This window comes from Erythranthe guttata, chromosome 10 (assembly GCF_056151865.1).
Source record: "Erythranthe guttata isolate IM_541 chromosome 10, IM_541, whole genome shotgun sequence".
In the NCBI taxonomy this organism is placed as follows: domain Eukaryota; kingdom Viridiplantae; phylum Streptophyta; class Magnoliopsida; order Lamiales; family Phrymaceae; genus Erythranthe; species Erythranthe guttata.
This window is the reverse complement of record NC_142542.1, coordinates 8,893,637-8,965,081: the sequence shown is the minus strand read 5'-3', so window position 1 is coordinate 8,965,081 and position 71,445 is coordinate 8,893,637. Positions and strand designations below refer to the sequence as shown.

At 34.1% G+C, this 71,445-nt stretch overlaps 7 protein-coding genes across 9 annotated transcripts; 3 read left to right on the top strand and 4 right to left on the bottom strand.

Annotated features, from left to right (window-relative positions):
- Positions 1 to 2,031: 2,031 nt before the first annotated feature.
- Positions 2,032 to 3,058, bottom strand: LOC105966417 (uncharacterized). Its single transcript, XM_012990971.1, has 2 exons — positions 2,920 to 3,058; positions 2,032 to 2,459 (listed from the first exon to the last, which is right to left on the bottom strand). Exons 1-2 carry the CDS (start codon positions 3,056 to 3,058, stop codon positions 2,032 to 2,034), a joined length of 567 nt encoding a protein of 188 aa, XP_012846425.1.
- Positions 3,059 to 16,258: 13,200 nt separating this feature from the next.
- LOC105966469 (small ribosomal subunit protein uS12) lies at positions 16,259 to 17,589 on the bottom strand. Its single transcript, XM_012991026.2, has 4 exons — positions 17,449 to 17,589; positions 16,854 to 17,009; positions 16,654 to 16,780; positions 16,259 to 16,561 (listed from the first exon to the last, which is right to left on the bottom strand). Exons 1-4 carry the CDS (start codon positions 17,451 to 17,453, stop codon positions 16,421 to 16,423), a joined length of 429 nt encoding a protein of 142 aa, XP_012846480.1. The 5' UTR covers positions 17,454 to 17,589; the 3' UTR covers positions 16,259 to 16,420.
- A 12,113-nt stretch (positions 17,590 to 29,702) lies between these two features.
- LOC105966448 (peroxisomal fatty acid beta-oxidation multifunctional protein AIM1) lies at positions 29,703 to 38,801 on the top strand. Of its 2 annotated transcripts, none has more exons than XM_012991006.2 (18): positions 29,703 to 30,005; positions 30,135 to 30,206; positions 30,640 to 30,702; positions 30,788 to 30,844; positions 30,932 to 30,999; positions 31,078 to 31,159; positions 31,248 to 31,303; positions 32,521 to 32,823; positions 33,096 to 33,182; positions 33,896 to 34,070; positions 34,174 to 34,283; positions 35,306 to 35,469; positions 36,294 to 36,548; positions 36,640 to 36,761; positions 36,879 to 37,000; positions 37,139 to 37,287; positions 37,663 to 37,801; positions 38,619 to 38,801. In XM_012991006.2, exons 1-18 carry the CDS (start codon positions 29,912 to 29,914, stop codon positions 38,661 to 38,663), a joined length of 2,163 nt encoding a protein of 720 aa, XP_012846460.2. In that variant the 5' UTR covers positions 29,703 to 29,911; the 3' UTR covers positions 38,664 to 38,801. The 2 variants fall into 2 exon arrangements, with proteins under 2 accessions (XP_012846460.2, XP_088679817.1); XM_088823691.1 differs by having other exon boundaries at positions 29,775 to 30,005; positions 36,640 to 36,764.
- A 7,946-nt stretch (positions 38,802 to 46,747) lies between these two features.
- LOC148767442 (uncharacterized) lies at positions 46,748 to 47,491 on the bottom strand. The gene has a single exon (XM_088824625.1). It carries the CDS (start codon positions 47,489 to 47,491, stop codon positions 46,748 to 46,750), a length of 744 nt encoding a protein of 247 aa, XP_088680751.1.
- A 1,283-nt stretch (positions 47,492 to 48,774) lies between these two features.
- Positions 48,775 to 51,568, top strand: LOC105966419 (protein NRT1/ PTR FAMILY 1.1-like). The gene is made up of 5 exons (XM_088824624.1): positions 48,775 to 48,871; positions 48,942 to 49,159; positions 49,261 to 49,820; positions 50,049 to 50,529; positions 50,817 to 51,568. The coding sequence occupies exons 1-5, from the start codon at positions 48,775 to 48,777 to the stop codon at positions 51,285 to 51,287; spliced, it is 1,827 nt and encodes a 608-aa protein (XP_088680750.1). The 3' UTR covers positions 51,288 to 51,568.
- An 8,637-nt stretch (positions 51,569 to 60,205) lies between these two features.
- Positions 60,206 to 62,984, top strand: CAK1AT (CDK-activating kinase 1AT). Its single transcript, XM_012990997.2, has 2 exons — positions 60,206 to 60,795; positions 61,712 to 62,984. Exons 1-2 carry the CDS (start codon positions 60,304 to 60,306, stop codon positions 62,624 to 62,626), a joined length of 1,407 nt encoding a protein of 468 aa, XP_012846451.2. The 5' UTR covers positions 60,206 to 60,303; the 3' UTR covers positions 62,627 to 62,984.
- Positions 62,985 to 63,130: 146 nt separating this feature from the next.
- On the bottom strand, positions 63,131 to 67,335 carry LOC105966443 (putative plastidic glucose transporter 2). 2 transcript variants are annotated; one of them, XM_088823704.1, is made up of 15 exons: positions 67,240 to 67,335; positions 66,979 to 67,131; positions 66,514 to 66,632; positions 66,138 to 66,249; positions 65,976 to 66,043; positions 65,760 to 65,892; positions 65,334 to 65,433; positions 65,130 to 65,242; positions 64,935 to 65,028; positions 64,534 to 64,687; positions 64,313 to 64,456; positions 64,142 to 64,215; positions 63,873 to 63,961; positions 63,565 to 63,679; positions 63,131 to 63,445 (listed from the first exon to the last, which is right to left on the bottom strand). In XM_088823704.1, the coding sequence occupies exons 3-15, from the start codon at positions 66,599 to 66,601 to the stop codon at positions 63,257 to 63,259; spliced, it is 1,473 nt and encodes a 490-aa protein (XP_088679830.1). In that variant the 5' UTR covers positions 66,602 to 66,632; positions 66,979 to 67,131; positions 67,240 to 67,335; the 3' UTR covers positions 63,131 to 63,256. The 2 variants fall into 2 exon arrangements, with proteins under 2 accessions (XP_088679830.1, XP_088679831.1); XM_088823705.1 differs by having other exon boundaries at positions 66,979 to 67,119; positions 67,240 to 67,328.
- Positions 67,336 to 71,445: the final 4,110 nt, after the last annotated feature.

Sequence of the window (71,445 nt, the reverse complement as noted above, 5' to 3'; positions counted from 1 at the left end):
TGTTGAGGATCTAGTGGGACATCACGAGGAGGGTCTCGTGGTGGATCCCGAGCATGGGGAGGAAGAAGTGGCAAGCCAGAGCCTCCATGAGGTGGGAGGTTGTTAGCAGTGTCACACTCCCTCCGAGCAAATGTCTCAAGGCCATCATGTGCAGTACGTGATGGTGTCTGCCTTCCCACAGACGGCGCCAAAATGATGATGCTAAAGTTAGATCACCTTAGAGTGTTGAAGTAGGATGAGCTGGAAGAGCATAGTGGATCACTGGCTCACGAGCTTGATGACCTTGAGATACCTGCGATCATAGAACACATGAACTAGGCCGGGGTTGATCCGGCAGAAACCCCTCCGACGCTCAAGTCAGACGTGCTGATCATAGAAATAGTCCAGAGAATACAATTAATAGTATTGCTCAGATAATAGGACGTACCTTAAGGAATGAGTTCAAAACTTTATTTATAGCTTAGTCGAGATTGTCGGGCCCAAACCTTACTTGAAGGTGATTGGGCCTCGGTGATAGTGGTCTTCGATATTGGGCTTGTAGTCCAGTAAGTAAATAATTTGTAGGCCCATTGGGTTGGGCCAATTAGCCATATCATTACCTTAGGAGATCAATGGCAATATTACAAATTTGTGAAGGGGTTTCTTTATTAGTAATAGTAATGTAATCTTGAAATTCATTAATACTGATTAATCATTATCATAGAAACAATAATTAGAATTTATCACTTTTCCCATTGAAAAAATGTTAATCAAACAACACAATATTATAATCTTCCATTTAATATATTATAGATATCTCCTATTAGTATTCTATTTATTCATTCATGTTGGTAAACAAAAAAAATTCGATATAATGTTTCATAATTCGAAATCAAGTGTTTGCATAAGATCACATTATTAAAAAAATCAGACGGAAAAATAAAAGGAATAAAATCAATAAACTTTTATAAATAGCTAATTTTATACAGTTGTAACACAATGTAGTTGCCAAATTCGTATGCTTTCTTATATTTATACACTTAATGAATTTCCATAAATCGGATTAGTAAATTTCCAAAATTAAGCATAATGATAACGTGGTTTTTGATGATTTATTTTTATCAATCAATTTGGCACATGAGATAAAATTGAGGACATGTCGCCATTTGAAATTGACAAATGGCAAGCAATTAATGGTGGAATTCAACTTTTATATATTATATAGATACTAGTAACTCACCCGTGTGATGCACGGGGATTAATTAAAAACATTAAAGGAATTAATGTATAAAACCAACAAAGAAAAAATATGCCAAGAATGTCAAGAATACAACCGAACAAAAAAATAAAAATTCGTATCTTAATCAATCAATAAAAAGTCTACATAAAAAATAAACTGACAGAGTTCTAAAAACGATCCATGTTAGAAATGTAGCAAGTAACTCCCATACTGAAATCAAAGCAAGTACCAGTCTTGCACATGAATCGGAATGTTGTTAAAGGAGACAACAAAACTACAATCAGAAATACGATACGAGGACATATAACATGTTTTTTTTCATCATTTTCAATATATAAGTTGAAGACATTATGTAGATAAAGAATACTGATATATATGTGAGTGTATTGAAAAAAACAACGTTAAACATAAACAAAATTGATATATATGTTTGCTAATGTGTAGCTTAATATTCTTTCAAATACTTCTTTGTACACGACGTTGCTAGTAACACTGGACAACTCACCGGATTCGCCTTTGATTAAAATCTTTATTCCAGATCTACTCTTCACCCGAGACAACGCTAAGTACAATTGACCGTGACAGAAAATAGGCCTTGGAATGTACAATCCAACGTGCGAGAGGGTTTGGCCTTGACTTTTGTTGATTGTCATGGCAAATGATATAACCAGCGGATATTGTCGTCTTTGAAATTTAATTGGCAATGTGGAATTCGAAGGTATCAAATTCATCCGAGGAATAAATACCACGTCGCCAATATTCTGACCGGACAATAACTTGCAACTAATTACATGCATGCCCAGTCTTTCAACTTAAAGACGAGTTCCATTGCTCAAACCTCTCGCTTGATTGAGATTCCTAATGAGCATGACATGAACGCCTTTCTTTAATAATAGCTTATGCGGGGGCAGACCGGAGCACGATATTGTATTGAGAAACTCAGTGGAATAAATTTTTGCCTTAATCTCGGAACCTGCTTCGTCCACGCACAAACTTTTAGAGCTCAGGTAAACCTTTTCCTCTTCTTCAATTAGTGATGACAGATAATCGTTCACATATATAACACTCTCATTTGTAGGCCCCAGAATGGCCCTCCCCTGGAACAAATCATGATTGGCAATGTTATTCAACAAATCCGGATACACGAACTGCAGTAGCTCTGAAAAAGCATCCTCCGAATCTCGAATCAGCATGTTCTCAGGAATTTCAATCGAGGCTTCACCATCATTGTAGTCTCCAGCTTATCCGTTTCCAGTTCTCAGAATCCATTTGGCAAATTCCCTTATTTCATCTTCATTGGATGAAGATGCATCCGACTGGAGCCTCATGTTTTTTGTGCAACCTCATGACACGACATTCTCTCCACAATGGTGATGAATTGATCGTAGCATGTACGATGTCTTGCCTCGATGCTTTAAGTACAGCATGTAATATATGTCTAAAGTCACCACCAAGTACGATAACCTTACCACCAAAAGGTTTTTCCGAATTCAAAATCGATCGCATGGTTCTGTCCAATGCTTAAAAAAACCTATGCATCATCGGGGCCTCATCCCATATAATAAGTTCTGCTTCAATTAATAGCTCTGTTTGAGGACTTTGTTGTTTGATGTTGCAAGTGGAGCTCTCATGCACAATTATCGGGAGTCCAAATCTAGAATGTGTTGTTCTACCATCCGGAAGGAGCAATTAAGCAATACCGCTCGAGGCAACATTAATGACAATGCCCTTCTCAAAACGAACAGTGGCGGAAAGTGTGTTCCAAATAAATGTCTTCCCGTTGCCCCCATGGCCGTACTGGAAAAACATACCTCCACTGTTCTTCGACAGTGCATTCATGATCGTGTCGTAAACGTTTTTCTGAGGTCAGGTGTTATAGACGATAAGAATTTTTGAAATTCGGCACACATTTCAGAGACGTCGTAATCCAATTCATCAAGTATTAACCTATTCTTTGTGTCGTCTAGAGTTGTATGTATCGGTACATGCATATGTGCATAATTACGTAAACTCATACCATTGCTCTGCAGTATTTTCTCAATCTCAATGAGGGCGTAATTCTTCAAGCTGTCCTCCGATAAGCTTAACACTGCACAAATTAAAAAAATTGCTATGTGATACCAAGAATGTGGATTATTTAAGCATACAAATAATAAGTATATCGTTACGACAATTATCGCATATGGGTTACGGTTTTTCAATTAGATATATACCTGAATTATTATGACGCTTTTGGTGTCTGTTAATTCATGTCATCAAATAATTCCAACCAACATTTCTCCCATACATACTCTGACCAACATTTTGCAAAACATAAGAAGTACTTGTGAGTACGTAAATCGATAAAGTGTACATGTGAGATATAAGATAAGAAACTAATTTAAATCATGATATCAATTAAAGTGTTTATAATATATTCTTATATGTATTCCCCGCAGCGTGTGCCTCCAGAATTCATCAGACAGTATGAACACTTGTTGCCGACTAATAAGGACGCTCGTTTAACAGTTAGTAATGGAAAGCGTTGGAAGGTAGGTGTGGAAAGAATGGATGATTCAGGTGATTATTACTTCACCGATGGTTGGGTTAATTTTGCCCTAGACAATGATTTTTTTTTTATAAGACCCTGGAATAACCTAAAGCTATACGACTGTTGGTTATTCATGTTTCTTGGTGTATCGAATATTAAAGTAATTTCTAACAATACGAATGGGTGTGAGAAGTCGGGTTTTGGTGCTAAGTACTTAGATGCAGATGCAATCGGCCAAACAATTCGGGAATGTGATTTTGAAAAAATATATATAAGCATTACGGACCAAAGGTTGAGATTATTGAAGGTAATTATATATCATAACTTATTCGTTAATTTTGCAAATATATCGTAATTGTGTAGTTTTGTTCACTTGATGCGATACCTTTCATTTTCCATGCAGTGTCCGACTCCGAAGGTGAGTACGATATGTTTGACAACTACTATGATCAAAATAACAATATCGGCGGAGAGGCATTTGCAACTGACAACCTGTACGGTTTAGGTGATGTGAACACATCAACAATAAAATTATATTCGAGAACAAGATGACATGTGACGAACGCCGAATAATGGTACATTGATAAATGCTTGTTATTGTTTATTATGCATTAACGCATAACAAATAGATTAATAATATAACTGTGCATAATGAAAACTATACGCAAACCTTTTGCTGACGCGGCTGAGTTTACAAATACGATGAATATAAGTGTTGTGTACGAAGGAAATCCACCGGACATTCTCAAGCTTTATGCAAGAAAGAATAATGGAATGATACGCTTTGAATTGATTACAGGGTGGAGAAAGTTTTTCAAGGACCCTGATATGGTTGTTGGGAAAAAATATTGATTAACATGTTACATGTATATGCGTAGATATCTATATTGAATTTTGTAACAGTAATACGATTTTCAATACTTCAAAAATTTAGTGGTTTATTAAGTCTTGTTGATGTCTATTAATATATAAATATTATTAATTTTAAATGTTGTTTCCCCGAGAATATTAACTGCGTGTTGTATATAACAATATATATTGGAGATATAAAAAATAATTGATAAAACACAGTTGGAACAATCTATATATAAAATTAATTAACAATGCGTAGTTAAATTTAAATTATGAGGCTGTATTGTTAAAACCGACGATAGATGATATGATTATAAAATTTAAACGAAAAACAAATATAAATAGATGTATCAAGAAATTAATAAAATATATATTATCAAACGCAAATCAAAATATATATATCTAGGATACTCCTTAAAGACATAAAGACGTAGAAAATAAAAAAATTAGAATAACTACCAAACATAAATGCAAACTGTAATAATCTATTTTATGTTCTTATCTTTTATTATATTTCTTATGGTGTCGAACGATAACGAATATGTGTTGCCAATAATAATGTCGTTCGATGTACAAAACGAATTCCAACTAATTGTGAGGTATACCTTATTTATAATTTGTATGTATACAATCTTTGACAATTATCGTATGTATACCTTATTTATAATTTGTAATATACCGTATTTATAATAGACCGTAATTTAAAATTTCAAAATATTGTAAATTTATTAAATAGTACAATTATTTTTTATTTGAAATACGGTATAATAGAATAACTTGAAATACGGTATAATAGAAATTATATACAAAAAATAATGTATATTTATTAAATAGTACAATTAAAAAATAAAACATTTTTTTATAATAATTATTTTTAATTGAATGGATATTCGAATATTCCAAAATATTGAAAATTAAAATAAAAAAAAAAACAATTGTATTCCTTTATTTTAATATTTGAATATTAAAAAAAGATTTTTTTTCTGAAAAATTGTTTGAATATTCGTAAAAAATTTTGAGTATCCTGACTTTTTTCAATAAATATATTTTGAAATATTGAAAATATAAATAAGATATTTTTATTTCGAATTTATACAATATTAAATTTGGAAATAATGTATATACATGTGGTAATTGTTTAAATGAGTGTACAAATGTTAAATAGGAAAGAATTTAAATACATACAAAATTAAAATTGTAAACTAACCAAATTAAGAATCCACCTCATCAATTGAATGCCAACTAAGCGATTTGAGAAAATGAAATAGGAATTTGCCAAATGTCATTCATATAGGGTATATATCCTCTTTTTATATTATATATAGATAGATTTTCCTGAGTAAATTAACATTTGGATGCAAATACCCTTTTTTGTGTTTTTTTATAGATGGATTGCCAATGTTGGGGGTTTTAATATGCGGAAGTGTGGTGTTAAGAAAACAACATCAAGAACTGGTGTTGAGATTTTTACTAAGTGAAGAACAATTGAATTACTTATGAACAAGAGAGGGTTTTAGTGCTAGAAATTTTTAGTTTTTAGTTGTTGTTATTGCATATAAAATCTGATCTTGGGTATAGTTTACGGGTAGGAATGAATAAAAAGAGACACTCCATTTCAAGTCTCAAGTTCTTAAGAAATATAAAAGCCTTATAAATTACAAGAAAGCTTCTTAACTTCTACAAGTCTCATCTTGGAATGAAGTTCCAACTTTTTTATTGAAAATATGAATTATTATTTTCAACACCCACTCTAATTCATAAGTTTCAAAAACTTTTTGAACTTTTCAAACTTCCCGATTGTCACGGTTGGTAAGAAAATCAACAACTTGATAATTGGTGTTAACAAACTCCATTGAAATTTCTCCTTCGCTAACAAGATCACGTATGAAGTGATGACGTAACTCGATATGCTTGTATCTTGCATAAAGAATGGATTTTTAGCCATTGCAATTGTAAACATGTTATCACAAAAGATAGTAATAACTTGCACTAGCTTTTCTTGCAAATCCGAAAGAATTCTCCTAAGCCAAACGACTTCATGTTGAGTGTAGATTTTATACCCAATAGTATATTACGTGGATCTTTTGTTTAGATTTAATTATATTTGTGCTTTAATTGATTGCTTTTGTGTTTTAGAGGTGAAAAACGAGAATTAAGTGTCTAAGAAGGAAAAATGATCAAAAAGAAAGAAAAATGTTCCAAATAAGGAAATAAAGCAAATAGGAAGAAGGAATCTCGCAACAACTTTGGCAGTATCCACCATTCGAGCATATCTCACTTATACGAACTCTAAATCACCTGAGTCAAACGACACTTCATAGCTAACTCAAAGGGCTACAATATGTATATCCCGTAACATTCCAAAATTCTGACTCAAACATGGTCAAAATCGGATTCAAAACCGACCGAAGTGCAGAAAAAGATTCGGACGGCCATCCCACATTTATACTAAAATATGGGACGGTCGTCCCATGATGCGAAGCTGAGCAGTAGGCTACGAAAATTGAGATGACCTTTTCAGAATGGCCTGAAAACTCAGACGACCGTCCGAGACCCCGATTCTGCACAGTTTGGATGTTTGAATTGTACAAGGAAGCTCTTTACTTTTGATCAAGTTTTAACACTATATAAACACAATTCAATGTGATCCAATGGCGAAATTTGACACCACAAAACGTGAAGAACGAAGATCGAAGACTCAAGCATAGTTTTTCTTATTTCTTTTATTAATTCTATTTTGTTTATCATAAGAATTACGAGTAGCTAAGTCTTTATTTCTAGGATTTTATTCGAACCCTATGTGGGATTTGTGAACCCAATTCTATGAATTTATGCTAGTATTAATTTTGATTGTTTCTTCTACTTGATTTATCAAGGGCACGAACTTGATCACTTTATGTGCTTTATTGTTATTGTTGAATGCATGAATCGGAAGATCGGTTCAACAATTAGAACTTTGGTAGAAGACCATTTGTTGTGTTATCATAGGAATATAGTTAACCTCTTGGATAGCCATTATTGAGATTTGTGCTTAATACTTTGTTCTTGATTGAATTGCGTAGGAATACAGTAGTTTAGTCATGAATAATGGAATCGTAATACACGCGGAAGCGGTTTTTGATTAAATTAGCATCTCAGGTTAGTAATGTGAATTATTTGCTTGCATAATTTTGGGAATTGGGGGATCAATAAACACATAGGGGAAGATAAAATCCTAGGCTCGTTTACTTTGATAATCTTGGTGTTTATTTATTTTTCTTGCTATTTAATTTGCGTTTAATATTTTGGTTTAATTTAATTAATCTTCTCCAAATTAGACTGTGCATGGTGGGCTTGAACATAGTTGTGAGAATCTAGTGCTTGGGATTACACAGTTGAATATTGCTCGTGGGATCGATATTCGGACTTAATTGTCCACTATATTACTTATTCGATACGTGCACTTGCGAGTAGGTATTTTTACCAACAAGTTTTTGGTACCGCTGGCGGGGAATGGAATAAAATATCTTTCAATCTGACTCTAACAATTCTCTCGATTCACCCAAATTAATTTTTATATTATTTTCAATTTAGTTTTATTTTAATTTTTTTCTTTTGTTACATGTCAGGTTACAATTTATGCGCACCTCAAACGGGATATGAATGGCTTCCGTCTGGCGAATACCTCCAAAACACCTATGATATGCCTCTATTTTTTTCAACATGTGGTGGGAATCATTACACTAACCAATGTTGGGAAGCATTGAAAGAGAATATATTCGTCGATATTACTAACAGAGGTTATTGGAACACATACGAGCAGAGCATTCCGAGCCAAGATTTCAACGATTTTCAGCATCTAGATCCGCAATTTGATGATGTTCAAACTTATTATACATGGCCACGAGAACCCACTGTTCAAGAGTATTATTTGAAATCCATCGTTGAAGAATATATGAAATCTACTCAAGCATCTTTCCGGAGACTGGAGATACAATTGGAAGGGATCAAGTTCAAGAGGTCTCTTGAAAATACTCCAGACAATATCGAGCAGCGTTGTAGCAAAGAAAATCAGAGTGAAACTTCTAGTGAGAAAAAATCTTTAGACCTAGAAAACAGTGTCGATGAGAGAGAAGAAGAACTTACGAAGATACTTAAGCAGGACGAATCTGGTAATGCAATTGAGCTAAAATCCAAAGATGTCTCGGAACAAGAGAATAAGGAGATGGATGTGGTTAGTGCAGATATTCAAATTAATGATCTTATTGTTGTTCCTGGCGTGGCTTTGAAGGAATCAATAGAGGTTGATGAGAAGGCTAATGTGTTTGAGCTGGAGGTTATACGTAGACTTGAGGTTTTTGTGTACCGATTTGAGGGAGCAACTGATGATCATCCCATCTTGGCTTCATACTGATTGATTACAACAAAAAAGACTACAAGCTAAGGTGGACCCTGGCATATTGCAATGATATCCATGCCTTGGTTGCAATTGGAGTGATAGATCCCACGAATAGATGCGCAATCTACAAGACTTTGGATTGGACATAATAATTTAAAAAAACAAAGTCTGGCTGAAGGCTTAAAACTTAACGCTTCCTGGAAGGCCACCCGAGCATTTATCGTTTTTCGTATTTTTCTTTGTTTTTATCTTTTTACGATTTTGGTAAGCATGCAAACTAATATTTTAATCTTGTTTGAATTTTCAGGTTGAAAACCACACACTACAAGACCAGATGGTCGTCCAAAATCACCCCTGAAAAAAACATTTTTCTTGGAAGAGGAAGAGAAGATGGAGTACCCGCGGAGGACGTTTCGACTAATCAAGGTACATTATATCGTTCAACTTTGTTGTAATTACATTGAGGACAATGTAAATTTTTAGTTTGGGGGGTGGAAAAACCGTTTTTGTGTGCTTTATATATTTTAGATTGCATGCCGTAGATTTTTTTTTTTTCGTTTATTTTTTTGTTTTGTTTATAAAAGAATGTTTGAGTTAAATGCATTGGTAAATTTTGGATGAAAATCGTCAAATGTTTGATAATGAAATTACTTGCTTTGTTGTAGCTATACTTGAATTTTGGTGAGATTTCGATTCTAAGTAATTTATGAGTGAGTTATTTTTTAGAATCATGAACTACGTGTTGCTTTTGTTGAAAATTTTGTTTTTTAAATGTGGAGTTATTTATGCTATATCATATGATGTTCGATTTTAGAACTCACCTTAGGAATTCGCAAAGTGAAGTTTTGATTCGTTAAGTGATTTGGATGTGATTTGGGTCTTCTTTGAACCGTCTGAGCCTTTCAAGCCTACCTTTAACATATTTAGTACTAGAACCTTTGATTGTGCCTTGGAGAAACGTTGTTATTTCTTTTAGCCAAAATAAAGTGGGTAGATTAGATGGAGGTTTCTTGATACATAATCTCCTGGAGTTTGTCTTGAAAATTTGGTATGTGTTTCTTCTTCTCATAAAAAAAAAAAGAAAAAAAGAAAAGAAAACGAAGACGAAAAAAAAAAGAGAACTACAGTAGAACCTCGATAAATTAATAACCTCGCTTAAATAATAAATTTTCCCGGTCCCGACTAGAGGACAACGTGCTAAATTAATAATTCGCTAAATTTATAAGATAATACACATCCGGAAATTTTAAGAAGCCCCATATAATATATAAATTAATAATGCATAAAAATAATTCTTAAATTACATGGTACAATACATATTTTATAGATCTACGAAGGCTCAAAAAATATATTTTAATTGTTGCTTGTTTCTTGATGAAGTTCACATTGCCATCAATCTCATCCCTCATTTTTCTTAATATGGTTAGAATTTTTTGTATAGTTTTCTCATAACTCAACATAAAATTGTTCAATACCATTGTTGCTTTAAGAGTTTCGGTTCGTGAAACAGGCTCTATAGTGTATTGAACTAATGGTACAACGAATAATATACACGTAAAAAATAAAAATAAAATGTGTTTACTGAAAATAATAATAAAAATAATTTCATAAATTAATAAGTTATTAATTAATATATAAATTAATAATTATTAATTTATCGATAAGTTAATATTTCGCTGAATTAATGAAATTTTGATGGTCCCAACTGTATTAATTTATAGAGGTTTAACTGTAGCAGGGAAAATGAGGACATGCGCAAATATTCAAATAAGGACTCGAACCATACCTCAAGAGAAAAATTGAAGACTTTTGAACTCTTGAGAGTCGAGTAGGGTAATGAGTCCTTAGAGGTGAAATGATAATTCAAAAAGCGTACTCTTCAAATCTCGGCGAAAACACCTCGATTCAAGAAAAAAAAATATAAGCATTTTGCTTAGTGCAACTCTTTATTCAATAATGAGAAGATCGAAATGAGAAGAGTAGCCACTTATATACCCGTATTTCCTACCTTTCACCAAAGAGCCCAACAATTGAAGGCCAAAACGTCCCTAATGATCCCAATAGCTCAATTATTCGATATTACGGAGTAAAGAAATTCGGTAAGCCTTTGGAGTCGAATATTATTATGTAAGTATAAATTTTCTCTATTTTTAGATTACAAATATTGGATGCTTGAAGTGATAACATGATTTTTGGTTCTTGGCAATGGTAAGCAATTAACTATCTTTGAATTTTAAGCTTGTGAATTTTTCGAGCACTGTCATGACAATTGCAAGTTCTAAAACAGTGAAGTTGACCATATTAATCTATGTTATGAAATGCATTTATTGATTTCGTTGTTTTGCAAATTGTTGCATATTGCTTGAGAACAAGCAAAAGTTCAAGTTTGGAGGTGTGTTGAGTGTAGATTTTACACTCAATACGTTTACTATACGTGGATATTTTGTTTATATTTAAGTATATTTGTGCTTTAATTGATTGATTTTTTTGTTTTATAAGTGAAAAAAAAAGAATTAAGTGTCATGAAGGAAAAATGATCAAAAAGAAAAGAAAAAGTTACAAATAAGGAAATAAGTCAAATTGGAAGAAGGAATCTCGCAACAACGTTGGTAGTGTCCACCATTTCGAGCATATCTTTACTCATACGAATTCCAAATCACCTGATTCGAACGGCATTGGAAAGCTAACTTATAGGGCTACAATTTGTATATTCCGCAACATTCCAAAATTCGGACTCAAACATGGCCAAAATCGGATTCAAAACTGACCGAAGTGCGGAAAAAACTTCGGACGGCCGTCCCACATTTGTACTAAAATAAAGGACGGTCGTCCCATGATGCAAAGTTGAGCAGTAGGCTACGAAAATTGAGACGGCCATCTCAGAATGGTCTGAAAACTCAGACGGTCGTCCGAGACTCCGATTCTGCATAGTTTGGACGTTTTAATTGCACAAGGAAGCTCTTTCCTTTTGATCAAATCTTAACCACCATATAAACACAGTTCAATGGGATCCAACGACGAAATTTGACACCACAAAACGCGAAGAACGAAGATCGATGACTCAAGCATAGTTTTTCTTATTTCTTTTATTAATTCTATTTTGTTTATCATAAGAATTACGAGTAGCTAAGTCTTTATTTTTAGAATTTTATTCGAACCCTAAGTGGGATTTGTGAACCCAATTCTATGATTTTATGCTAGTATTAATTTTGATTTTTTCTTCTACTTGATTTATTAAGTGCACGAACTTGATCAATTTATGTGCTTTATTGTTATTGTTGAATGCATGAATCGGAAGATCGGTTCAACAATTAGAACTTTGGTACAAGAGCCTTTGTTGTGTTATCATAGGAATATGGTTAACCTCTTGGATAGCCATTATTGAGATTTGTGTTTAATGCTTTGTTCTTGATTGAATTGCGTAGGAATATAGTAGTTTAGTCATGAATAATGGAATCATAATACACGCGGAAGCGGTTTATGATTAAATTAGCATCTCATGTTAGTAATTTGAATTATTTGCTTGCATAATTGGGGGATCAATAAAAATATAGGGGAAGATAAAATCCTAGGGTCGTTTACTTTGATAATCTTCATGTGTTTTTTTTCCTATTGAATTTGTGTTTAATATTTTAGTTTAATTTAGTTAATCTTCTCCAAATTAGATTGTGTAGGGGGCTTGTACATAGTTGTAAGAATCTAGCGCTTAGGATTAAACAGTTGAATATTCCTCGTGAGATCGATAACCGGACTTAATTGTCCACTATATTAAGGTATTTCCACCAAACTTCACAAGCGGCATCCGTCGCTGCAATATACTCGGCTTCGTTTGAAGATATAACAACCCTCTTTTCCATCTTAGAACTCAATGCAGTCAGTCACCTTCGAACCAAGAGAGAAAACATAGCGCCATGTGCTTTTTCGATCATCCAACGAACCTGCCCAGTCACTATCCATGAAACCGATCAAGGCATAATTTTCTTCTTTCTCGTAGTACTTCAACCCTTGCTTCTTTGTTCCTTGAAAGTATCGATGGATCTTCTTTGCCGCTGCAAAATGAAGCTTGCTTGGCTCACTCATAAACAACGAAACATAGCTAACGGAGTGCACTATGTCGGGTCTTGTGTTTGTGAGATAGATAAGTGACCCAAATTTATATATTTGAATCCATTTTTTCAGCACCATCTCCTTGTTGCAACTTCTCATTCACCGCCAAAGGTGTTGCCACGAGTTTGTAATTTTCCATGTTGAATTTTTTTAACAAATCATCAACGTATTTTTATTGAGAGATACAAATATCCCCCCGCGAATTGTTTTACTTGAATTCCAATTTCATGAGTCTCAAATCAGACATCTCAAACTCTTGCATCATATTTTTCTTGAATTCCTTCACCATTTTCACGTTAATACCAAGTAAATAAGATCATCAACGTAAAGAGAAATGATAAAAAAAAAAAACTCTTGAGTACCTTCATTTTTTACATAGAGTGACGACTCACTTGGACTTTTTAGAAATTCATTCTTGCAAAAATATCCATCGATTTTGCTATTCTAAACTCGTGGGGCTTTTTTTAATCCGTAGAGACCTTTCTTCAAACGATAGATTTTTTCTTCCTTTTCGGCAACTTCAAAGCCTTGAGGTTGATGAACATAGAATTATTCTTCAAGCTCTCCATTAAGGAATGCGGATTTGACATCCAAATGATAGACATTCAGCCCCAATCGAGCTCCTATTGCAAGAACACACCGATTTGTTTCCATTCGTGCTACCGATGCAAAAGTCTCATTGAAGTCTATCCCTAGCTGCTGCGAGTAGCCTTTTGCAACTAATCTCGCCTTGTGCTTTTTGATAGAACCGTCTTCTTGAGTTAGGTTTTGAACACCCACTTTAAGCCGATCACATCTTTGCCTTGTGGCAAATCCACAAGCTCTCAAATTTTATTTTTTTCAATTGTTTCAATTTCGGCTTCCATGGCTTTTCTCCAAACTTCTTCTTTTGTTGCTTCTTCATAATTATGAGCTTCACAATCAAAGAAAACAATATCACCATACTCATAAATATCTTTAAATGACCGTACCTTTTTTGGAGGAGATTCGGAATCCGAACTCGAAGAACTTGAGGAACTTCTTTGAGGTGTTCTTTCAGATGTTTTTTGAGGACTTGTTAATGGAGTTTCATTTCCATTTTGTTGCTTCCCTCTGGTACAAAAGGTGTCTCCAAAGAATCATTTGACACCAAGTTTGGTGAGGAAATGTCCTCCTTATTCTATTTGGCCATTTCGTCACAAATCACATCTCTTGAGACGATGAGTTTTTCAGTTTCCCGATTATAAAGTTGATAACCCTTTGACTCGTCGATGTAGCCAACAAGAATTATAATTTTTCGCCTTTTTCATCATATTTATGTCGGTTTGGAGCTGAAATATGAGAGTAGGCAATGCAGCCAAAAAATTTCAAGTGATCCACCGTTGGCTTCTTTTCATGCCAAGCTTGGTACAATATTTTATCCAGAACCGCCTTTATCGGGGATCGGTTGAGTATGTAGATAGCCGTGTGAACAGCTTCAGCCCAATTTTTTGTATGCAAACTTTTTCCTTGAAGCATACTCCTCGCCATCTCGACAATGGTTCTATTCTTCCTTTCAGCTACACCGTTTTGTTGTGGACTTCTACGAATGGTGAGTTGTCTTTGAATCCCGTGTTTCTTGAAATACTCTATGAATGATGTGTAGAGAAACTCACCACCACGATCCGTCCGTGACGACTTAATTTTTAATCCACTTTAATTTTCTACAAGAGCTTTGAATTGTAGAAAAATGGAAAATGCTTCCAATTTTTCACTCAAAAAAATATATCCACATCATTCTTACAAAATCATCGACAAAAAGAACGAAGTATCTTTTATTACCGAGAGATTCAATCCTCGTAGGACCACAAATGTCCGAATGCACTAACTCAAGTGGACATTTGGCTCTCCAATAAGTTTTAGAGAAAGGTACCCTATGCATTTTGCCGAAAATGCATCCATCACATACTTGCTCATTTATTTAAATTGATGGAAGGCCAACAACCATATTTTTTTTGCTTAAATTGATGGAAGGTCAACAACCATACTTTTTTGCTTCAATAGTTGCAGCCCCTTCTTGCACAAATTACCATATCTCAAATGCTGACAAATAAAATTTAGGGTTAAATACAAAAACACCCCTGTACTATGGACTTTGTATCATTTAACCCCCTGTACTAGACATAAATACAAAAACCCCCTGCTATTATATTTTTTTCCAAAATATGACGAAAATACACCTGCTAAACCTATAAATATAAGCGTTTGTTTGAGCCATTTTCCACAATATTTTTCAACATTTTCGGTTAATTTTATTTGGGAAATTTTTATTTTTTTTATTTTTTCCTTCAAAACATTTAATTACTTAGATTTTTTTTTAAATTTCTGAATAAAACCTTTTATTTTTGTCATTGTGAATTTATTCATCTGTTTCTTAAATGTCTTCCGGTAGTTCAAATTCTCAACAATAATAGGATTGTAAAGATGTTTGTAATATTAGAATGTTTGAACTACCGGAAGACATTTAAGAAAAAAAAAATGAAGAAACTCAAAATGACAAAAATAAAAGGTTTTATTTAGAAAAAAAAAAAATGTAAGCTATTAGATGTTTTGGAGAAAAAAGTATAAATACCAAAGTTTTCAACGTAAAATTGACTGAAAATGGTAAAATATATAGTGGAAAATGGCTCAACATATATATATATATATATATATATATATATATATATATATATATATATATATATATATATATATATATGTATGCTTGAGTAGGGGTATTTTCGTCATATTTTGGGAAAAATGCAATGTGAGGGGGATTTTTGTATTTATGTGTAGTACAGGGGGGTAAATGATACAAAATCCATAGTACAGGAGTATTTTTGTATTTAACCCTAAAATTTATCAGTACTTTATCTTTGAAGGCCACTTTCCTTTCAAACATAAATTTCCATCAACATAACATAGCGAAAAAACTTGTTTGATTTCATTTGGATTGTCATCACACGAGTTTTTTATTTTCTTGTCAAATATGCTACAATCATTATCATTAAAAAGTAACCGATATCCTTGCTCAATAAATTTTGAATGATGTTCGAAACATAAGGAACATCTTTAATGAAACAGTAACAACATAACAATCATGCAAAACAAAGCAGTAACAAAACTTTCCGAGGTATGTGCACTAAGTCCTGCGTTTTATGCATGAGACTGGTTTTAAAATTGCAAGCTTTGACTAGAAAATAACAGCAGAGTGAAGTAAAACTCTATTACAGTAAGCTAATGAATGACAGTGTATTTTCCACAAAAATAATCAAACGTCTGATCGAAAACTAAACGAACAGCCACATGCAGGGTAAAAGATAAATAAAAAGAACTAAGATCTCGGTTTTTCCTTCTTCTCCTTGAAAAGGGCAAGGAGAGAAACACCAGATACCTTCACCACCTTAAAACGAACCCCGGGAATATCTCCCACAGCGTGTCCCTTTCTTCCGAATCCAGCAATCAACACTTCATCCTGTTTAACAATAAAGTTTGCAATTTTATCCATTAATAAACAAATATATATTATAATAAATAAATAAATGATTAAAGAGGGGGGTCTCTCACATTTTCCTCAATATAGTTCAAACACCCATCATTGGGAACAAAAGCAGCAATCTTCTTCCCGTTCTTGATGAGTTGAACCCTAGCACATTTACGAATGGCAGAATTCGGCTGCTTAGCTTCAATACCTCTGCATTGGGGGAAACAAGTTAGTCGTGTAAAACTATTCATTCAATTCAAGGCGTACATCATATCAATCTCACATTTTCTCAAGCACGATGCCTTTGGCGTGAGACGAGCCAGCAAACGGCTTCTTCCATTCATTACCAAGGTGAGATTTCTTGTATGACTTGTCAGCCCATCTTTGCCTCCTACGGTGTGACTTGAGCTTGCGCCCAGCTCCCATACCACGTGTCTTACTGCCATATGGTCAAACAACCCATCCAACCAATTAACAACACTAATAATATAAACTTCCAGAAAACTACCATTGTGCATTGATATTCAAAATCAGCTAACAAAAACACAGTAACTCATGCCACTAGAATCAAATCAACACAATTTCAAACAATTGCATTAGCCTTCAAAATGTGTAAATTCAAATTCAATAAGGGATATAAATTCTGCGTTTGAAAAAGTTTAGAATACATTTTCATTGAACTTCTCCGATCTACAAAAACAGCCAATTATTCCAATCGACATGAATTAAATTTCAGTCAATCAGATACACGTTACAAAGTTAACTAAAACCAAAAAAAATAAAAAGATGAAATTAAAAACTTTAGAAACAACACAAAACACACAATTCACGAACACAAACAAAACAACGAATTTAAACAAAATGCAAGCTCGTCGTACCCCATGATTGCAGAGTAGAAAGAACGGCGAGGCTAGGATTGAGATGTTGCGGCGAGGAGGAGCAGCCGAGCTTAAAACCCTAATCCGAAAATGTAACGGTGGCGATATGCGCTGTTATTTACACTTAAAGCTCTAAATTTGGGCTCCTTTGAAACGGTACTTAAGCCCTTCGGCCCATTTGTCTGTGTAAAAGCCCATTCTACGAAGTAAAGCCCAGATTCATTAAGCCCGTTTAGTATTATTATTATTATTATTTTTATTATTATTTATTTAAAATTGAGTATATTAATAAACTGAAATGCTAAATCCCACAAGAAAATTACCGAATCACGCAAGATCCGGCCAGGGCCACGCAGACGGCCCAATAAGGAGCAAAGGCTCATCAAGGTGGCTCTAGCCCGTTACCGTTTGCCAGATCCAGTAAAGACCAAAGGCCCAAGCAAGGTCAAAGGGCACCATTAAACCCACTAAGAGAAGAAGGTCCATTAAACTGGTGTGCTCGTTAGGCGAGAGGGACCAAGCAGCGGGTCGCGAGTAACCCGCGAGAGAGAGAGGCCTCTCGCTGACTCACCCTCCCGCCAAGCTTCTCGCCAGACCAGCCCGGAGATGATTCTAGCTACACATGGAGGCATTTAATGCACGTCCAATCCACTGACAGACGCAGAGGAATGTCGTTTCTGCCCCCTACTTTTTGCACATGCAGCCGCCAATGAAATGACATATTAAACTGCATTGAAGGTAATTTGGGGTCCGAATGCCTAAATTACCGCGATTGGACAGGTAAATTAAATTGAAGAATATTTGACGTCCGTCCCCTTTTTTAGTATAAATAGGGGCAGTAAATACAGGAAAACCACAACGAAATCATATACATCAATTACATACAGAAGCATAATATCTTCTTCAGGAAGTTACTGACTTGGCCGTCGGAGTGCTAACTCCGGCCTAATTCTTTTCTTTCTTGTAGGTTTATCGTGGGCTCCGGTCCAAGTTCAGGCCTACTCAACTTTCTAAACCAGCCCACCACGAATCCAGCCGGATCAACGCACATAACTAAAAAAATTATTTCTCTAGAATCCTCCAACACAATAAAAAGAACCTTACCGGTCTTCCCTATTCTACCACAAAATCACACACAAAATATTACAAGTTGAAATCTGAGGAAAATCTTTGCAAATTTAAGATGCATTTAAGATAATGTTCTATCTTTAGCTACTAATTTCATGAATGAAACAAATTCCCACTTATTTAGTGTTGTTTTTATGGTTTTTCCGAAAATAAAAAATAAAATAAAATAAAATGCATTTTCGTTCGATCTTGGTTGACAATGGGTGGTTGGTTGACAGTGGGTGGTGACGACGTGTAGGGTGATCCAGGGTGACTCGGCATGTGAGAAGCAACCGATGTCAGTGGTTGTAATGCTACCATAGAGTTGCCTGCCTTCATGGCAGGTGCAGAACATTGTAATCCTTAATACTCCCTCCATATTGTAAAACTCAAAAGTGCGTGTTTTGTCCATGTAGGACATTTTTATTGAAATAAATAATGAGCTCAAATACATAAAGTATTGTGAAAAACTTTATTGATATAATATAGAATATTCTCTATAAGAGAACAGTACATGGTACATGAAAAGATTGTGGATCAGAAGAAGAGATTGTACCCAAAAAGGCTACAATCGCCATTTATATAAATATAATTCTCCAAGGGGAATCCCGTACCGGAAAGTGAAATAGTGAGCTCTTGACTGATTATAAATAAATATGGAGAATACTTAAGATGTTATCAAATAACTACATGTACAATTATTGACACTTTTATTATTATTATGTTGGTCATTAGTATATGCATTTACAAATGCAACTGACCATGAGTATTTAAAATTAGTCATGAAATAAATTATACATTGACTTGAAGTCAATATATATAAAGTTGTGAAGCCTTTAGTACAAAAGTGAGTAAACTTATGGCGGTATATTTGAATACCTTTAGAAAAATATATTTTTGATGCAATCAATTTATGGTATTACAAAATTACTTGACATGCATTATATGGATTTATATGGATGCAATTAGCACATAACTATATAGACCATAAAGTTAATAAAAAAAATTAAAATGCTTGGAGCATATTAGAAGAGGTCTAAAGAGTTAGACTCTATACAAAATGATCCATTTTAAATATTAAAATATTCGGGATCCTACTACAAAAACTACTTATAGTGACGCTACAAAGTATCACCAAACGTTGGTTTTTGTGACGCTTAGTCTATAGTGACGTCTGCCGAAAGCGTCACATAGGTGGCCGTGGTAATAATAAAATAAAAGGTATTTTAGTGGATCTAAGCTTCAAAAACAAAAACAATTACATACCTTGAGCGAAACTCCTTTGATTTTTAGCACTTGTCATCTAAATATGCAAAAAAAGAAAAAACACTTGATCGGTAATTATATAAGAAACATACTAACATTATGTGGAATAAAACTAAACCAAGTTAACACTTTATCTTTGCTACACACAACCCCATATATAAATATAGAATATAACGAAGTAGTAATCTTCTCATAAGCCAACCTCAAGTAAATGTAACAATCACTTAATCTACAAAGTATTACTTTGATATGATAAATTTATATAAAAGAGAAGATCAAATTATTCCATAGTGTACCGAAATTAGTAACTTTACCTTCGATTATAGAGCGCTCGGCAACAATTTATCCCATAGGTATAACCTCGCTGAAGTTGTTAGAAACACCTACTGACCTTTTTAAGAAATGGAAAATAACTATTTATTACAATTAGAAAACTCTTTTGAACCTAAAAATAAGTTAGGTTATATAATGTGCAATTTTAGTTATATTAAGTAGAACACAACGGTTCCAGTATTCTAAAAGACAAAAGATTGTGTGTATTACTTTATTCTGAACTAAGAACCAATACTAACTGTGTAAGAAATGCAAGCATAATTCTCAAATACGTGCATTAGTAGATTATGTGTCTTCGCAAGAGTTTAACCTGATATGTAGCACATAAGATTCCAATCAAACTACTTCAACTACTATATCAAAAATATCTGAAATATTCAAAATATAAAGCACGATTAAGCAAACACTTCTAAGTATTTTCCAATAATTGATCATCAAAGAGACTGCCACGTTTATTTGTAAGGTATACAAGATGACATGTTCTTATTGTTCTTTTAGTCCATGGAAATAAAAGATCAACCAATTTTGTTTCCATATTGACATTTTCATTTGGCCAAATAGCTACAACAACATCCCATTAATGCCCAAACACAAATCCACTCGTTGAGAATATAACATAAGAAAATCAATTCTATAATTCTACAAATTCAAACATATACAACATTGAATTTTAAATACCGGTCAAATGAAAAATAAGATTTTGAATTCTACAATTTTTTATCACGATTGAAAAAATGTATCCTGAATTGCTTCAAGAAATATAACATTATTTATGTATTCAATAACCTGAAATAAAAATATTAATATACAAAAAATTAATTCAACATTACATTCAGCGAAATAGGAACATGACTCATTTTAATTCCATCTAAAAATAATTCAAAATCGAAATAGTTGAGTTGTACAAATTAATCTGAATAGGTTGATGTATTCAATAAACTAATACAACAAAATCAATGAAGCTTCTTACTTTTATCTGAAAATATTTCAAAAACCCAATACACATTCCGCAGATTAATCCCAAAATACAACAACAATTAAAAAACCCTAGGAAAAAAAACTAATAATAGCGATTAAGTTTTACCTCGACGGCAGTTTACAAGCATAAAAGTTGTGTTCTTCGAGTATTTTTTTGCGTGATTCCACTCTACCGAAAATCGCCCAAGTATTTGATCTGCTGGAAATTAGATGCAAGGGAGAGAGAGAGAGGGGGGCTGGAAGATAATTAGAAGGAAGCTGCGTAATTATGCCCCTGTAAATATGTAACGTGATTCTTTTATAAATTATTTTAGTAGGTAAATGTATTTTTTAGAATAATATTATGACACGTTATTTAGAAACGTCATATAATGTATTTTTTAGAATTAAAAAAAAAAAAACATATTAGCATAAACCAAACAAAGCCCGTTTAATTTTATGCGTCACAATAAGATGGTTATTGAGACGAGTTTTACAGAGCGTCACATTAAAGCGTCATTAAAGTGTCACTTTAAAGCGTCACTAAAGCCTATTTTTTTAGTAGTGGGAGAATATGATACTATCATCTTAGTGAATACCTTATTTACAAAAGGAATAGTCAAATAAATTGATTTTGCATTATCACTTTGGACGATCTAAATTTTGTGGAGACTCATGAAGAGCTCACAAAGACAATTAATTATTGGGTGACATAATTTGAGATGAAAAATATTGGAAGGACAAAGTTTATCTCAGAAGAAGGATCTATCAAATGGAATCGTTATCCATTATATACATAAGAGATTTTAAATTCGTTCATATGACTAAAACTCATCCATTGAGTGGTATTATATTTGTCCGATCATTGGATATTAGTAAAGATCTTTCAAGCTCTCGATAAGATTATTACACTAGGCATGACATAATTTTTTTAGTTATAATGTTGGGGAGATATATTTTTACAGAGATGTGAAGATATTGGATTTAGTGTAAAATGTGTGTAGCAAAAAAATCTTATCTGCGATTTAGACAAACAAGAAAAACTTGCACAAAGATAATTTTATTGAATTAAAATAAAATATATTGCGGGTTACAAACTCTAATTTAATCCTCTGATTCTTCTCTCAAGAACAATATTTGTTTGACTTTGAATTTCGCAGTCGGGTCGTTGACTTGATCTTCTCCGGATTTGATTTGGATTTGAATAACGTCTTCCAAGGGTCTTGCGACTTGAATCTCGGATCGAACGCTGAACTTACGGGTTTTGACTTGAAGATCTTGAAGTTCTTGATGGATTTGGCCCTTCAATCTTCTTGATGGATTTGGCCCTTCAATCTTCCTTCGATCTTGATTTGTTGAAGAACGCCCTCGATTTGATGAAGAACGCCTTGAATTTGATGAAGAACGACTTGAATATTGTAGAGAGAATTTTCTCTACGGTTTTTCTCCTTCTTGAGTTGTGCTTTGAATTGTGTAGAGAGGGTCCCTATTTATAGTGGTAGAATAAGAGTCCTACTTAAAGTCTACTTGATGACGTGGCGCGATTTGATTGGCTCTCTTTAAATTGATATTTATCTCTTATAACTTGGAAGAGAAGAAATAATCCTATTGGCCAATAATTAATCGATAATTATCTCCATAACTTATTTTGTAAGATAAATTATAATTTAATTTAGACACAATTTAATTGGCTAATTTAATTAACCAATTAATTAATTTTATGCGTTACAATGTGTATTGCACTATTTTATGGAAAATTTCGTGGATCTTCAAATGGATATAGTTAGCTACATCAAAGTCAAATAACAAGTTATCATATTCGTATATCGAAATTTTGCCAACTACATCATTCAACAAAATAATCAAAATCGAAAGTCTTATGCTGAAATTAGGGGGAGCGTGATCGCTACTTAATTGTAATATTGTACTCTTTTTCCTTCGACTAAGTTTTTGTCTCAATGTGTTTTTCTTGCAGGTTTTAACGAGGCAGTGCCATGCTCACAAGATTTGCAGGGATATACTCTTTTTCCTTCGATGAAGTTTTGTCCCAATGGATTTTCCTAACAAGATTTTTAACGAGGCATATTCCATAAATAGTGGACATTCAACGGGGAGTGTTGTGAATTCAAGGAGGTTATGGATGACCACCATTACACTCTCCATTAACCCCACGTTACATCCAACATTATTCATCATTAAGGTCTTGTAACGGATGACCTTTGACTAGCTTTTCTACACCTGTATATTGGGTGCGACATATTGTATTTTGTAAGTTGGGGACATGGAATAATACATTATATTTTCTCCCTACTTTGTTCTCTTCTTCTTGTATGTCTTTTTCAGTTTTACAACTCTATCAAGCACATGAATATTATTACGTTGACCGGTTAGCAAAGCAAAGAAAATAATAATAAAAAAAATAAAATTGATGTGGTTGACAATAATATTATTGTGTTTACAGTAATTTTACTGTCATAAAGAAAAAGCAGAAAAAAGTCAACGTCGCTAGAAACAGGCGTAAACCGCCGGTCAATGGCAATGGCAAAAAGAGTAAATGTCGGTCTACGGTGCCGGAAAAAAAAGATACTATTAGAAAAAAAAGTTTAGAAAAAAGAGTCAAAATCGGATTTTTGTGGTCAAGATTGATGAAATTGAAGTTAAATTAGGGTTATAATTAGGAACTAAGTTGAAAAGGTTGGGGATAATATTGTCATAAACATTAAGGTTGCCTTTAATTATAGTACATTATAAATGAATGGACTTATTGGCTAAAGAGATAAACGACATGAACCTCAAATAATAAAAGTTGTGGTCAGAGACTTTGTCATAAAAACCCCAAAATCAAAAAAAAAAAAAAAAAGGAAAAACAAAACTCTAACTAAAAAAGTGTTTTAAATTCATATTGTAGTGGATGTCCACCATTACTCTCCACTATTAAGTACCATTAGCACCATTATTGACCATCGTTACTAAGGACATTTGATGGTATTTCATGCGCTATATATAACACCATGTAATGTTTTTTGTACATAACAAAATGAAGAGAATAATATACTTGGGTCCCGCAAGGAATGACTTAGTGATTGGAGCAAATGTATCTGTCAAACTATTACAAAGAGTATAAATTTACTCAATTCACATATAGTTGAGTGTTATTTCATTATTTTATATATATATATATATATATATATATATATATATATATATATATATATATATATATATATATATATATATATATATATATATATATATATATATATATATATATATATATATATATATATATATATATATATATATATATATATATTAGGGGTGGAAATCGGACGGATCGGATCGGATTTAGGGGTTTTGGAAAAATTCCGATTTTTTCGGAAGTCTAAATTGACTTCCGATTCCGATTCCGAAAATTTCGGAATTTAGAAACTCGTTCCGATTCCGAAAAAATCGGAAATTTTGGAATTTCGGAAAAAATCGGATATAATGTAAATTTTGAAGTTTTTTTCGAAAATCTGTAAGAAATTCAAGAAAAAATTAAGATGTTAAAAAATTGAAAGTTGCAAGGCAAACTTGCAGCCCAAAACAGAGAAAAACCGATGAACAGAAAATCGTAAACTATGTTTCAACCAACAAAAGCACAGAAAAATATAGAAAAAAATCATAAACGAAGAAATTGGAGAACAAAATTTAGTTTCTAACGCCAACTTTCATCTGAAGCCTCCAACTCCATCAAAGCATCTTCAATTTCGAACCAGTGCTGTAAAAAAGTAGAATTTATTGTGAGGAAGAGTGAAGAGGCAAAGAAGATGAAAATGGGTTGAAAAAAGGTATTAGGGTAGTTGAGCAAAGCGGCGCTGCAAAAGAGAAGAAATGAAAAAAGGTATTAGGGTTGAAAAAAGTGGGCTAGTAATTTATAAATGGGCCAATATAATATGGATCACATTTTTTTATATTCTTTAAACAAATAATTCTACATACCAGCCCAAAGTATTTCTTGGTTTTAGCATGAAGATACATATAATAATTTTTAAATATATTAAAAAAAATCGGAAAATCGGAAAAAAAACCGGAAAATTTCGGAATAATTCGGAATAATTTCGGATCGGAATTCGGAAATTCCGGCAATTCTATATCAAATTCCGATTCCGATCCGATTTTTTTCGGAAATTTCGGAAATCGGATTTTCGGAATTCGGAATTAAAAAACTTGTTCCAAAATCGGAATTTTTCGGATCGGAATAGGCGGAAATCGGAAATTTCGTTCCGATTTCCACCCCTAATATATATATATATATATATATATATATATATATATATATATATATATATATATATATATATATATATATATATATATATATATATCCCTCTATATAAAATTTTATGTTAATAGATTAAAGTCAAAAGTTTCAATTTTTAATAAATTAATTGCATTCATTGTGAAAAAATACCTTTAATCAATTCATATCAAACACCCAAATCTCTCTGCCAAATCAAATTCCCCAAAACTCTATACCAAATCAAACTCCCCCAAAACTCTCTCTCTTTCCTCCCAATTTTAATTAAAAAAACATGTCAAATTCGTGAAGAAAAAAAAATATATTATACAAAAATTCTCACTCTCAAACTTCATCAAATGTAAAAGTCAAATGCAAACAGCAAACACCAACTAAAAAAATATAATATGTATTATTCAACTACAAACAACATACTACACTCAACCAAATGCAAACAACAAAGTGCAAAGATGAATATGCATCATCTAAGTAAACAGTAAATTAAAATATGATTAACATCATCTAAATTCAAACAAAAACCAAAAAAAATTAAAAGAAAAAAAGAAAAAAGAATACACAGTACGCAAATGCAAAACACAACAACAACAGCAACAAAAAATCTTCCAATGTCAAAAAATAGAATTTACAGTTTGCAAAACTCTATTATTACTGATTGCAATTTGCATATTTCAATTTTATGTTTCAAATTTAGTTTGTCAATTTAAATTATTTTTGGTGTTTGATGAAGCAAAAAATCAATTAAAAATGCAACAAAAAATATAAATTCACTATAAATAAATTTAGAGAGAGAGGGAGAAGCAAATAACTAACTTTGTAACCAAGGAGGTGTTTGTTGTCGACCAGGAGATAATCTCATAATGTAAAGCTCCCTTTTTTTTTTCTTTGTCTATGTATTCCTATTCCCTCATACAAATCATATGGATTCTTGTCTATCTATTTCTTCAACAAAAAACAAAAAAAAAAAAAAATAGAATGCGAAAAAAAAAGAAAAAAAAGGTTTGAAACGAAAGAGAGAGTAACGCACGTGAGAGAGATCAGGAAAAAGAGAGATTTGAGATTAGAAATAAATAGAGACATGAGATTGGTTATAATGAGAGAGTAATATGTGGTATTTGTTCCCTAATTAATTGTGGGTGTTTATGTCTATATACTAACAATTTAATTTAATTTATATTATTATTTTGAGGCAAGGGACCTACATATTCATCTAGCAACTTGGATCCCCACATATATAAGTTTAAATTAGGGTTGTGCATTGGTTGGTTTGGTTAAAAACCAGCCATAAAACCAACCCATCCCATTCAACCAACTTTGGTAAATATTGGAAACCGTTATCGACTCAATTTACATGGGTTGGGTGATGGTTGAAAACTAATTTAATGGGTCGGTTGGTGGTTTGGTTGGTGAGTCATCCATCTAAATATTTTTTAATTTTTTTTATATTTTATTACTTGTTACAACGCTATATCTTTTATAAATTAAATACAACTAGTTCAACAATATTCAAAACGTTACGGGCATATATATTGAATTTAAACATAAATAGTTCAACAAATAATAATCGTCCAAATATTTAGACTATATGTCTTAAAATTACAATAGTTCAAATTAGATAATTAGGTTAGATTTACTGCTTCTAGGATTTTGGTTTAGACAATTTAATAAATGTGATATAAAATAGAAATTTGAAATAAAAAATATTAAATATTTTAATTAAAATAAATAAATAATAAATTAATGAATAAAGTTGGTTGACCGATATTACCCGACTAACCAACTTTTTAGCATATTAGAAATCATTATCGACCCAACTATATATGGGTTGGTTGACATTATCGACCAAACTTAAATGGGTCGGTTGATGGTTGATTAAATGTGTGTGGAAGATTTTTTGGCAAATGACAAATAAGCTCATTACAAGGAAATTAAATGCAGATAAGGCCACAAAAATAAGTCTTGCAAATAAACACATCACATGTCTTTTGTCTAAAATACCCCTCGTAATATAATTTTCATCAATTCCATCCATTATACTCTAACTTCATAAATATTGCACATTGACACAGATATTGAACAAATATATCACATTAACCCCAATTTTCATAATTTTTTGAATTTTTTGTAGAATTTTTTTCTTAATTTTTATTTTCTGTCAGATTCCGGCGTTGATTCATTTTTTTTTAATTTTTTTTTCTCTCTAAATTACGGAGTTAACAGGAAAATTATTGTCTGGGACAATAATATTGAATGCCACAACAGTAATATTATTGTCCCTAACAATATTACTACTAATATTACTGTCCTAACAGTAATAATACGGTCGAATACAACAAAATTGCAGGCCAAGACGATACAAATTAATTAATATAGTAAAGTTATTGTCTGAGACAGTTAAATTACTGTCTCCAAGACAGTAATATTAATAAAAATAAATTAAAAAAAAAAATCAACGTTGGAGACCGGCGGTCAACGACGGCAGACCTGTCGCGGAAAAAAAAATTTCCGAAACAAAAAAATCAACGGCGACTGACCGACTGTCTCCGGCGGTGGCGGTCAAAATTGGAATAAAAGTTAAAATTTGTTAATTGGTAAATTTTGACTATATTGGGGTGTAAATTATGAAATTGAAAATGAGGGTTTCAAGGAGTTTGGGTAATTTTTGGTATATGTAAAAGAGTCTTACTTATTTACAAAATAAGTTTGAAGAAGGTAAATTTATTTGCAACACAAAAAAAATTAAATATCTTTTTTTAATTAAGATAATTACAGTTTTGGTCCCCCAAGTTTGCACGTTTTGCACTTTTGGTCCCCCATTTACCGCCGTCAACAAAATGCACGCTAATGTTGTCACATTTAAAACATTTAGTCCCTCCGTCTGTTTGACCGTTAAGAAGTAACGGTCAACGGTTGAAGTTTGGGTTTTTCTTTGAGAAAATTGCAATAAGACCCCTGTATTCTTTCAAAATATTCTAAAAACCCCTAAAGTTTTATCCAACCATAATTTAACCCCAATTTCATCAATTAAACAATTTTAACCAATGACCCCCATCGCTTCTGCTCTATTAGTGGAATCCCAAAAAGCGGAAAGTCGACCACGGAATGTGAGCCACATGATATGTACCCCGATTTTTCAAAATCGGGTAATCCGACGTTGACTTTCTTTTTAACTCGGTTGACTCTTTTTTCGATTGATATTTTTTTCCCGTTGTTGACCGATGTTGAATATCGAGTTAACAACGTTGACATTTCTTTATTGATTTTTATTTAAATTGTTGAGTAGTGAAAAAAATATAATTTAACAAAGAAAGTCAAAGTTGATAATCCGCGAGAAAAATAATGTCATAAAAGAAGCCAAAAAAAAAAAGAAAAAAAAAACTTCAACGCAGGTCAATGACGGGAAATTTTTAAGACAAATAAAAAAAGATAATAATTAACGGCCGTATTAACCCTATAAACCGTTGTACTAGAGTGGTTATCTCATTTCCAAATTACTCCGCACATGCCTAATTCATATTCTTAATATTTTTTTGAGAAGAAATTTGGGATGCATTGGCGGTTCCAAAAAAAAATGAGGGGAAGAAATTACAGATTTCAGAATTTTTTTATAATTGTATTTAGGCCCCAAAATTTTAGATAAAAATATTGTTAAAAGTTTGTAATTTTAAGATTACTATACTAGATATTAATATAATATTATTATTGTGTTATACAATAATAATATTGTGTTTGATCGGAAAAAAAAAAAGGCACAGGAAAAATTTCCACAAATATCAAGAAAAGTAAAAAAGTCAACATTGTTAACCGAGAATACAATGTCGGTGAACGACGTAAAAAACAGTATTAAAAAAAAAGTCAATGCCGAAACAAAAAGTTAAAAAAAAATCAACGACGGTCAACGATCAGCGGTAATGGTGGTAAAAATGGGGGTCGTTTGTCAAAATTGATTAAATGATGAAATTGAGGTTAAATTAAGGTTGAAAAATATTTTAGGAGTTTTTAGAATATTTTGAAAGAATACAGGGATCTTATTGCAATTTTCTCAAAGAAAAACCTCAAATTCAACCGTTGACCATTACTTCTTAACGCTCAAACAGACGGATGGACTAAATATGTTCAAAATGTAACAACATTAGTGTGTATTTTGTTGACGACGATAAATAGGAAACCAAAAGTGAAAAACATGTAAATTTGAAGGACCAAAAATACAATTATCGCTACTTTTGTCGTAGACCTACTTGCCATTTGCCCAAGATTTTTCTAGTTTGGTTCCTTTATTTGCATTTGACTACTTGAATAGTCTTTGGTCTAGTATTATTTTTTTGACTTGGGTACTACTAGTATTCACAACTGCCAAAAATTCGACACGCACTGTAATTTCGTGGTACCGACTGTTATTATTTCCCTCGCTCTATTTGCCAAAATCCCCAAAACAAACCATCACACTTGTTTTCTCTCTATTTCTTCGATTTTCTCCTTGATTTTAAAAAAAGAGATCAAATAATGAAGCAGGGTGGAGTAACAATGGAGGTAGGGAACGACGCCGTTGCCATTCTCACCATTTCTAATCCTCCCGTCAATGTCCTCTCTGCCGCGAGTAAGTTCTAATTGTATCACTTTCCGCATCACTATGTGTAAACATTGTTTGTAAATGTTAAAATTACGATGATTTCGTATTTGGCTGCAATTGTTTTCTGTATTTATTCTCTTCTTTTTCATTTTGTAGTTTTTGATAGACTGAAGGAACTGCTTACTGAGGCAATGAGAAGGGATGATGTTAAAGCAGTTGTTCTTATAGGTGTTGCTCCATTTTCTTCATGTTTTTGTATTCGGTTATATATATTATAATTAAAAATCACAAATCAGTGTTCGATATGATGATTGCTGATTTAATGGGTGCCTGAGAAAAAAATATTGTTTATCTAATTAATACTTTTTCAAGTTTTTTTATATACACTTAGAAATGTTAACTTGAGATTTATAGAATGTCAGATGGAGATATATTGTTTTTTCGAGAATTTCCAAATATGTAATCAAATTTTATGTTTGATTTTTTTAATTCAGATGACATTTAAAATTCTTTTTATTCTTGAACTCTCACTACTTAAAAATTGACGGTGATCTAGTATTGCTAATGTTGTTATATTGAGGTCCTCTAGGTTTTCATCCCCAGTGCATGCTGCTGCAATTTGGAACTGAAACTGATTTTTGTTAGTTTGTTCAATTTGAAGGCAATGGCGGCAAATTCTCAGGTGGCTTTGATGTCAATATTTTTGAAAGGGCACAAAAAGCTGGTATACGTTTATTTTTTGTGCGATTTAGTTTTATTGTTATTCTGTAACCTTGACCACATGCATTGGGATTACGGGTATTTGGCAGGGGATATTTCTATCATACCCGACGTATCTGTTGAGCTCTTTGTCAACGTGATAGAAGGTCATTGACTAATTTAATAAATGTTTGATTTTGTATTACTGAAGTTTCTCCTAGATTTTTCTAGTCATCATTATTTTTCTTTGTCAGATGCTAAGAAACCTGTTGTTGCCGCCTTAGAGGGACCTGTGCTTGGAGGTGCCTTGGAATTAGCTATGGTTTGTAATCCTCGGCATATTTCTAATAATGGTCCGAAGTTAACTCATTTGTTATAAGTTCATTCTTTGATTGCACAGTCATGTCATGCACGGATTGCTGCTACAAAGACACAACTTTGCCTGCCCGAACTCATCCTTGGCGTTATTCCTGGTTCAGGAGGTAGGTTGGTATTTTGTAATTCTGATCAGAAGTTCGATTGTTTTTTTTTTTCAAAATAATCCATGTACTAACATTAGCTGTTTGAAAGGTACTACACGTCTCCCAAGGCTTATAGGTTTGCCAAAAGCTCTTGAAATGTTGCTGGTATGTTTTCCTCCTTCCCTCCTTCCCTCCTTTGGCACTTGCAGATAAAGCTGAACATTGTGGAAGATGTTATTCTTGTGTTAAACTCGTGCATTTCTGTGATAAGAGTTTTTGTTAAGAGCTGATTACTTGACTATTTTGCCCTCATCCTTTTATCTTCCCTTAGATACTTGATGTGTCGAAAATCTGACCCTTGGCAAAATTGTCTGCCTTCCCAAGTGCCCTTCTAAACGATAAGTGATGTAGTTAAGAGTACAACATGAAACAACTTGTTAGGGAGCTAGAGAATAGATAGATATAGCAACTATAGTTGAAAAGTTTGCCCTTCTAGAATACTTCGTTTCTTCTACTAGTTAACTCTGCCAAACAGTTTGTGGCCTTTCTCGGAAGAAACGTACAAGAAAACCTTCTTTGAATTTGCCCACCCCTGCTAGCATTAACAAAGAGAGCATTTATGCCACAAATTCCATTTATCAATGTAAGTTCAGCCAGTATATGATTAGTCTTTTCAAACCAGAAGATGTAGAGGACAGAGAAAAAAAAAACTCGAGGGAAGATTGATATATTTATCACTTTTGAAGCATCATCGAGCTGATTTAAAGAACTATTGATTAAGCTTCCTAGTGAATTAATTTAACATTCTGTCTTATATTATCAGTAAGCTATGGCTAGTTTTATCTATTTGGTGATTCATTCATTTTTAAATTCTCAATTTTATTACGCATATCTCCAATATGCATGGATTTAGAATGACTATTCATAGATAGTTTTTACTCTGAGGCCTGTTAGTGAAGGTGCCTAGCCTTGTTAAAGAAAATGAATATGCTACCTCCCTACCAAAGTTACGACTCGGCTTCACTTCAATACTCGCAATCTTTTCCATTGGCTGCATGCAAAATAAATGACTGTAAACTATTTCCAATAACAATCTGTACGAGCTTTGAAATGGCACAACAATTGTTCTGGCGATGCAACTGAAATCATTTATAAATAGAACCATAATTGCAATTTGATCTCTTATTTTGTTGGCTTTAGAGCTTACAGTTGAACAGTTTTAGAACGCTGCATCATCTTGAGTATATGTCTGAACATGTTCAATTGATGTTTCTTTTATGTGCTGCTTTTCCGTGGTTCTAATTTGAATATGTTAAGGGCTTTGTTTTATAAGGTAGGCATTGAACTGAAGCTCAATCTCCAATGTATATGATTTATTTCAGTTATCTAGGTCAATAACATCAGAAGAAGGAAACAAGCTAGGTCTTGTTGATGCTGTTGTTCCTTCAGAAGAATTGCTGACAGTATCTAGGCAATGGGCATTAGACATAACAGTGAGACGTAAACCATGGATACGGTCTCTTCATAGGACGGACAAGCTTGGTTCCTTGTTCGAAGCATTTACTGTAATAAAAAAGGCAAAACAACAGGTCAAACTGACAGCTAAAAATATGCCTCAGCATCAGGCATGTCTTGATGTGATTGAAGAAGGAGTTATTTATGGAGGATATCATGGAATTTTAAAGGTAAATTTACTTTTGGAAATTAAACTATTCAGCTAGGCAGGAAACATGCTGCTTCTTGAAACTTATATGAATATGACGTATGGAAAATCACGGTTTCTTTGTGTACCTTATCTTGATTTCCTAGGTATGGAAGAACAATTTGTTGAGCTCACTTTTTGTTAATATGTGCTTAATATGATGTTGTCTAAATCTCTAGACAGTTTTAACTTGTAAACAATCGGAAGCATAGAGTACCTCATGTTGTTGCAACTTAGTATAAAATGATTTTGCAGGAATTAAAAGTATTCAGAGAGCTAGTCTTCCAAGAAACGTCGAAAGGTCTAGTCCATTCATTTCTTTCTCAAAGGGCAACAACAAAGGTAAAATTGATCCGATCACCCATTTTTGTACTGCTTTGCTCTCTTACATTACCAACAATAGCTTTTTTGCAAATTTCCAAACGAACAATTTCAACTCTATGTATTCCCATATCCGTAGAGTAAATTGAATGAACCGAAATGGTTGTAATAGAGTTTCTCATATTTGTATGAACGTCTAACGAAAAAAAAGGATAGGATAAATATTTTTGAGTCAAATAGGCTTTTGTTTTTTGGGATAGAGGGACCTTCTGAACCCTCACAAATTTTAAAAGTCAACGGATTTTCCTTGCTATAAATACCATTGTTCCCAGTTTTGACATGTCGAACCGTCCTTTATTCAAGTTTACCAATAAAAACAGAGTTTTCGCAAGCTAATGTTTGCAGGAGAATATTTCCTCATGCAGTTTTGTATGGCTTATTATAGTTTTGTGTTTGCCTCTATGATCCTGAGTTTGCTATTATAACATCCATTATGCCTCCTGTTCGGCTATTTGATAGATATTGATTAGGTGTTTTACGAAAATTTATGAGCTATTTATACCTATACAGTAGTCGAGATAAGTTTTTGACTCAAGGAAAATTTATGAGCTATTCAACTGAAGGAAATTATTGGTGCTCTTTTTTCTTTTTCATTTTTCCTCTTCATGCAAATGCTTTTAAATGTACGGAACCTATTCTTTACTGGATGAGAAGTCAAATTTTTAATCATACAGTTACCTATTGTCAATGATATTGGGCGGAAACCAAGACCGGTGAAGAAAGTTGCTGTAATTGGAGGCGGGTTAATGGGCTCTGGCATAGCTACAGCTCTTATTTTGGGGGATATTTCTGTCCTTCTCAAAGAAATCAATTCCGAGTACCTTCTGAAGGGAATAAAAACAGTAGAAGGTTATTTGAAATTTCTTATAAGCTGATCTTTGAATTTCTTTGATGTTCTTTTACTTATTTTAACCTTTTGAATTACTCATTCTCTCTCTGCCTTGAGTGGCAGCAAACATCCGAGGTTTGGAGTTGACAGATGATAAAGCAGAGAAAGCTCTGATGAGGCTTAAAGGTGTTGTAGACTACTCTGAATTCAAGTATGTGGATATGGCCATAGAGGTATGCAGGAGAGACTACATTTAGTAATATGCTTAACTTTTCAACGTATCTTTCTATATTTTCCGATTCTTGTTTTGACTTTCTTTTTCTTGATTACTTAATGGATTTATTTATGATGTGGGTTCATATTCTGCATGAATGAGGAAACCTTCTTAGAAGAATTACTGAAAATAATATTTTTGTAGGATGCAACTCTAGTGGATTTATTGCCTATACTTTAATGGGTCAATTCAGTCGAGTTGTTTCCATATAGAAATCTTAAAGGTAGTCTGGAATGATGAGTTTATGTTTAATATTCTATCAATGGAGTTCTTTTCAAAGGAAAGTCTGAAGTTTGTATGAATTATGGTATAAGTTGTATTTACTAAAGTAAAATCATAGACTTATTTTATATTAACTGTTACAAGTCAAAGCAGTTGTAATTTCTTCATTATTTGATAAGTTGGTAAATTAGGATGTAGCTTGGGGACTTGTTGGAGTCTAAAAGCCTCCAATTTATAAAAGTGAAGGAAAAAATTTCTGCTGACAAATATTGTCTTTTCATTGACGACAAAATCTCGCAAAATTTGTTGAGGTGCTTTAGAAAAGGTTGAATATGTAATGTCTTCAAAAAACTTATATTTGTTGACATTTACGCCTTTTCTAACTAGGATTAACTACGTATAGCACCTAAATTATTTTTGTTGACAGTTATCTTTCTAGAATCTCATCCTCTTTATTTGCTTTTCTTTAATCCTTTATCTGCATTAAAATATCCCCCAATGGTTCTCTTTGTTTATAAGTTTTGTAAACAGTAACCATCTATGCATATATACCCATCTTCAGATCCAGTATTAGTCTACCACAAAATCTCTCCATAGTTAAGTTAGTTACATTTAGCACCGACTGCCAGGTCGTTTATAAGGCAAGAAAAGTTACGTCTTGAAGTTAAGTTAGATCATGTCATATGTGATTTATAAGAATCAGTGCCACTCTTGTGGTTTCCAACTATAAGCTTTCTGATACTGTTATCTATAATGCAGGCTGTTAACGAAAATATTGCCCTAAAACAGAAAATCTTTGCTGATACTGAAAGAGCATGCCCTCCTCACTGTATTTTGGCCTCAAATACATCGACCATTGACCTCAATATAGTTGGAGAAAAGACGAAATCAAAAGATCGGATTGTGGGTGCACATTTTTTCAGGTCAACTTCTCGATAAATTTGCTGTGGGTTTCGTAAATCTTGTTGCAACTTAAAGCATTATTCTCTGGAAGTTTCAGAAGTGCTGTTAGCTATTTGGAGTGTCTGAAATTCATGACAAATTGAACATATTAACCATTTCCATCGAATCAAATGGATGACAACAAATTTGAAGAAGAAGAAGGATGAGGGGAAATCTCTATTCAGTCATCTCCTCTTAGAAATTGGAATAGAATATGGTATCTTTGTAGCATGCTTATAATAAAACTTATAGAAAATGACACAAACAAAAATAGTTAACATGTTAACTGAAAATTTGAACAGTTTTCAACGATCAGTTCAGTTTGCTTTCCCTTTTCCAAAGACATGGCCGGGATTTATTAATCATACTTTGGTACATTATGTATCTTTAAATCCATCTCCATTTACCAACTCTCATTAGGAGAGTTGGTACCTAGCCTTACCAATAGGGTAAAAGGTCTAGGGTTCGAGTCCCCCCTCCCCTACTTCCCCTTGTAATGACTTGAATTACTCAAAAAAAAAAAAAAAAAAAATCCATCTCCATTTTAATGCTAAATTAATCTGGCAGCAATGTACCCCTTAGGTTGGAAACATGTTTTACTAATAGTTCTCGATTTCTATGCTTATATATATGATATGGCTAGTTCAATAAAATTCTCTTTTTGTACACATTGCTTTCATACCTCAACAGGATAGGGCATGTTGTACAATTTGGATCCGAGTGTTTAACATACTGGCAGTTTTGTCTTATCCTAAAGTGACTACAAAATTGATTTAAATGCTAACTGAGATGCAAATGTTGACAGTCCTGCCCATATAATGCCTCTCCTGGAGATTGTACGAACAGAGAAGACTTCTTCTCAAGTAATTCTTGATCTAATGACTGTTGCAAAGACCATACACAAAGTTCCGATTGTAGTGGAAAATTGCACTGGCTTTGCTGTCAATAGAACTTTCTTCCCATACTCCCAAAGTGCACATCTTTTGGTTAACTTGGGTATTGATGTCTTCAGAATTGATCGGCTAATCGGCAATTTTGGATTTCCTATTGGTCCTTTCCAGTAATTTTCTTTTCTTCGATTGTATATTTCTCTATCAAAGTCTTTATTATATACTAAAAAAAAATGAATAAGACTCCTGGTTCTTTTACAGGCTTCAGGATTTAGCAGGATATGGAGTAGCTGTTGCAACAACGAAACAATTTTCTTTATCATACCCTGATCGAACCTTTGAATCTCCATTGCTTAATCTTCTTATACAAAATGGGAGAAATGGTTGTAAATGAACTATATTTCTACCTTATTATTATTAATTTATTATTATTAATTTTTTTTTTTTTGGGTTAGATGTACATGTTTAATATTACTAATTTGTTGTGTTTCCTATTGCAGGTAAATGTAATGGAAAAGGATATTATGTCTATGAGAAAGGAAGCAAGCCAAAACCTGATTCTTCAGTGCTCCCAATCATAGAGGAATCTAGGAGGCTTACCAATGTTATGCCTGGTGGGAAGGTATATAGTAGGTTTTACTGTTTTATTTAAAATTGATGGCAGCATATAAGTATTCGAAGTTGTTACGTCATTAACCCTGCTACTTTTCCTATATACATTCAAATTTGAGTAACTATTTTATAATGCTGGTCCATGCAGCCTATATCCGTTACTGATGAAGAAATTGTGAAGATGATCCTCTTTCCTGTAGTGAATGAGGCGTGTCGTGTTTTGGATGATGGAATTGTTATCCGAGCATCAGATCTAGATGTAGCTTCTATTCTCGGCATGAGTTTCCCATCTTATAGGTGAGTTCTTTCGGCATGTAACACTAAGATTGGGAGTGTTGATTGCTTTTTGTTTACTCTATTTACCTTGCGCACTTATATGAATCCAATTAACTCGAACCTTGAAAAGATGCAGAAAAACCTGACCGGCTGTATTTAACTACATTAAATGGAACAATTTTGTTTAAAGATGAAAATGTATATTCTGAATATCTGTAAATGTGTTTTTTTTCTGCAGAAACCAACAGATCAATATCTGTAAATGTTTATTCTGAATACGTATAATGTATATATATAATCATGAATATGCCAGTATAGTGTGGTTATTGAATTTTACCAAGAAAATTGAGTATATACTTAGTTGGTAAAAGATCACTAAGGTGTTTGTTGTTGCAGAGGTGGTGTTATATTCTGGGCTGACACCATTGGGGCAGATCATGTATATACAAGTCTCGAGAAGTGGTCTAAATTATATGGTAATTTCTTCAGACCATCAAAGTTTCTGGAAGAAAGAGCAAAACGAGGCATTCCATTGGTAAATGTTTTTTTAATGCTTACAATTACTCGCTGCATATGTCCTTTTAGTAACATATAGTATTAGCCTATTAGTAGATGTGTTGTGTGTTTGCTAAGTACCCTTGAATTTAATCACATAGTACAATAGATGACAAGCATGGTTGACAAATGTTTCGTCTAAAGGAAAAGCAAAAAAGAAAAAAATTGTCTAATTAAAGACGAATTAAAGAGGGTCATATTTACTTAGTTAGAGAGCCTTTAAGAAATCGTTAAGGAGCGCACCTGAGGTGGCATCAGTATTTTGAGGAATGTCATAAAAAACTTGGAAGTATAAGATATTAGTGTAATTGCCTTTAGGTACTCTAAAGTCTACTATAAAATTTTGAGTAAATATTGTTACTATGTTCGTATTAGAAACGAGTCGAATCAGCTGTTGCAATCACCGATAAAGATAATAAATTAAATTAGAATGTAATATACGTGTATAACCTAACGCATGCTTACAGCTCAGAGACGCATGTATAATATATGTCTTCCAGCAAGCATGATTCATGTGAAATTCTACTCTCTTACTCTCAATATTACGAATCCGAGTTGCCTTTATACTTGAAGATCTGAGATAATAGTTTAGAAAGTGTGCATGTGTTTTGAATATGTTTATAACCATGACCACAGAAGTAATAATGGCGGGAGTTGTAGTGTCATAATATTTTATTTTCAAGTTTAAATGCATGAATGTTTATAAAATCCTTCTTCCAATATATATAATTCGAAATGTTGCCCATTATGCATATTTGGAGTTTGAGTAGGTTGAATATGTTTGTTATTCCATGCAGAGTGCACCTGTTTCAATGCCTTCACGAGCAAGGGCATCCCTATAGTAAATACTAAATATATACTTGTGTGATGCCAATTTATTTTTATTTATACACAAGAACTAGTACTACCATAGTATTTATATGTATTTATGTAGCAGGGCTGACAATCGGTTCATGTGAGCCGAGCTTGGGTTGGTTCAAGCTTACATACCATCGGGCCACGTTACTATATACCACCGGGCCCAATTAGTATAGGCTCAAGTTCGGCTCTTGTATTTTTTCGGATTTCTGGTTTATATCGGGCCTCATTGCTATATAATGTAATGAGTAAAAAAATTATAAAAACAAGTGATAAACAAAATTTACCTCTATTGAAGCCAATCCAAAAAAACCCTAAATGATCTTTGCAAGTTATTGGAAAAATTTAAAAACAAGACTGAAAGAATCTTATTATTGGAAATGTTTTATATTCTCAAATCTCGGTGATAAGTTTCAGCTATTGGATTTCGGTGGGTATTTTGCATTTGATTCATATTTAGTTATTGCCACCGCCACCACTTAATTCATTTTATGTTGCAAAATAAAATACTCTTATACAGTCGTAACTTGTATATTGAGTCACAACATTAAAATAAATCGGGTTTGGCCTATTCAGGTTGAGCCATAGTAGGCTCAAACTCGGTTGATAAATAAATCAAGTTTAATAAAATGGCTCAAACTCGACTCGGCTCACTAAAAAATAAGTTCGGCTCAAATATAATCAAGTCGAGCCATCGGGCTTCCGTTAGGCTCGGTTCAATTGGCGGTCATATATGTATGAATGTTATAGCCTTTGATGGCATCGACCAAGTAAAGTTATTATGTTTGTGTCAGCTAGAACGAATATTAGGTAGGGGTGAACAAAAAAACCGAAAAATCGAAAACTCGAACCGATAAATTGAGCCGTTTCAAGTCGTACCGAATAGCAAACCGCATGTACGGTTTTTATTTTTGAAATACCGAATTATTCAGTTCGGTATGGTGGAAAGGGTAAGTAAATAACCGAACCGAACCGAACTGAACCGAATATATAAAATGACTTCATTTTATGTAATGTATGTATTATTTTACCATAATTTTTACTTTCTATCTCTCAATTACTTGTCTCATTCTAAGCATTTTTTCATAAATTGAGGAATTGTATTTTATTTATTTAGTAACTAAAACTATACTTGAGTTCATGGTTTTAATAATGTGGTTGATGAAAGTATGAAAAAAAAATGAAACACAATACATCATCTAAATTACGTTAAGTCGTATGGGATTAAAGATTTTATATTTTCATTGCATTAGTTAGTTGTGAAAGTAATTGTAATTGGATTCTTTTGTAACTTGAATACATAGTTACTCTTGAACCGAAAAATAACCGAAACCGAGCCGAAAATAACCGAAACCGAAAGAAATCGAACCGATGAAAAATCGACATATATGGTTTTTAATTTTACAGAAACTGATATATTCGGTTCATGTTCGGTTTTAGCCAAAAATCGAACCGAACCGACTCGTGCACACCCCTAACGAATATTCATTCTTGATATGATACCAAAATGTTCTACCCTTTTCCTTATACCGAGTAAAAGTGTTGTTATTGATTTTATATATATTAATCGGAGCTTGAATAAAAAAAGTTCTTTCTGTGTGATACCCCTTTTCTATTTACACTTACTTAGTATTTAGAATATGCTAGAGGAAGACTTTTAGAAAATAATAAGTGTGAAATGCTCGTTTTAAAAATCACCTCCTACAAATAGAAAATTACGCATAATTTTTTCTTTTAAAATCAAAGGAAGAGTGCCCACTTATTCCATACCATACCATATATACTTAATCAACTATCAGAAAAGAGGTATGCATGACTAGTAATTTAAATTATCAAGAGTAAAGAGAGAAATTTCTAACAGATTAGGTAGATCAATTTCGAAAATTAATTTCTCTTAAACCCTTTGTGAAAAAACTTTAAAAATTTAACCACATACTCTCATATGGGTCTAAATCACTACATTAAAATAGTTTACTATATCATTAACCATTGGAGAGAAATAATTAAAGAGATGCACCTATACAGTTTGAAAGTTTAGAACAGGGGAGAGAGACTGTTCTAAACAATACAAAATTTATACCAAAGTAGAAAAGTGAGTTATAAATTTATTCCAAGTGAAATGGATCCATTTGAGTAAGAAAACTTCAAAAATGACTCTGCATGTGTACAATTATGTAAAATAATTCATAATAAATTCATGGCTTATCCAAATGATGCAAAAAAACCTACCAAAACGACCATAACAGAAAGATCTATGAATCTGTAAAAGTACATACAATTATAGAAAGAAAATATATTTAACACATATTATCAAACAACAGGGTATAATGCAACATATAACTAACCAATGAGTATTATATAGAAGTTTGGCATAAGGTGCCCTTGGAGCTACGTAAGTACTTGTGGATACCCTTAACAAAAAGGAGGTAATCATAATCCTAATTATTATTAATGTAATGTTCTTACTAATAAGAACCTCCGAGGGGTGGAATAGTACAATAATAGATACCTAAGACGGTATCGAAAGTCTTTTAAATTAAACTATATAAGAGCACACAAGATCCACACGCCTTCCATATGAACACATTCCTCGATCCTCGAACTCAACTCCAACTTTACGACTCGTGCTCGGGATTAAAAGTACATACAAGCATTTCAACACCTATATGAATCTTCTGGACTCAATGAGAATTCCGAAGTAAATTGAGTACACATAGGCAAACAAACATATATTTATGCTATGTGTGTGTGTATATATATATATATATATATATATATATATATATATATATATATATATATATATATATATATATATATATATATATATATATATATATATATATATATATACCATCTCAAATCACACGTATACACAATATAAACATTTCGATTTTACCTCAATCATTATTTCATTAAGGAACTTTACCAATTTACTTTACCTTCTCACTTTACCTCTTAGACCTTCTTTTCATCATTTCATAAGGAATAAGAGTAGATCCCTTACAAGGGAGTCATTCTTTTACACATATATTTATTTCAAGTAATTTGACTAGGTGTGCGAGAAAAAAACGTAACTAATATCATTAGCAAGTTATCTAACGTTTCACATGTGGAACAATTTCATTTATTTTGAGGTTAAGATTTATTTTTTGATGAACGAACTCGAAGTTCTAAAGATTTAGTCCCAAGTCTAAATTAATTACGAAAACTTGAAGCTTAGATGAAATATGGAGAGAATATCAGTCTCGAAGGAATATACTACACTTAGATGCTTATATGATAACACTCAAATTTGATGATTCGAGTTAATTTATGCATTGTACTTAAAGTTATTTATTTTTATTCTACAATTGCATCTAATTGTTTTTTTTCCTCTTTAATTAGAGGAGGATAGTTATTGGTTCCCCAATTTTTCTCTGGTGTCTCGAACCAATGACCAAATAGTCCTAGATGCAAGGTGCCATGCTAAATTATATATGGAGGGTTGAGGCTCAAATGGGGAACATAAGTTAAGTGGTACAACTCAAACATGAAGATTTGAGTAGCATATTTGTACTTGAAAGAACTAAACATTTTGTGGTTCGAAGAAGCTACTATGGAAACAATTGATTCTCGTTTCGGCTCTTCTTCCCACTCACGAGTCTTGCTGCTGAAATCTTTGTTTCATGAAGTGAAAGACAAGCCGTGGACTTCATCCTTTCTGAATCTTCATTTCAAGTGAGACTCATGGAAGATCCCATCTTCCAACTTTGGAGAAGTGTCCTTTCATGCCGGCCATTGGAAGAAGACAGAGGACGTGCTAGGCCATTATGCGGATACCCTCCGCTAAACCAAGATTTATGCAGTGGTCATGCTTCACTATTTATGTACGTCTGCACTAAAATGTTATCCGAGCCTTCCTTGAGCTATAGATGTTTCCTGATGGTGTAGGATCCTGATGGTGTAGGATCTACACCTTCAATACCTCTTTTCAAAGCCTACTCCCGTGACCACTGGAGAGCCCGCCTAACGCAAGTATTATGGCCGGCGAAGATGAATTAAATTGACAAAAAATACAAATTAAGAGAGAGTATAGAAAAGAATGTGTGTTATTGTATTATTATTGTGATTGCATCTTATGTAGTTCACCCCATATCCATAAATATAGCGCATCCTAAAAATAAACATTTCCTATCTTTAGGTCATTTGATATGTGAAGCATTTATTACTAAATATTCACTTGTCATATACGATTACAATAATCCTTATTTATTTATGGATCATGTCTTCCATATCTTCTTCTCTATTCTCTCTTTGCTTGCTCACTATCTTCGCGCCTTCTGATGTGTCATCCTCGCCTTGTGATCATCTTTAATGGGAGTGGTGAGCTCCTACGGGATTGAACTTCTAGGGCAGTGAGCTTCGGAGCAGATGTTCTTTAGGCTATTGGTTTGACTCATATATCTAGGAATATCCAATGGGCTTGTATTCCTCTTAAGCCCACTTATAGGGTTTTAGTTCATGCTTGCTAACTCAACCCCACCATATACTCTCATCTATTCTCTAGTGGACTCAACGAAGTAGTTTGCTGGAGAATAAAAAAACGAAATCATCCCACTCAGCCAACTGCCTCGAAACCTAAGTGAATGATGTTAACAAACTATTATTGTTGTGGATCTAAGTACATGTATTTATATAAAAGTACATGAAGGACTTCGATTTCCTGAAGCAATTAGTTCCAGGCCAGATCAACATAAACTCAGTTAGGATGAGATGTTCACTATATATCTTGAAATATTTTGGAATGTAGGATATTCGCATATGTGAAAACTTGCTCGGAAGAGAATATGTGAACAATAATGGGTTTTCATTGTTCATATGACTACAGTTTATGTCGAGAACATAAACTTGATTGGGACTCCCAGAGAAGTCAAGTAAACAACTCAATTCTTCAAATTTGAGCTCGAGACCAGAGATCTTGAGGAACCCAATGTTGATTGGCTCTCTCGACTAGAAAATTTATCATGTCGATGATATCTTGTTACATCAAAAGATGTTAAGACGTTTTAATGTGAATAAAGAGGAATTATTGACTAATACCTATGGAACCTCGACAGTTAGATATGTCGAATGATATTCACTCTGCCATGTGGAGGAGAACGAGAAAATGTTTGCACATGAAGTATTATATCTAAGTGCAATTTGTTTATTATTGTACTTAACGGCATGTACTCGATATGGTTTAACGTTTTCAGTAAATTTGTTAGGTTGACTTAACTCACCTCATCGATACGTACGCCATAGACATCAGTGAAAGATGCAAAGTTTGTGGGTTATACTGAGATTGACTATATGTCAAACCCATATAAAGCTCGTCCCCAAAATCTTTAATATTGGTAAAATAGTTATATCTTGGAGGTCTGTGAAATGTACCTTAGTTGTCACTTGGTCTAATCATGCATAACTTTTTGAGGTAGTACGTGAATGTGCATGGCCTGAAGCCATGATTGGGCATGTTCGAGATTCATGTGAATTGGCTAACACAGAAGATCCTACGAGATTGTATTTAACTGTTATGCATCATGCATTGGGCAAATGAAGACGAACTTCATTCAATGTGCAACTCCAAGAACATAATTATGAGGTTTTGTTCAATCAATCAGCAACAATAAGAGCTCAAACAATAATGATCCAGCAGATCATGAGTCAGGATACCTACCTTGACTTATTTATTAAGCTTCGCCTAAAGTCACTTTGGAAAAGCATGTTAAGGCTATTAAATTGAATAGATTAAACGAGTTCGTCCCTTGTCAATATCAGGGGAGTTAACTTGAGAGGAGTACCGTGTAGGTATTCAGTATCCAGAAGACCGTGGGCCTAGTTTTATTCTTTTTTCTTTGTGTGATGCCTATTTTTTTTTATGTAACTACATGTTACTATAGTAATGTATAGTAATGTATACATTCTGTTGAACAAAACATATGTAACTTAAAACAAAAATTTTGACACCTTCAAGGAAAGGATCAATGCCCTTCATTAAGCTGCAATTGCAAAATCAAAACAAAAAAATTATTTTAGTACAAATGAACAAAAAATAAAGAAACATCCTCAAAAAACAACAAACACTAAGGGGATGTTTGGTTATGTTTCCAATGGAAATTTCTAGCTTCCAAAATTTCTGATGGAAAAAGTAGATGTATTGGTTTTTGTGAAGAAAATGGGAATATGTTTGGATGAAGCGGTATTTTTAGTTTTTTATAGGTGTAGAAATGAGAATATGTTTGGTTGTGGTGAATTTTCTCAACGAAAGTACGTGCAAAAGTAGAATATAATGATTGAGGGTGATTATTATTATTATTATTATTATTATTATTATTATTATTATTATTATTATTATTATTATTATTATTATTATTATTATAATATTATTATTATTATTATTATTGTTATTATTATTATTATTATAATATTATTATTATTATAATATTATTAATATTATAATTATTGTTATTATTATTATTATTATTATTATTATTATTATTATTATTATTATTATTATTATTATTATTATTATTATTATTATTATTATTATCATTATTATTATTATTATCATTATCATTATCATCATTATTATTATTATTATTATTATTATTATTATTATTATTATTATTATTATTATTATTATTATTATTATTATTATTATTATTATTATTATTATTATTATTATTATTATTATTATTATTATTATTATTATTATTATTATTATTGTTATTATTATTATTATTATTAATGAGATGGGTGAAAAATAGAGAAATAGGTTAGTAGGTTTTATTATAGGTTTGAAAAGTGGAAAAAAGTATGTATAGTGTATTTTTATTGGAAAAATTGTTAAGAAAAATAGGTATTTCCAAGTGAAAATTGTCAAACAAACATAATCCCTGTTTTATGTATAGTATAAAGCTGGAAATTGATTTTGGAAATAGAAACAAACATCTCCTAAGAGATCGAGAGAAATAAATATGAAAATATAAAAATAAAATAAAATATAAAAACATAGAAATAAATCTTAAAATATAAAAATGAATGAAATTGACATCAAAATATAGATCCCGACAAGAGGAATTCAACGGTGAGTAGCCCCGTCAAATTCCGACTCACGAAAAACAAATTACACCTATTGTAAGAACACCGTCGTCGAAATACGCCGATTAAAAAAAATGCAGAAAATTATCTAGCACTCCAAACTGAATGAAATACCCACCAAAAGAAAGAGCTCGACGAGAGGAATCCAACCATTCGAATTCCGACCACCAGAGAGGCAGAGAGAGAATTATGACTCCGAGAAGCAAAATCGCCGGTAAGAGACCTTGGGGGGCGGGTTTTGGATCTAGGAATTGAGAGAGGAAGATAAACACCGATATGGGTTGGGCTAGGGTTTAAAACTGATTTAAAAGGGTACTTTGGGTACTTCAGGGTGGGCTACGGGTATGTCAAATTATTATCCAAATGGAGGCGGTTTGCACTAGGATGTAAACAACATGGTAGTTAGTCATATATATTTTCGAAATGAGGGGTCTCTAAAATAATCCCTTTCCCTATATTATACATATATATCTATTTAGTCCACCCAATTTTTAGAAATTAGCTCACTCAAAATCCAAATTAATGCAAGAAAAATGTCAATTTTTATTAATTAATACATCCAAAATTCAAATTAATGCAAAAAATCCCGTTTTTTTTATTATTAACCCACCTAAAATTTAAATTAATGAATAAAAACCCCAATCTTTATTAATTAGACCATCTAAAATTCAAATTAATACAAAAAAAACTCTAATTTTTTTTGCTTTTCCTTTTTTTCCCTCTAATTTCTGATTTGGTAAAAAAAAATCCTAAAAAAAAATCAAGAGCGCTCTCCCTTAACGGTGGAAAATTTATGCCCACCCTATAACAAATTCTTGGACTCGCCACTGACCGCAACATAATGGAGTTCAATTATCTCTAATCAACGGAGCGTTCATTTTAAATTTAATCACTTTCTAGCAAGACCTTTTTTTTTTTTTTTTGACAATAAAAGGGAATTTTATTAAGCGATATTCGCTAAATGCAACGGGAGATCAATACTCTCCATAGAAACAGTACATGAAATTTGAGCAATACAGTGAGCTAACAAGTTTCCCTGTCTCTTAACAAAATTAAACGAACAAGAATCAAAACTTTCACCAATGTTGAGGCATTCCTCCACAAACGCTCCGAACGATGAGAATTCCCACTCCCTGCTGTTGAGTGCATTTATCACTTGGAGGCAATCGCCTTCAAGTATAATATTTGTTAAGCCCATCGATTTGGCCATAGAGATCGTCTTCAAAGCCGCCAATGCTTCTCCTTCCACAGGTTGAAGATTTCCCTGTATGCGTGTTACTTTCCAACCGAGACAAGAACCATAACTATCCCGAGCAACCATTCCCACCGAAAAGAAACTTTCCCCATTTGGAAATGCAGCATCAAAATTTAATTTAACCACATTACTAGGGGGTGGTTTCCAAACACTAGGGTGTATATCCCGCATCCTCGAATTTGGGCAAATTTGTGCAGATTTATAAGCTGCTAAAAAGTGGCGGCACCAACTGACCAAATCACATGACTTAATAACCTCTTCATCTTTCATAGCTCGATTCCTGTTGTCCCAAGCCTTCCATGCAACCACCATTGCAATATTGAAATTTTCCTCATCAAGTGATTGCTTTAATTTTCTAGTCCAGTTCCATATTGATGAATAGTTGTGGCTTTCCAATGTATCAAATGGGTGACTCCGCCACACCTTCTCCATACCCCTGCATTTTAGAATGACATGTAGGGGAGTTTCTTTTTCAATGTGACACGTGCTGCAAAGGGGCGATGAACTGATTTTTCGTCGAAATAATTCTGCATTGGTTGGAATGATATTAGATTTCAGTCGCCAAAGGAACATGCGAATTTTTGGTGGGATTGGGAGTTGCCAAATATATTTCCAGTTTTGTTGCTGTACTCCACTATACGAACCAGACTCATTTCTTCGACGACTTACCATAGTCATAGCGCAAGAAAGAATGTGGTGATAGCAAGATCTAACCGTGAAGTTACCGTGCTTAGAGAAATGCCATATCCACCTATCTTTTGCCATAACACTTCCCACCGGGACAGCCAATATACGTTCAACATCCACCGGCCAAAAGACTTCGTGTAAAAATTTTAAATCCCATTCGCCTGATTCTGGTTCGATAATATTTTTAAATCCCATTCGCCTGATAGGAAATATTTAATATTGAGGGCTTATGAACTCCTTTGTAAAATGAAAATTAGTTCATAAAATGGAGTTTTACTATTATGAACTCCTTTGTAAAACAGTAAAACTCATGAACGAGGAGGCCTCAAAGACAAAACTGGAACCCACGTACAAACATGGTGTTATAACTATATGTGATATGGTTAATTGGGCAGCCCAATGGGAGTACAATTTTTTACCTAATGGGTCACGAATCCAATATTGAAGACCATTATCACCGATGCTCAATCACCTTCAAGTAAGGTTTGGGCCCGACAATCTCAACTACGCTATTAAAAAAAGTTTGAACTCATTCCTTAAGGTACGTCCTATTATCTGAGCAATACTACAACATGTATTCTCTGAACTATTTCTACTATTTGCACGTCTGACTTGAACGGTCATCAGGCTCGTGAGCCAGTGATCCACTATTCCAGCTCATCATACTTCAACTCTCTAAGTTGATCTAACTCTAGCATCATCAATATAAAATGCAGAAAGAATATTATATCTGAAATTAGGATATATATCGCCAGTCTACAAAACAAAGGACAAAGCCGGTTCTAGATTGATAAAAGCAAAGCAAAACTTTAGTTATTAAACTAAATATTAGGATATGATCTAGTTTTCTCCGTTACGTTCTAGCTGGGGCCGGGGACTGATTAATAAACAATACAACAGGCATTAGCCTTTTTTCTCCTTAGTCTCTCATGAGATAATATAATTCCCTTTTACACATAAATAAACATATATAAGTTTTCTCAATCAAAATTCGTTTATTTATTATTATATTGCAAGCTGATGAGAAAATGGAGATCAACGGTTCAGACTCAGCAAAGACTCCTCCTCAGAATGGCAGCAGCCGTTCAAGTAAAGGGGGCCTCAGGACGATGCCTTTTATCATAGGTAATTAATTAATTCTTCATTTCCTTTTATTAATATATTCAATATGTATGTATAATTAATGTTAATGCAGCAAATGAGGCGTTAGAGAAGATTGCAAGCTATGGACTTATCCCAAATATGATATTGTACTTGATAACAGTATATCATTTTAGTGCTGCAGACGCAACTACCATTTTGTTCGTATGGGGAGCCATCTCCAACTTCATGCCAATCTTCGGTGCTTTTCTTTCCGATTCTTACTTTGGTCGATTCCTCGTCATTTCCTTCGCAACTCTTACCACCCTTTTAGTGAGTACTATATATATATATATATATTAATTCATTTTTTCATCTTCATAAATTTCGAATATTATTAATTAATAAAAATATTCATGACCTATGTTGTGAAGGGGTTGGTTCTACTGTGGTTAACAGCCGTAATAGAAAAGTCAAGGTCACCTAAATGTGATATAAAAGAATCAGGAATATGCCACAACACGAAACCAGTTCAAATGATTCTGCTCTTTGTAGCTTTCGTGCTTATGTCGATTGGGGCAGGTGGCATAAGGCCGTGCTCAATGGCATTCGGGGCTGACCAATTTGAAAACCCTAAAAACCCGAACAACGTTCGGATAATGGAGAGCTTTTTCAACTGGTATTATGCGTCTTTGGGTGTGTCGCTTATGATAGCACTCACGGTTATAGTATACATACAGAATGAGTTTGGATGGGTGATCGGTTTCGGAGTTCCTGTTGGTCTAATGTTGTTGTCTGCAGTTATGTTCTTTATTGGATCCAAACTATATGTGAATGTGAAACCAAACAAGAGTTTGCTAACGGGTTTGGTACAAGTTTGGGTGGCGTATTGGAACAAGAGGCACCTTCCTTTTCCACCAGACGACGACGATTCTGCCCATTATTATTATAATAACGATCACTCTAAGCTTTTCGTCCCCACCCAAAAACTCAGGTTATTATTCATATCACATGTTTTTATTTCAAATGAATCACACAAGAACGTACTATTCAAGTGTACGAAATACAAACTGATCGATGCGAACAAGAAAAGGGCTAGCTGATTACTCCCAAAATATACAAAAAAATAAATTCGCCATTAATTTTCAAGTTGCTTCATAGAAAAGCCACCATTGTTATAAGTTTGTACTAAACGTAAATTATATTATTATGTTGATTTCAGGTATTTGAACAAAGCCTGCATGTTAATAAACCCTGAGAAAGAGGTAAAAGCAGATGGTTCACCTTCAGATACATGGAGCCTATGCAGTGTGATGCAGGTTCAAGTGCTGAAATCACTCATACAATTGCTCCCGATTTGGTCCACCGGAATTATGATTGGAGTAACTATAAGCCAACACTCATTCCCGGTGCTCCAAGCCAATACGCTGAACCGACGCCTCGCTGGAAACTTCAAGATTCCGGCTGGCTCCTTTGGCATCTTTGCAATCCTTACCCTCACCATTTGGGTCGCACTCTACGATCGTGTAATCGTCCCTCTTCTCTCCAAGTACACCAACAATCCACGTGGCATTAAGGTCATAACAAGAATTGGGATTGGGATTTTCATTTCTTGCATGGCCACTGCAACGGCTGCCCTTGTCGAGAGGGCCCGACGAGCAAAGGCTATCCACCAAGGATTGGAGGAAACTCCCAATGCGGAGGTATTCATGTACATGCATGCATGCACGCACTAGAGTCTTAGTTATAATGATTATAGGAAAAAAAGACATATAAAAACCTTTATCATTCAATAATATTTACTACTCGGAGTTGAATTAATAAGGGTAAAACAGTGGTATTGGAATTCTAAAGTAACAGATAACATATAAGCAACAAAAATATTTATCTAAACCGTTAGTAGAACGATGGAGTAATATATATAATTTTTGAAGGAATATTTTTTTTAGCTTATAGTTTAGATATCATAAGATTGTTATGAATATCGCAGGTGGACATGTCAGCATTGTGGTTGTTACCGCAACACTGCCTAACAGGATTAGGGGAGGGTTTGAACGCGATAGGACAAATAGAGTTGTACTACTCGCAATTCCCAAAGAGCATGGCAAGTATCTCCGTTGCACTTTTCGCGCTAGGTATGGCCTTCGCTAATATCGTAGGGAGCCTTATTGTCAACATAGTAGACGTTGCTTCTAAAAGTGCTGATGCTACAAAAGAAAGTTGGGTTTCAACTAATTTGAACAAGGGCCACTACGACTACTATTATTGGATACTCACTCTTCTAAGTCTAGCAAACTTGATATACTTCTACTTCTGCAGCCGGGCTTTTAAATATTGCGACCACGACATATTTTGGGATCATGACAATAGGGCCGCTCAGTTCACCGGCAAGGAAGATGTCGTGCTTGATTTTCCCAAATCTACTGGCGACGACTCATCTTCGATATACTTTTCGGCTTGATATTATTTTTCTACATTATCGATCTCTTCCTTGGTATTGCTACGCGTTAGTCGTGTGAATGTTTATTATATGTGAAATGATATTTTAGTAGTTTGCGAAACAGCCCATCAGAGTAATTTAAATTCATGAAATACATTTGCAATATGATTTAAATTTTAAAGTGACTGTCCAATCATGTACCTTAAACTGAGGAACATGGTCGAACAATCCTAATAGACGAAAACTATGGTGGAAATTTGTAGAAAGATTTATGGTTAAGGTTTGGTGAGCGATCCAATTCATGCAAGGAAGTTTTGGACGGAAAAGCAGTAACAAGGTTGCTGAGGTGTGTTAGCAGCTTAAATTGAAGAGTAGAATTAATTATCAAGAAGAAGGAAGAACATGCAATGGAGAGAGACGAAGAAGACATGCAGAATACCTAATCAAGAATATGATATTTGCAGAGAAGAATTACTACCAACTATTCGAAGACGCATTTCCAATACACGCTTTTATTAGTTTTACGTTTTTATTAGTAACAAGTCCCAGCCTGCCACGTGGCCGCGTAGAAGAAGAAGAGAAGAAACAGCTGAAGAAGTGTTACTTCATTATTATTATTTCAGCACTTTTATCTTTATTGTTTAGCACTTTCTAATTATAGAGTAGTATAAATAGGGCAAGTTTGAGCTAAGAGAGGCAGCTGATTTTTAGGTCAAGTCTTCTAGGTTTAGAGCTGAGTGTAGGATGATCTTGTTTCTCGAAGCTTTTCAGTGATTAAGCTTCCCGATTCAACCTTGTTTTCGTTTAATTTCTATTTCAATATATATATCAGTTTGAGTTGCTTGCAATTGGTATCTAGAGCCATAGTTCTGGGAAGGATAAACATGGCAGATGGTACACGGTTTGCTGAGCTAAGGAAGGACATGGATATGATGCGGGAACAGATGCAGGCAATAGCTGAAGCCAACACGAAAAATGTGGAAGAAAACCGTGCTATGATGTCTTTGATGATGGCTAAGTTTCAACAACAGTTTACTTCACATAATGATGGTGGAAGAGCTCCAGATCTGGGAACACATGAGGATCTTCAAGGGGGTACAGAGTATCAGCTGCCCACTAAGTGCTCCTCAGTTGAATTTCCTAAGTTTGATGGAACAAATCTGCGTAGTTGGGTGTATAAGTGTGATCAATTTTTTGATGTTGATGGTACACCTTCAAATTCTAAGGTGAAGCTAGCAGCTGTACATCTGGAAGGAAGAGCCCTTCAGTGGCACCAGACATACATGAAGGCTCGCCTTACAAGAGAAATTCCGAGCTGGGAAGAGTACATACGAGCCTTGAATAGCAGATTTGGCACTCTGCTATTTGAAGACCCGATGTCTGAGCTGATGAATCTCAAACAAACTGGATCTCTGCAGGATTATTTGGATAGATTTGATGAGTTGATGAATTGTGTGGATCTCTCAGAACCTTATGCAGTGAGTTGTTTCCTTGGAGGATTGAAACCGGAAATTTCCTTACAGATTAGGATGTTCAAACCTAAGAATATGATGGAGGTAGTAAGCCTAGCCAAATTACAGGAACAGACCCTCACCTTATCTCCCAGAAAGCACCCCATCCAACAGCAAAACCCTACCCTAAACCCTATCAGAGCTCCATACACCTCTAACAGACCAAACACTTTAGCCATTACTAGAATCCCCAACCATAGTTCTAACACTTATATGAGCAACAACCACACTAGCCCTCATTCCAACAGAAATAGCCCAACCAACCCCAGAAACCATAGCCAACCCTTTACTCAAACAAAAAGACTAAGCAATCAGGAAGTGGATGATAGAAGAGCCAAGGGCCTCTGCTTTTGGTGTGATGAGAAGTACTCAAGAGATCACAACTGCCCCAAGAAAAGACAGATGTATGTGATGGAAATTTCTGAGGATGAGACCATGGTAGAGAGTGAGTTGGAGTATAACCCCAGTGTAGTAACAGAAGAGAGAATGGAGGAAGGAGATGAGCAGATTTCACAGGTTTCTATACATGCTATGACTGGAACTCATGATTTTAGGAACATGAGATTGACTGGATCATCTAAAGGAAAAACTATACACATCTTGATTGACAATGGAAGCACACACAACTTTTTGGATGAACAAACTGCAAGATCTTTGGGATGTGAGCTAGTGGATATGAAACCATCAGCTGTGAATGTGCCTGGAGGAAACAGGCTTGTAACTAAATTCAAGTGCCCAAACTTCACTTGGAAGATGCATGGGGTGGAATTCTCAGCAGAAGTTATGACATTACCCTTAGGAAGCTGTGACTTGGTGCTTGGCATTCAGTGGTTGGTCACTTTAGGGGATATATGCAGTAACTACCAGCAACTGAAAATGGAATTCAACCACTTAGGTAAAAAAGTGGTGCTGAGGGGTCTCCAACCTAACTCAGTGAAGTTAGTTTCTAATAAGAAGTTGCATAAGATTCTACAGAAGCCATCTCAGATTGCTTACCAGTGCATTGGAAGTTTACAAGATGGAGCTTCCTTAAGTGCACACACAACTCAGGACTGCACTGATCAAGGAGAGAGCTCATTAGAATGCATTGCTAGTCTGAATTCCATGGAGTGCATGAGAGAAGGAGGAATGTCAGAGCTACTAAATGAGTATGCAGATCTATTTGCTGAGCCTAAGAGTCTGCCACCTCACAGAGAGCATGACCACAAGATACACCTTAAAGAGGGGTCAGAAGCTATCAATGTGAGACCCTATAGATACCCAGCCATACAAAAGAATGAGATTGAAGCTATTGTGCAAGAGTTACTGGACTCAGGAGTGATCAGAACTAGCAACAGCCCCTTCTCATCTCCAGTGGTGTTGGTGAAGAAGAAGGACAATTCTTGGAGAATGTGTGTGGATTATAGAGAGCTCAACAAGAACACTGTTAAGGATAAATTCCCTATTCCAGTCATTGAAGAGTTGTTGGATGAGTTGCATGGGGCCAATGTTTTCTCTAAGCTGGACCTAAGATCTGGCTACCACCAGATTAGAATGCAGGAAGAAGACATTATGAAGACAGCTTTTAGAACTCACCATGGGCACTATGAGTTCTTAGTCATGCCATTTGGTCTGACTAATGCACCCTCTACATTTCAGAGCCTTATGAATAAAATTTTCCATAAGCAACTAAGGAAGTTTGTCTTGGTTTTCTTTGATGATATTCTGATTTACAGTGGAAGTTGGCACTCACATCTCACACAATTGAAGGAAGTGTTGGAAATTTTAAGAGAACATCAGTTGTTTATCAAGAGAAATAAATGCTCTTTTGGGAGTTCCTCTATTGAATATTTAGGGCATGTGATCACACCAGAAGGGGTGGCAGCTGACCCTAGCAAGACTCAAGCCATGAAGGACTGGCCAGTTCCTAGAACTATCAAGGAATTGAGAGGGTTTTTGGGCTTAACTGGTTACTATAGGAGGTTTGTCAAGGATTATGGGAAGATAGCTTACCCTTTGACTCAATTGCTGAGGAAGGATAGTTTCAAGTGGAGTGAAGCAGCCCAACAAGCATTTGACTCCCTCAAGGAGGCTATGACCCACACTCCAGTGCTAGCCCTTCCAGACTTTTCTAAAGAGTTCACCATTGAGACTGATGCCTCAGGCACTGGCATGGGAGCTGTGTTGATGCAGCAAGGCAAACCAATAGCTTTCATGAGCAAGGCACTCAACATGACTCAAGGTGCTCTGTCTACTTATGAGAAGGAACTTCTTGCCCTAGTGACAGCTGTTCAGAAGTGGAGACCATATCTGATTGGCAACCACTTCACTGTGAGGACTGACCACCAGAGTTTGAAGTACTTGATGGACCAGAGAGTGGCAACTCCAGCTCAACAGAAGTGGTTGGTTAAGTTATTAGGGTATGACTTCTCAGTGGCATACAAGAGAGGGAGGGACAATGTAGTAGCAGATGGCTTGTCTAGGGTAGTTATTCCAGAGGCAAACTGTTTCACTATCTCTATGCATCAATGCTCTTTTTTGGAAGAGATTAAACAAACATATGTTACTGATCCTAAGTTACAAAAAATCATTCAAGGTTTAAAGGAAGGTAAAAACAATAAACCTTCCTACTCATGGGCTGCTGAAGTGTTATTGAGGAAAGGAAAGTTGGTGGTAGGGAAAGAGAAGGAGTTGAGGAACAAGATTCTCAATCATTATCATAGTGCTGCAGTGGGAGGACATTCTGGAATTCATAGCACACTTCATAGGGTTAAGCAAATCTTTTATTGGAAGGGATTGAAGAGTGATGTGCACACTTGGGTGCAACAGTGTGATGTGTGTCAAAGATGTAAGGGAGAGACAGTGGCAGCCCCAGGGTTATTGCAACCACTGCCTATTCCTAAGAGGATCTGGGAGGACATATCTATGGATTTCATTGGAGGGCTGCCAACTTCTGGAGGGAAGGATACCATCTTAGTGGTGGTGGATAGGCTGAGCAAAGCTGCACACTTCATAAGCTTGAAGCACCCCTACACAGCTAGCTCAGTAGCCCAGCTTTTCATGGAAAATATATACAAGTTGCATGGAATGCCTAAGACCATAGTGAGTGATAGAGACCCTATCTTTATGAGCAGATTTTGGCAAGAATTCTTCAAGCTTCAAGGCTCTCAGTTGCACACTTCAACTGCCTATCATCCCCAGACAGATGGTCAGTCTGAGGTGGTGAATAAATGCCTAGAAGGGTACTTAAGGTGTATGAGTGGGGAAAGGCCTAAGGAATGGGCTCAGTGGCTGCCTTTGGCAGAATGGTGGTACAACACCACCTTTCATTCATCCTTACAAACTACCCCTTATGAAGTTGTGTATGGGCAGAAGGCCCCCCTCCACTTACCTTACATTCCCATGGCATCTCCTAATGAGCTGGTGGATAGAAGTCTACAACACAGAGAAGCCACTATAAGGGTGATCAGAGAACAATTATTAAGGGCACAGAATAGAATGAAAGTGCAAGCTGACAAGAGGAGAAGTGAGAGGGTTTTTCAGGTAGGAGATTGGGTATTTGTGAAGCTTCAGCCCTACAGGCAACAATCTGCTAGAACACACACCTATAACAAGCTATCAGCTCGGTTCTTTGGGCCATACAAGGTGTTAAAACGGGTTGGAGAGGTGGCTTATACACTGGAATTGCCACAGAATTCTAAGATTCATCCCACATTTCATGTTTCTCAACTTAAGAAGAAAATTGGATCTTTGATCAGCCAAAAACACTTACCCACTACAATCACTGCACACGGGCACATTTTACTTGAACCACAATCTGTTGTTGATCGCAGGTTAGTACAGAAGAATAACAGGGCAGTCACTCAATGGCTCATCAAGTGGTTTAATGCTCCAGATGAAGATTCGACATGGGAGGATTGCGAGGATATTCAGAAACGGTTTCCAGCTTTTTGTCCTTGAGGACAAGGACATTTTAGAGGAAGGCATTGTTAGCAGCTTAAATTGAAGAGTAGAATTAATTATCAAGAAGAAGGAAGAACATGCAATGGAGAGAGACGAAGAAGACATGCAGAATACCTAATCAAGAATATGATATTTGCAGAGAAGAATTACTACCAACTATTCGAAGACGCATTTCCAATACACGCTTTTATTAGTTTTACGTTTTTATTAGTAACAAGTCCCAGCCTGCCACGTGGCCGCGTAGAAGAAGAAGAGAAGAAACAGCTGAAGAAGTGTTACTTCATTATTATTATTTCAGCACTTTTATCTTTATTGTTTAGCACTTTCTAATTATAGAGTAGTATAAATAGGGCAAGTTTGAGCTAAGAGAGGCAGCTGATTTTTAGGTCAAGTCTTCTAGGTTTAGAGCTGAGTGTAGGATGATCTTGTTTCTCGAAGCTTTTCAGTGATTAAGCTTCCCGATTCAACCTTGTTTTCGTTTAATTTCTATTTCAATATATATATCAGTTTGAGTTGCTTGCAAGGTGGCAAATGGCTGGCCGGAGTTAGTGGCGGAGCCAAAAAGGCGTGACAACATGGGCTGAAAAATTACAGGGTTCAAAGGCAACGCCCATGGTTTTTTTTTTTTTTTTTTTTAATTATTTTTGCTTTCATTGAACAATTAAAATATTAATATTACTCTATTACACAATAATACTGATTTTTGTTGTGTTAATATTACTGTCAACCACATCAATATTACTTCTTTTGGTTTTGTTTTTTAATTATTTTTTCTTTCATTGAACAATTAAAATATTAATATTACTCTATTACACAATAATACTGATTTTTGTTGTGTTAATATTACTGTGCTAGAGAGTAATATAACAATATACTGTGTTAAATTGTAGTATAGTTACACAGTAATATAGTTAATATAATTGTCAACCACTGCAAAATTGATGTTCAAACGGGCGAAAAAATGTTAAAGTAAAAAATAATTCAAAAAAAAATGAAAAAGTCAACGCCGAAAATCGGCCGTAAAATCACCAAAAAAAAAAAAGAAATTAAAAAAATTTGAAAAAGTCAACGCCGAAAACCGACGGAAAAATCAGAAGAAAAAAAAAAGTCAACGGCGACGACGGGCGAAATTGTACTCAAAATTGAGTTTTATGTCAAAATTGAATAATTTGTAAAATTTGGGATAAAATTGAGGTTAAATTAAATTAAATGATGAAATTTGAGCATATTAAAATATGAGGGGTATTTTAGTCTGTTACACATCTCTAACAATATGTGAACTTTTTTTGTAAAAGAGTTTTTTGTCTTAACTGCTTTATAAATAAGCATGTCATGATGGGCTTATTTGGTCCATATTTTTTAAATATAATTCCAATCCAAAAAAGTTGGAAGTTTTCGAAAAATGGCTTGCTATTATCAATGCGGTTTTTACCACTCGCAGTGCAAAATAATTCATTTTTTTCTTTTTCAAATCTTATCCAAACCCCCTCTCAAACACTCTCAACCTTTAATTTTTGAAAATTTTCAAATTCAATAATTTTTCGACCAATATCAGTTAGAGCACAAGTATTATCAACATGGATGACAACGGCTTCGATTTTGAAGTGAAAATACACGTTTTTTGTTCATTTCCAACGTTTTTAGACATTTCGTGTTATTTCACAAGAAATTTATTCTTCCATTTCGTGTAATACTATACGAAATGTGTCTTAAAATCGTTTGTTGTTTGTTTCGTAGAAAAACCTACGAAATGAAAGCTTACATTTCGTAGTAAAACCTACGAAATTAAAGCTCTTATTTCGTATGTTTTTACACGAAATTGTAGCTTAAATTTCGTGTTATTTCATACGAAATCCCTTAAATATTGCCTTTTAATTTCAAATATTTATGCTGGAACTAAGAGAACAATCTCATGATCATAGTCACTTCTTTGAACGTGGTATTGTGTGTGATAGTAGAGAAGCGTTAATTATGTGGGCAAAAGACACAACAATTAGTCATAATTATCGACTGATTAATCATTGTAAATCAGAAAAATATCATGTTTTAACGTGTGCAAGATATCAATCTGGACGACACGTACTATTGAAGAAACGTTCTTGTCCGTTCAGGTTAATTGGCAAAAAATCAACGGAGGATGGATTATGGCAATTGAGTGTGAGTAATGGTAATCATAACCATATGCCGTGTATTTGAAAGTTGAACTTATGTTTAAATTTGTATTTGTTTTAATTTTGCATTCTAATGTTTAATTTATGTTTTGGAAAATTTTAATTTATAGTGTTGTGTTTTGCATTTTTATGTTTAACCTATGTTTTTGGAATGATTAAATTTGTAAGGTTGTTTGTAAGGTTGTTTTGGAATGTTTAAATGTGTACTTTAATTGCTTCAGTTGTACGTAGTTTCTAAATTCAAATCATAAAACTAGTGAATTAAAATACAAAACAACAAACTAGTAAATTAAATAGTTCGTAATAATAATAAATAAAATTAGTAAAATAATTAGTTCATAATAATAATAAAAACAAATTATTAAATTAAATAGTTCCTAACAATAATAAAAATGCATAGTCCTAATAATAATAGAAATAACCTGTCTCTCTATCTCTCGATCTCTTAATAATGTTTGGTGATTTTTGAGTGTTTTGATGTTTTTATTCAAATTTGTTGATTTGCACTAAAGTAATTTTTTTTTGTTTTGATTTTGCAATTGCAGCTTAATGAAGGCCATTGATTCTTTCCTTGAAGGTGTCAAATTTTTGTTTTTTTAAGTTACATCAGATCTGTTCAACAGACTGTATACATTACTATACATTACTATAGTAACATGTAGTTACATGTAGTTATATATGCGTATATTTATGTATTTTCGTTTTGTATTTTATTGGTTCTGATGTGATTTATAATAAAAATATTTAAATTTGTAAATTTTTGTTGGGGTTTTATGAATTTATTTTGTACAAGTCAGTATTCGTGTGTGTATACAATTGATCGACTAAAAATATGGGGAAAAAACGAACATAACTATGAATTACTATAGGTAGTTACATGTAGTTATTTTCAGTACTGTAAACATATTGTTTTGAAAATTAAAAAAAATTAAAAAATAAAAATAAAAAAAATAAAAAAAAAATAATTTTTTTTATTTAAAAAAAAAATTAAATATATATATATATATATATATATATATTTAACAAACAGATTTATAAAAAAAAAAAAAATAATAATAATAATAAATAAATCAGCGAAAATGATAAATGCAGGACCATAAATGCTGAATGTAGTTTGGCCGAAAATTGCACATAAGGGTAGTATAGTACTTTCGCGTCCCCCGGATATGTCAAAGGATGATTTGAGCTTGGGTTTATCCCTAGTTTATTTGGTGGCTAGGGGTATGTCTAATTATAATTGTTCGAAAAAAATTAAGAATCAAATTGGAAATATAAATTTAAATTTAGACCGCGTGCGAGAACAAAATGTCACGTGACCCCTTTTGTATCTTGTAGTTTGTACATAAGAGATTAAACCACAATCTGTTGATGGAATCGAAGCCCGTCGAATTGTAATAATAAAAAATCAAGAAGATGGAGAAACAGCAGCCACCATCGAAGAGCTGGAGCATCTATAGCCGCAGTGAGATCACCTCAAAGTATGAAATATCGGGGCGCGTGGGGTCCGGTGCATACTCCGACGTGTACAAAGCCCGGCGACGCTCCGATTCGGTGATGGTGGCCCTGAAAGAAGTCCACGATTACCAATCCGCGTTCAGAGAAATTGAGGCACTTGAAACCCTAAAGAACAGCCCGAACATCGTAGTCCTGCACGAGTACTTCTGGAGCGAGGATGAAGGCGCCGTATTGGTGCTCGAGTACTTACCCACCGATTTGGCCGCCGTCGTAAAGTCCGCCGCCAACAAGGATGGGATCATCAGTGTTGGTGAGGTTAAGCGATGGATTGACCAGATTCTCCGCGGCGTTGACTCCTGCCACCGTAATTCCATTGTTCATAGGGATTTGAAGCCCTCTAATTTGCTGATTTCTTCTGATGGGGTTCTCAAAATTGCTGATTTTGGGCAGGTCAGATTTTGGTTTTTCTCCTTTTATTATTGTGTTTGTGCTTCTTATAGATTCTCCAAAACCTATTATTTGACTGAAGAGATGATGATGATGTTTCATATGAATGCACTTTGTCAAGAAATAGATATATATAATTCAAACAATCTGCCCTGTGTAATAATTGAAAAAAATGATATATTTCAAACACCAATACTCTGCATAATAGTCCTAATTCCTAAATCCTAAGTTGAGATAGTGAAAAACTTTTAGACAGGCTTATCTGAACAATTTGCCTCCAACTGCCTCGTTGAAATGTATATCAAGGGTAACATCCTTCGTCCATGCTACTTTTTGAGTGATAATGTTCAAATAATCGCCTCTGTTTCGTTGTTCTGTGGTAGAAGGGATCCATATTTAGCTTTATACTTCTGTTTGTTGCAATTATTTTACCGTTGTTAGTAGAATTTGATCTTGGGATCAGATAGATACCTATCTTTCTTCTTACATTGTAATTGTCAAATTCTAGGAATTGGTGAAAAAATATCTTCACTGCAAAATGCTCGAGCCAAGCTAGCATTACAAATCTTCCAAAGATGATTTCAGATTTTCTTTATAAATGATTAGGACTATTTCATGTTAAGAATTAAGTTATTGTAATTTACGAAGGATACATAATAAAGTCCATTTAGATTTTTGGTGGCACATTTTCTGGTTACTTATATTACAGGAAGGAAAGTGATTTTTTTTTTCTTGATCTGCATCGAATACGATTATTTGTATATGTGAATTTATTTAGATTGTAAAACGTTGACTGGAAGTCGGCATGGCTGTATATGTGCTTGAGATATTAAAAAGTTTTAATTTTTTCTCATCATGTTAAAAAGTTGACCAATATTTACAACTGCAGCTAAATATCTTTATAAATCTCTCTGTTCAGGCTAGGATACTTATCGCACCTCAATTTACGGGCAACAATGATACGTATAATCAGTTTGATGAGCAGCTTTCTTCAGATCCAGCACCCGAAGTTGATCCAACGGTAGACAGTAGTCAATTCATCCAAGAGCACGCAGAACAACTGCACAGAGAAAAATACATTTTAGAGCCGGTTGATAACATGAGAACCAACGACTTCACAAACGATATCGATGAAGAGAGTGTAACTCACGATGGGGCAGCTTCTTGTGTTGCCACCTGTACCACTAGTGATCTAGAGGATCCTTTTCAACAGTCTTGTTACTCTTATGAATCTGAGGTGGTCGGGATTGATGGGAATGGTTCTCTTACATCGTGTGTTGGTACACGCTGGTTTAGAGCACCTGAGCTACTTTACGGGTCCACAAGTTATGGTCTCGAGATTGATCTTTGGTCACTTGGTTGTATTTTTGCAGAGCTTTTCAGCCTCGAACCCATTTTTCCAGGGAATTCAGATATTGACCAGTTGGGTCGAATCTTTAGCATTTTGGGGAACTTGACAGAGGAAGTTTGGCCTGGTTGCGTACAACTTCCTGATTATAAGATAATTTCATTTGGTAAAGTAGAAAAGCCGATTGGTTTGGAAGCGTGTCTTGGGAATCGATCTTCTGATGAGGTACTTGTTGTAAAAAAGCTATTGTGTTTCGATCCTGTGAGTAGGGCTACTGCAGTGGAGTTGCTTAATGGCAAGTATTTGAATGAAGAGCCTTTTCCAGTTCCTTTATCTGAGTTGAGAATCCCTTGTAAAGATGACGAGGATTCCTCTGTTGAGTGGAATGATTATAATAAGGATTTTGGATCCGATTCTGATTTTGATGAATTTGGTTCTTCGCACCTCACCACCACAGAAAATGGATTTTCGATCCGGTTCTCATGATTTGGTGGAGTTGGGAAAACGAGAGCCAGTATTTTGCAATATGCAAGAATTGAGTGACAAAACATACATATTTATGTTTGTCACCATGCCTGAGTAATTAATTACTTGAGAAAGGAGCAAATGTGGTAATGCCATTGAAACTCAATACTATTATTTATTTGTTATGTCTGTGTATGGGCATGGGTTTCTTATCTGTGGTGTATCATGTACAATTGATCTGAACAATTTTGTGTAATTGTCTTCATTTAGTTTCGTTTTGTAAAAGAGAGTTCAAAAGGCGCTAATCAGAGACTGGCTGTTTCGGCGTTGATGAATTCAGTAAATCCGATTTCGTGTCTATCAAAATAAACATTTTCTACCTGTTGAGTGTGATATATATTTTTTTTCTCATGTAAATATTTAATTGCGTAACGAACTGAGCACAGCCTCTCTTGTGCAGTAAATTTGCAGAGAGAGAGACAGAGTGTGTTTGTGTAATACGATTGTGCTTCCAATCCCACAAGATACGAAAAAAGTGAATCATATTAATGTGGCTTCGTACATCGTAAACATTTACTAATATATGCTACCCTATTGTTGCGATAATAGATTGTATATAATCAACGTAGTAGCACAAGGAAGTGATTTGTATTAGGAGTATTCTTGAGGAAGGAGGGCTATCTCAATTTCATGAAGTGATTTTCCTTTGGTTTCGAGCACATTTCTCTTTATGAAGACCACTGCCAGCAAACAGAATCCACCGAAAATCGAGTACAATAGCTGAGGACCCATCTGCTCAAGCAAACGCAAGAACAATAACCCCACCAGAAAATTTAACACCTACACAAGTAACAGGGGTGAATATTATTAATTAGAAAAACAACCCTCTTGCAATTTTAGTTTTTTTTTTTTCTTAATCGAGTGAGTAAAGACATTATTAGATACAAAGAGTATATTACCCAATGCACAGACATACAAAATGCCAAAGCTTTAGCTCTAATTCGGCTGGGAAATATTTCTGGGAGTAAAAGGCCAGGTACTGGACCAGCTCCAACAGCAAACATTAAGACAAACCTGATAGAGAAGAATATATCAACTTTCTTTGGTGCTCGAATGTGATTGAGCACCATTTTAGACAGAGTCCAATCTAGCATGGAAGCATCTGACGATTACTTGCCAATTTCATTGCTTAGCCAAATAGGTCATTCATTACATGAAATCAATATAAAGCATCGGAAACCGTTTCCGAAAATAAAAAAAAACTTACATCAGCATTCCACTCGTAGATAGATAAAAACCAAGAGGACCTGAAGCTGGCAAAGATGATGCGAGAACTTGAATAACTGTTGATACAGCCTGATGAGGGGTAAAATAGTAACAAATGCGTTACTCATCTAATTAATGATTTTCCAAGTTTAGCACAGACATTCATCAATTCTAGAAGGAGAAGAATAAGTTGCAATGCAAATGCAATACAAAAAGGACGGAGTCGTGTTGCAATTGGTAAATATTTAACATTTGGTGTGACGTTTTTACCATGCCAAAGAAGCTCCAGAGGAGGAGGGCCTTTCTTCCTAGTTTATCCATCAACACCAACGCAATAAAAGAACCTGTATATAATTAATTATATGTAATCATAAATATACAAGCTGAAACATATTGCAGATGCCTGAGGGGAAGAAAATAATATAATAATAATATATTCACCTATCATATTTGCAACCCCCACAGAAACATTTGCCAGGTTCGAGGAAACTCCAGCGCGTCTAAATACAGTTGCAGAGAAATAAAACACAGCATTTATTCCAGAAAGCTGTTGTAAAGCAAATAGGGATGACCCAATAAAAACAACTGCAAAAAAATAGTGTGAATAACCGAACCGAGCGTTTAGGTTGAAATGTAAAAATCAGTAGAAGAGAAGAATATACCTCTGCCGTGCCTTCCACAGAGCATTTCTATGAGGGATATGGTATCAACTTCATCTCCTCTGTCTGTTTTGGACAGCTCTACCATTGCAGCTTTCGCATGTAAACCTCCAACAAGCTTCTCAAGTTCAGCTTCAGCTTCCTCAGTTCTTCCTTGCTACAACATTCGACAAAACTACATGATAACAGGACTCAAAAGCTATTTTGCATCATTTTAATATTCAAATGACCACAAAATATTTTCTGTAGAGAGAGTATACGGAAACTGATTCCAGGAAAACAGAAAACTTTAAATAGGAAACTGACGCCTTTGCAAGTATGTTACGTAAAGTAGAAAACGTAACGATATTACAGGTTATTTTCGTAATGCTGATTCAATTCAATAAAATAGTGCAGGTGAAAACCTTGTAGAGCCACTGTGGAGATTCAACACAAAACGCCATTAAAAGAGCTAGCATCGAAGCTGGAATGGTTGATACCCAAAAGCAAACGCGCCACCTGAGAAAGTACACATAGATGAGGTTAATTTCATCACCGTTTCTCTTTCTTTGCCAAAAAAGAAGCTTAATAATCCGTCAAAAGTTAAAGAATACATTTACCAGCCAAAGATATTACTGACGGGAATCCCAATCAATAGTGCGGCCATGAACCCAAAACAAGTTGCTATCTGAATAAAGCTCCCGTACGTACCCCTCACATGCGCAGGTGATATCTACATGTAAGTCAAATTTATGGTTAAGATTTATTCTTGTTTTTACAAGCACTGCACTAACTGCTGCGAAAAATTAAAGTTTGTATTATACCTCTGTGACATAAAGAGATGCAACTGGGGGACCCACACCCAAACCAGTACCAACTAAAAACCTTCCCAGCAACATTCCTGACAAACTTGTAGCCACTGCACTGGAAATAATAGTACAGGTGGTGGTACCACCTCTTTCAATATCGAAGATCAAAATGAACAAACCGAACGAAATAAATGATCTATTTAATATCACATGATATGTCAAGCATATTGAGAATTTGTATGGAAAAAGGCGTCACGTATGTTGACTGTGAGAATATACTATTACTACTAGAGAATAGAGCTAGAGAAGGTCATTCGTATAAAACAAAAATTGAATTAAGTTAGGTAGTCCCTTTTCAAAAAGATACAAAAACTAGTGACAAACATGTGACAACTGAGATTAAAATTTGGTGTTTTATCAAGTAAAATGAGTTTTAAGTACCAAATGGAAGCTCCGACAAGCATAGGCAAAGCACACAACTGAAAAGATCTACGACGCCCAATCCCGTCAGCAATCCAACCACTCATAAGGGATCCAAGAAAAGCACCAGCAAGACAAGTACTAACCACCAAACCTGTTTGTTTTACAGTATCAAAAAATCAAACTCTGAACTTCTAGCATCAATCAGTAACAAGATGTAGAGCTCCATCACTTTACCTTCTTGCATGGTGTTACCGTGAAAGCCAAGATCAACAGAAATTGTTTCAAGTGGTTCGTTTACAACTCTGAGAAGATCAGATTTCAGTTACGAAAAGAACAAAATTTGAAATATCTGAACATGTAAGAATAGTAGAATGAAATGGAAGTTTACGAACAAACCCAAGATGATAGCCAAATAAGAAAGGAACTATAGTAGCCACGAGTACGTGCGGTAAGGAAAGCTTCCATGGTGGACTTGTAATATCTTGCTCCAAACTTCTCTGTAAACTATCTGAACATATTTAACAGCAAAAAATGTTGAAGAGTGCACATTCATTTAGATATGTATACCAATATGCAGTTAAACTTGAATGAAGAGATACGAAACAATTTCCACGGGAAAAAGCATTGCACACTTACTAACATTGCTGTGAATACTAGAATAAAAAATATGCTACAGCTCGACATGGATGCACAACTCTAATAAAATTATCTTAACCACATAAATTCAAGATAGAAAACAAGAAAAAGGTAGATAACGTTATGGTAAATTTACCCGCATTATCTTCAATATCATTAATGTAATCCCTCGGTACCATCACACGCTTATGCATTGACGAGGATCTGTCGAACTTCCCAAACATTCTGAATCTAAATATTTTTTTCCTGCAAAATCTGCAAAATCACAACAGCTAAAAACTCCAAAATACATTTAATTCGTCCAATTTCATCAATCACTGTTGAATTTATGATACAAAGCAACAGAAGTAATTTTAAAATAAACATTATGCAATACTTGTCCAATGAGGTCTGAACACAAATAAAATATATATTTTCCTAAATGGGTCAAATTTATTATGATTCCACAATACTTTCCCAGTCCCATTTGTTATTGGGAAAATAAAAATAGAAGCATGGTGGCTAAAAATTACTCAATCAAAAAAATAAAATATAATTGATTAAATATTGAGACATCAAATAAAAAAACACAATATCATGTAGAAAGTAGAAACCCATCCACCTGATAAAACCATGCGCCGATCCACCATACACCTTATGAACTGAAAACGCATGCAAATTGCTCTTCAAACGGACATTTGCTCTTCTGCAGCAAAAGCTAACATACGCCGGTGGGATTTATTATGTAGTTTTCCTTCGCCGCCTCCTCCTTCTTCTAGTATGCAAGGAGGTGTAACCGCCCAAAGAAAACATTAATTAATATGAGCAGTAAAAATAAATGTGAAATAATAGAAAAATGGGTGTAAAGTCAATAATTGCTTACCAAAGACATGAAAATCTGGAGCGAGCTTTCCTACAGATTCAGGAAAGTGAGTGAGCTGTCGACCAAGGATCCTGTGCTTGCCACCTGTGGAAAAGCAGTAATTTGATATATGCTCATTTATGGTATAATTGTGTTATTTATCGAATTAATTAATTATAAGCTACTTCAGGTAATGAGGTAAAATAAGTATCCGGTCCGGTAGATCTTAACCGTTTATTATACACCATGGGTCTATGTGTTTTTGTGTGTTAATCATCCGTAAATATTTATGAGATATGTTTCATAGTACCATAAAATAAATGGTCTATTAGCCAGAACCCTCAATATTTATATTAAGGGTAAATTTCACTCTACCCCTCGTACTCTGCTGAGAACTAATTTATCCCCTCGTACTCTCAATTTCATCAATTTACCCTCTTGTTTTTGTACAATTTCCTAATACAGCCATTTCCTTCAACTTTTGTCAATTTTGACTCTGACGCTATTTAGTCAACTCTGTAAATTACAAAATTGTCACTGTCTATAATGCGTCGTGTCTCCTCCGTCAATATTGTCATTTCTTCTTCTCCCACCACTTCCCCTTCCAAGATATCCTCAAATGGAACCCCTAACTTAGTAAAAATCAAGACCCAAAAATTAATCGATTCCACCCAGTGCAAGGAAAAAAATATATGAATGTTTGAAACTTTCTCTTTTCTAATCTCGAGAATCAAAATCGAAAAAATTCAATATTTACGTCAATATTTTGACTCTTGACCAAATGGCGTCAAAGTCAAAATCGAAACAAGTTGACGAAGAGAGTTGTATTGGGAAATTGTACAAGTACAAGGAAGTAAATCGACGAAATCAAGAGTACGAGGTGGTAAAGTGGTTCTTGGACAGAGTACAAGGAGGTAAAGTGGAATTTACCCTTATTTTAATTCACTTTGTTATTTGCATTTGAGAGAGTGGGCGTCAGTGCCCTAGAGGTTCCTAATTTCTCGTATCTTCATTTTACCCTTATACTATTGCAATTTCCCTTTCCTCTTACCCACCATCTATTCTATTTTCTACATTTTTCTTTTCTTGTTTTTAATAAATTAATTTTTATTAAATTTGTCATTTTTTTTGTGACAGATTTACCGCATTTAAAATCATAATCAACTATAAATTACACTAATCAACAAATTTCTTTTCTTTATTTATTAAAATCATAATCAACTACAAATTACACTAATCGACTACAGATTTCAGTATTCAACTACACAATTATAACACCAACTACAATTTATAACAAAAACAACTATAAAAACACATTAACCCAACTACAAATTTTAGTGACCAACTACATGCTACAATTTATAATAATCCACTACAATTTATCGAAAACAGCTACAAATTCATCAAACCCCACTACAAAATCATTGAAATCATCTATAAAAATATCGAAAATCAACTACGATAATAGTGAAATCAACTACAAAACCACTGAAACCAACTACTAATTATTGAAATCAAATACAAATAATTAATTGTATTTTGTATCGCGCGACTAAATCGTAAGAGAAGGGCCACAACCAGTACCAAATCCTAGCCTCGCCGTGTAAAAACCATTGGCGTCACCAAAACCTAGATAGCAACCAATACCAAATCCTAGAGCCGTCACGTGAAATCGTCGTTGCCGGAACCAATATTTTGTTGAATCACATATATGTTCAATTTCCAACTTTTATCCATAAAAGTTTCGATGATTTGAAGCAACGAAATTCCAAACTCCAACAATGGTGGGATTATATTCTTACTTTTGACAGGAATCACATAAAACCAATTTTGGAACTGAAACTCTCCATCAAATAATACGGCGCCCCGCAATAAATGGTTGCACTAGCTTTTCTGTAAGGAGCGGAGATGAGGGTGTCGGTGACGGTGGGGAGATGTGGCGTATGACGGTGGTGGAGGAGAGAAAAAAGATAGCGAGAGATCGAAAATGAGAGATCGATGTGGAGAGAGGTAGAGAGAGATCGAGAGTGGGAGAATAAGAGAAACCCTAATTGGGTTTGACAATTGATGTAGTGAGGGTATAATTGGATGGGTAAATTACAAACACCCCCCTGAGGTATGGTCAAATTACAAAAACACCCCTCTTGTTTGGATAATTACAACCACCCCCTCAACTCCTCAAATTTAGTGGAATCTTCGAGATTATATGAAATATTATCACTTTTGTACCCGTTTTATCCCATTCAAACTCTACATTATAAAACAAGATGATCAGAATATGTGATTTTTAACTTGTATATCTCAGTTTGTGGTGTATCGGAAACTATATTTTTACACAAAATGAGTACAAACTAGAGCACATTTCACGGAATCTAGATGATTATTTTGAATTTGGCACCATAGGGGTGGAGGTGTAAGAAAAAATCATAGTTGAGGGGGTAGATGTAATTATCCAAACAAGAGGGAGATTTTTGTAATTTGACCATACCTCAGGGGGGTGTTTGTAATTTACCCTAATTGGATTTGTAATAGATTTATGGGTCATGTTAGATTAAAGTACTAAATGAGGGTATCAAAAAGTAGGGTTGGGAATGGGTTGGTTTTTATCCACCAACCGACCCATTACCGACCATATTTGTAGGCGGATAATCAATTTTTAACCGACCCATTGGATCGGGTCGAAAATTTCAACCAACCCATCTATAAAGGGTCGGTTGGTGGTTTCTAATATTATCAAAAGTCGGTTGACCGATAATTATCGGTTATTATCAGTTATCCAACTATACTATTAAAATTTTATTAAAAATATAAAATAAAGCCGTGTTTCTTAAGAGGTTATTGAAATTATCAAAATAAGTAGTATTTTAAATTTTAAAACAATCACCAAAGGAAAAAAATTCGACCTCAATCTTCAACCAGTTTCTTTATGCCCAAGTTTAAATAAAAGGCCCACAAAACTCCACTAAACATCCTGTGCATGTTTGAAATTACTTTGAATTTCCTAATTATATATTTTCGTGAAATGTTATTAATTATTTTGAACAGATAAATAATGATTGCACCGTGGCATTACGCAAAATGTGGATATTTTTATCCCAAAATTTGAATTTTTTTTAAGTGAACTAGGTGGCGGGTATAAACCATCAACCAACCCATTTCGAAATCAAATATTCGGTTGTCAACCATCAACCGACCCACAAAGATTGGGTCGGCAACGGTTTTCAAATTTGAGAAAAAATAGTTTGACGGATAGGTCGGTTTTTACGCTGGTAATCGACCGACTCAACCCAGTCCCAGCCCTATCAAAAATGGTAAAAATAGTTTGGGCCTGCATTATCGGTAAATGTATTTTGAACTTTGAAGCGTCTCCCTAATTAACTCTAAAATAAAAGGGGTAATTTACGAGGACTCCCATAAGGTAAGTCCTAATTACAAAAATTCTACAATGTTTGAGTAATTACTAACATTCCCTTATGACAAGTTTTTTAGTGTAAAATGTAAATTCATAGAAAATGTGTTTTATTTGTTTTGCCCTTCAGTTATTTGAAATAAAACAAATGATACATTACGATAATTCTTCTGAGGCAAGGTCTTATTATAAAAAAATCCATCATATATGTAATTACGAAAATATTCCTGAGGTATGTTGTTGTCTTACACAGTCAGCTAACTGCAGCTCCGACGATCCACCACCGGAAACAATTAAAAGGGAAAGAAAAAAAGAAAAAAGAAAAAAGAAAAAAGAAAAAAGAAAAAAAATGGAATGTCAAATGTCAACTAATGCTGAGTCAACTAACCAGAGCTCCGACGATCCGCCGTCGAGAAAAATAAATGGTGAGTCAGCTAACCGAGGCTCTGACCACTCAGAATACTGTTGAAAAACAAATGAAATTATAAGATTTTTTTATTTTTTTTTTAAATAAATAAATAAAAATAATAATAATGATCAAAATAAAATAGGATAAAACAAACTCGAATTAGGGTTTGAAAGGGTAAAAATGATATAAGCTAATTATTTGAGTTTACATCAAATGAATTTTAGAACTAGGGGTGGTAAACGAGCCGAGCCGACTCGTGAGCTCGACGAGCCGGCTCGTGAAAAGCTCGAACTCGGACTCGAGGTTTTCGAGCCCGAGCTCGAGCTCGCGAGCTTGAGCTTTCTGACGAGCCGAGCTCGAGCCGAATTTTAGTTGTTCATCAGCTCGCGAGCCGGATTTATTATTATTA

Excerpts from the sequence above, each read along its gene's own strand:
- LOC105966417 (XM_012990971.1), bottom strand. The coding sequence starts at position 3,058 with ATGAATGCACTGTCGAAGAACAGTGGAGGTATGTTTTTCCAGTACGGC. Across the intron at positions 2,460-2,919 it reads CATTAATGTTGCCTCGAGCG|CTGGAGACTACAATGATGGT; the intron begins GTATTGCTTAAT and ends GAAACGGATAAG.
- LOC105966469 (XM_012991026.2), bottom strand. Across the intron at positions 16,781-16,853 it reads GGCATCGTGCTTGAGAAAAT|AGGTATTGAAGCTAAGCAGC; the intron begins GTGAGATTGATA and ends CCCCCAATGCAG. Across the intron at positions 16,562-16,653 it reads TGAACTATATTGAGGAAAAT|GATGAAGTGTTGATTGCTGG; the intron begins GTGAGAGACCCC and ends ATTGTTAAACAG.
- LOC105966448 (XM_088823691.1), top strand. The coding sequence starts at position 29,912 with ATGAAGCAGGGTGGAGTAACAATGGAGGTAGGGAACGACGCCGTTGCC. Across the intron at positions 30,845-30,931 it reads CTTTGTCAACGTGATAGAAG|ATGCTAAGAAACCTGTTGTT; the intron begins GTCATTGACTAA and ends TTTCTTTGTCAG. Across the intron at positions 37,802-38,618 it reads CAAAACGAGGCATTCCATTG|AGTGCACCTGTTTCAATGCC; the intron begins GTAAATGTTTTT and ends TATTCCATGCAG.
- LOC148767442 (XM_088824625.1), bottom strand. The coding sequence starts at position 47,491 with ATGGAGAAGGTGTGGCGGAGTCACCCATTTGATACATTGGAAAGCCAC.
- LOC105966419 (XM_088824624.1), top strand. The coding sequence starts at position 48,775 with ATGGAGATCAACGGTTCAGACTCAGCAAAGACTCCTCCTCAGAATGGC. Across the intron at positions 48,872-48,941 it reads GACGATGCCTTTTATCATAG|CAAATGAGGCGTTAGAGAAG; the intron begins GTAATTAATTAA and ends ATGTTAATGCAG. Across the intron at positions 50,530-50,816 it reads AGGAAACTCCCAATGCGGAG|GTGGACATGTCAGCATTGTG; the intron begins GTATTCATGTAC and ends TGAATATCGCAG.
- CAK1AT (XM_012990997.2), top strand. The coding sequence starts at position 60,304 with ATGGAGAAACAGCAGCCACCATCGAAGAGCTGGAGCATCTATAGCCGC. Across the intron at positions 60,796-61,711 it reads AAATTGCTGATTTTGGGCAG|GCTAGGATACTTATCGCACC; the intron begins GTCAGATTTTGG and ends CTCTCTGTTCAG.
- LOC105966443 (XM_088823704.1), bottom strand. The coding sequence starts at position 66,601 with ATGTTTGGGAAGTTCGACAGATCCTCGTCAATGCATAAGCGTGTGATG. Across the intron at positions 65,434-65,759 it reads CTTGTCGGAGCTTCCATTTG|TGCAGTGGCTACAAGTTTGT; the intron begins GTACTTAAAACT and ends TATTATTTCCAG. Across the intron at positions 64,216-64,312 it reads GGGGGTTGCAAATATGATAG|GTTCTTTTATTGCGTTGGTG; the intron begins GTGAATATATTA and ends AATTATATACAG.